The 70502-nt window shown below is 41.3% G+C and overlaps 3 protein-coding genes across 15 annotated transcripts in view; 1 reads left to right on the plus strand and 2 right to left on the minus strand.

The window, feature by feature from the left end:
* The first annotated feature begins 7532 nt into the window (after window positions 1-7532).
* Window positions 7533-52823, plus strand: LOC126648576 (rap1 GTPase-activating protein 1-like). Of its 13 annotated transcripts, none has more exons than XM_050331754.1 (24): window positions 7533-7601; window positions 14679-14775; window positions 15246-15281; window positions 20589-20636; window positions 22062-22100; window positions 22214-22405; window positions 28280-28383; window positions 29835-29913; window positions 30197-30250; window positions 30341-30424; window positions 31124-31224; window positions 31850-31979; window positions 32234-32389; window positions 34598-34669; window positions 34859-34945; window positions 35650-35784; window positions 37085-37231; window positions 38451-38554; window positions 40811-40927; window positions 45792-45918; window positions 46007-46109; window positions 49775-49860; window positions 50017-50088; window positions 52094-52823. In XM_050331754.1, the coding sequence occupies exons 3-23, from the start codon at window positions 15264-15266 to the stop codon at window positions 50038-50040; spliced, it is 2007 nt and encodes a 668-aa protein (XP_050187711.1). In that variant the 5' UTR covers window positions 7533-7601; window positions 14679-14775; window positions 15246-15263; the 3' UTR covers window positions 50041-50088; window positions 52094-52823. The 13 variants fall into 13 exon arrangements, with proteins under 13 accessions (XP_050187711.1, XP_050187710.1, XP_050187712.1 ...); XM_050331753.1 differs by lacking the exon at window positions 7533-7601 and adding an exon at window positions 7636-7749; XM_050331748.1 differs by lacking the exon at window positions 7533-7601 and adding an exon at window positions 10749-10895.
* A 124-nt stretch (window positions 52824-52947) lies between these two features.
* On the minus strand, window positions 52948-60630 carry GSTK1 (glutathione S-transferase kappa 1). Its single transcript, XM_050331789.1, has 8 exons — window positions 60486-60630; window positions 59814-59895; window positions 58925-59053; window positions 58435-58535; window positions 57993-58028; window positions 55178-55294; window positions 54575-54668; window positions 52948-53277 (listed from the first exon to the last, which is right to left on the minus strand). The coding sequence occupies exons 1-8, from the start codon at window positions 60549-60551 to the stop codon at window positions 53237-53239; spliced, it is 666 nt and encodes a 221-aa protein (XP_050187746.1). The 5' UTR covers window positions 60552-60630; the 3' UTR covers window positions 52948-53236.
* Window positions 60631-62769: 2139 nt separating this feature from the next.
* Window positions 62770-70502, minus strand: part of LOC126648574 (antigen WC1.1-like) — a 14207-nt gene continuing 6474 nt past the window's right edge. Inside the window, exons 6-15 of the mRNA XM_050331745.1 lie at window positions 70204-70502; window positions 69162-69472; window positions 67620-67934; window positions 66775-66837; window positions 66374-66688; window positions 66149-66184; window positions 65700-65837; window positions 65303-65402; window positions 63474-63661; window positions 62770-63100 (exon numbers count right to left, since the gene is read on the minus strand). The exon at window positions 70204-70502 is cut by the window's right edge and continues 23 nt beyond it. Of these exons, the coding sequence (XP_050187702.1) occupies window positions 63033-63100; window positions 63474-63661; window positions 65303-65402; window positions 65700-65837; window positions 66149-66184; window positions 66374-66688; window positions 66775-66837; window positions 67620-67934; window positions 69162-69472; window positions 70204-70502 (1833 nt within the window). The 3' untranslated portion in view covers window positions 62770-63032. The remainder of the gene's footprint in view (window positions 63101-63473; window positions 63662-65302; window positions 65403-65699; window positions 65838-66148; window positions 66185-66373; window positions 66689-66774; window positions 66838-67619; window positions 67935-69161; window positions 69473-70203) is intronic.

Consider the following 70502-nt stretch of genomic DNA (forward strand, 5'->3'; position numbering starts at 1 on the left):
AAAGGGCCTCCATGACGAGAACTGACTCTTCTGCTTCCTTGGCAATATTTTGTTCACCTTCTATTCTTAAAAGATATTTGCAAAGTAGGGGACAGGGCAGCATGAGGAATGTATGGATGTGAAGTGACTTATACCATTTCTTAGGAGCACTGTAAAGGCCAAACAATGCACTGATCTTATTTATGCAAAATCCCTGACAAGTGTTTGCTTATATTGAGAACTACAACTTTCTGCATCTCTTGCTTCTGCTTGCTGCTTTTCCCTTGCAACCCTACCTTGAAGTGTCCTTCCATGTCAGTCCAGCTATGGTGAACTTTGTTAAGCCTGTCTCAAAATTTTTAAAATTCCAAACCTCAAGTACATGAAACTGGCAACATGAGTATCTACCACATCAACACACTTGATTATGGGGCTGGAGAAGGCAGAAATAAGTTCATTTCCATGCGAGGTATGTATGGCTCATTTAATGTAATAAAAACCAAAATATGACTCATTAAAACATTTCTAGAGATCATTTCAGAGATTATTTTTATGCTCTTACTTTATGTTTTGTGAATTTGCAGGCTGAATATTTTTTCTTACAAGTTGTGTCGAAACTGGTAGGTCAAACAAGCAGTGTAGAATCTGACTGTAAACATGTTTCCAAACAAAACAAAGACAAAATCAAGGCTTCTTATTAATTGTGGCTCTCTAAATGGAGAAGTTTTGGCTAGAAATTGTCATAGTAAGAGGTTTTTGTGGTAGGTCAGTAAGAGACAACTGAAGTGGAACAGATTGAAGAACATCTAGAAAAGGGTGAAAATCAAACCTGATATTCTCCAGATTAACACTGTGGATGAGTCAAGGGGAAAAGAAATCACTGTTTTAGGGTGATAGATAAAATACTGGTATTATAAACAACAAGGCTGTGGTCAGCTGATTCCCCACAGTTGACATGTCTGTGTAATACTCTTCAGGATGAGAGAGTAACTGACTGTTGTTGCTGTTCCTAAAGTCTCTGGTTTAGCTGTTGACCCTTCTGAGTTTTCTGCACAGCATTCACACCAAGCCAGATGGGCTGGTTAGTTATGAAAATAACCAAATGTAAATATTTACTGCTTAACAAATCTAACTAGCCTTATTTTGGTAGAGTCCCACTATTGATTATAGGCCTATATATAAATGATATAACTGATGTAAATATATTTGTGGAATGAAAGGCCTCTATATAGGCCTTTCATTCCACAAATGTATTTACATCAGTTATATCAATATATATATCAATTCTTAATATTCTTTGAGAAGGAAGTAAGCATCTTGTTCTCCTTTCATTACATTTTAGTTTGTGCAGGTCTATTTGGTGTTAGAAGATTGCTGGATTTTCCCTGTTCTCAGTTTTATGTGTCACCAAAGTATTGCTGGCATTCTTTATTTCAGGTCTGCAATTTATAGAAGACCACTTGCTGCCTGAGAATGGCTGAATGCTTTTTATCCCATGCTGTGCTGGTTTTGGCTGGTTTTGGTAGAGTTAATTTTCTCCAAAGTACCTAGTATGAGGCTGTGGGTTGGATTTGTGCTAGAAACAGTGTTGATAATTTAGAGATGGTTTAGTCAATTGCTGAGCCTTGCACAGAGTCAAGGCCTTTTTGGCTTCTCACCCCACACCACCAGCAAGGAGGCTGGGGACGCACAAGGAGCTGGAAGTGGGCGCAGCCTGGATTAGCTAAAACCAGCTGGACAAAGGGAATATTCCACACCATTTGGTGTCACGGTTAGTATAGAAAGCTGGGGGAAGAAGGAGGAAGGGAGGGACATTCGGCGTGATGGTGTTTGCCTTCCCAAGTAACCATGATGCATGATGGAGCCCTGCTGTTCTAGGAATGGCTGAACACCTGCTTGCCCATGGAAAGTGGTGAATGAATTCCTTGTTTTGCTTTGCTTGCGTATGCAGACTTTTCTTTACCTATTAACTGTCTTTATCTCAAACCATGTGTTTTCTCACTCCTACCCATTTGATTCCCTCCTCCACCCCATTTAAGGGAAGTGAGTGAGCTGATTTCACTGCAATCTACAAGGATTTTTTTTTTAAATTGTAGTAGTTTAGCTCCATGCAGCCTAGGAATTTTACTGGATTCTTACTAACTAAGGTGCTTTATGCAGGCTGATTTTTCAGTGGTGCTTAGTGCTTAGTCCTCTTAGTGCTCTCCAGGCCAGTGAGGTGCTTAACAAACTGGCCACAAAATCATTTTTCCTTAATTTTTTTTCATTTAAGTTTGATGTGGAAACACTATTTTGTGAGAAATGTTGTCTGACAGTACTCCAAAAAGTTTAGGAAGCACTTCTTTGTAATAAGTAAACTTGAATCCATAAATTCTGTTTTTACTACAGGACTGATAAACAGAATATATGTATTTTTTAAATATATGTGTACCTACACTGTACAGCCCACACATGCTATGTAGAACCATATCCTACTCTGATGTGTACCATACAAACATATTAGGACATGGTTTTAGCCATTCACAGAAGCAAAATGTCCCCCACATTCTTCACTGGTAGATTTTCTGGGTATTTAGGGTTAGTGTATGGTTCCTAAGTCATAGACACTTTCTTACTGAATATCATGAAGTGATTCTTTTTAAGTCATTATATAGGCCAAGTATTTGTCAAAGCAAGTACCTACTATTCTTGGCTGTTGTACACATACTACTGGACCCTCCTTATTCTCTATGTGTCCTTTTTGGTTAACAGATAAATGATCCATTATTTTGTCTCCTAATGCTCTGCATAAACCAACCATCTTTACTGCTTTCCACGTGGCCTGTCATTGTGCAATAATTGGTAGGTGCTTTTTGATGAAATACTGTCCTGATTCCAGTAAGTAACAATGTCCTCTTCTTTCCGTGATTGAGAAAGGCATTGTATCACAGGCTTTTCTTTTATTGACAAATAGTAAGAAGGAAAGGGGAAGAAAGGAGAGAGTTCCTGTAACTGAGGCTCTGATCTCTGATTCAGGTAATCTCATATCAAATTCCAGTTGCTACAAACCCTCCAGTAGTGACTTTAAGCAAATCCCTTCACTGCAGGTGTCTCTAAGAACATTTTCTTTTAGAACGGGGACCCTCGCAAGTAGGGCTGAGATTTTTTCCTAAGCTATCATCTCACATCCTCTTTCAATAAAAAAAAAAAAAATACAATAAACGGAAATGTTTCACCGAAGTACACCATTTCATAGTATTTCAGGTGTTGACCAGGTCCAAGAAATCAGCACGACTCCTCTGCCCCCACCCCGCCTGTGTTTATAAGCGAGCCGGGGTTGTAAGCCCTGTCGGGTCTCCCTAACACACCCCGGGTACGGCAGCCTGTTTGTGGGCGCCCCGCTCCGGCTCCCGCTCCGCAGTGGATCGTGCCGTCCACACTAATCAGCACCGGCTCCCACTATTAAAGGGGCCGCCGCATTGTTCTCATGTCCCAGAGGAGGGGGCTGCTGCCAGTGTAGAGGGGCCTGAGTGTCCTGTCGCCGGGGATTCCCGAGCTTGGGTTGGTCTGACAGGGGCCGTTCCCGCCACCCTTTGAGCTGAGGGTTGTTTTAACCCCTTCTCTGCCCTTCACAGTTGCAGAAGATGTTTGTGGGGAATAATCCCAGATGGTTCAGATTATCTGGATAGAGAGGAATTGAGACCAACTTTATCCCTAATTCTGCAAAAGGAATTTACTTGTCTGATTGCCTTTCCATCCAGGCATTTCTCTCTTGTCTTCACCTGCACTGCATCCTGGTCTGACCTCCCTTCCTCCCCATCCTGTGTGTCTTTCTAACAGCAAGCACCATTTTGGAAACTTGTGGGTACACACATAGCAAAAAAACTTTGCCTGTGCTTCCTCTCCTTCTATTTGGATTAGGCAGCTATTATTACCCTTGTTTGAGTACCATTTCATTACTGCAAATTGTTTAAACCCGTTGATCCAACCCAGGCAAGGCCCATATGTTCACCCATGTGCTCTTCAGCCTTTCATCAGTCTAACAACCTCTCTGTCTCTTCTGTCCATCTATCTGTTTTATCATAACCTTGGCAATCCTTTCACTTCTCTGCCTTGATTTCACGTGTAATTCACAGACATGAACTGGCTTTGTATATCCATGCATCACTGCTTTTGAGGGACTGGGCTGAGTGAGGGTGTAAAGAAAGTTTTCCTTTTTTAAAATTATTAGTTAAAGGCAATCATGAAGTTAATTGTGCCATAGAGCCTAGGAACACCTTTCTCTTAGGTGCTTTTATTGTATAGACACTGCACTACTATTTGCTAAATACAGGCTTATTAAAGTGCCTTCCTCTGGTAGAGTTGTCCTCACACCTCATGTGTTCCATCTCCCTGAGTTATCCTCTCACTGAGCACCTGTGATATACTTCAAGGGCAAGACTTGCTGGATGCTACAAAGTCTCTCTGATTTTCCAAATACTTTCACATATGGCAAGAAAATTTTTACCTGCTGAATGATTAGAGCACTTGATTTCTGGGTGGAAACCATTGGTGAAGAAATTCAACTTTATTATGACCTGATACACTGCAGAACTTGAAGCTATTACATATTGTACTGAAATTACGAACTTTGAACTTCTGAACATTTCATGCCATGGATTTTCTAACATGCAGTGAATAAAATCATAGAATAAATTTGTAGGGAAAGGTCTCATTTAGGTCAACTACTGTGCACAAACAGACAACTTCAAATATAGAATAGGTTCCTCAGGGCCTTGTCCATACATCTTCTGAAGATCTCCAAGAATGATATTACTTGGCCTCTCTTGGCACTTTTCAGCATTGAACCACTCTCATAGGAAGAACCAGTTTTTCCTTAGATATAGCTGAAATTGTCCTTGATGCAACCTGAATGTTATCTCTTGTTCTTCTGCTGTGTCCATAGTGAGAACTTCTGTGGAGGAGCTGCTTCCTCTTTTCTGTATGCTCGCCACTCCAGTCATGGCTGAAATTAGCAAGTAATCCCATAATTTCCTTCCAAATGAATTTTTCCTCTTAACAAATATCCAGAGTTATACTGTCAATCTCCCCCAATTCATACAGTAATGACAGTCAAATAAATTAATACTTCTCATATCATTAAGTTCTACTAGCAGGCAGCTTTGCTTAAAGCTTGAAAATAAACTGAGTTGTTATCAAGGGCTCTGCTGAGAGAATGATGATGTGCTTTCATGGGTCAGTTTAAAATTCTGTTGCTTGCAAGAAAAGGAGTCCTGACATATCCCATTTCCATCCCTGACCATTTATTCCACTCCCCTTAATTGCATCAACACTAGCATTCCGGACGTTGCGTGGATCCACTGGCTGAACTGAGTGGGACTATGCCTGTGTCAGTGCGGTATGCAGGCATCTCAAGCTGTTTATACAGCTGTACTGATGGACTTAGAGCTCTATCTCCTTTTGCTGGCCCTGGGTGACAGTGAGGGTCAGTGTCACTGTGCCAGTTTATCCTTATGTGGAACACTGGTAATCATGGGAACCAATATCAGTAACATATTGTGAGATCTTCAAATAAAGGTCTCAAGGAAATGTGAAATGTTAGTACTTATATAGAAACAATATCTTCTAGAATCTTTACAGACATATGTGAAGACCCAGTCAGTTTATAATCTAAGGGTGATTTAAAGACTTGTATAAATGGCAGGATGTTATAATTGCATTGATCAGGTTATATACTAATACAGAACAATACTAATTTCAAATTTTAAGATACCAAAATAGTCACACAATTAGTCCAGTATGAGTCTAATATTCAGAAAAAAATGCATAAATCCATGCTCCTATATCTGTAGGTAGATGCACAGGTATTGTGCTGTTCTAATATTTACAATGCTACTTTTCTTACTTTTGTTGAGTTTTACCATGCTTTGTTCTTAGTCTACTTTTCTGGAAACAAAACACATTTTAGACAATCTATCTGTGTACCATTATCCCTTAGTAACCTTTGGAATAGGTATATCCTACCAAAATTAGGGTATCAAGGTCTCAAAGTTAACTTATTGATTTGGTAATTCCCTTAAAATTATATTCTGATAATTTGATGATTATCTCTTTGATATTTCTTTGATAACTACCTCAAAGAGAATTTTTTTCTGTTAGGTCAGAGAAGAGGTTCCTAACAAACTAATTAAAATGGTCGACTAGGAAAAAAGATTTCCCATAAATGGTCCAAGGGAGGGAAAGGTTGAAAAGTGAATGTCATTGAAGATTCAGTACAAGAGAAGGGTCTTGTAAATGCTCCAGTGGTTCAATCAAAGTTCTTAGACCTGAAACAACTGCACAAACTAAATCCATGGGAAAATTGTTGTTGTTCCATCTATAGTACTTGATGGTTCCCATGCTCAAGTGAAAACAAAAAGGTGCTAACTTTTTCTTTGTTTAAAACAAAGCATTTCAAGCCTGCATAACTGTGGAGAAAAGCTTGACAAAGATTGATCCTTGAAGTTTTGAAAACAAGATAATTAAAACAATCACAGTGCCCTCTTAAAAAGAGTTGCTGGTTTTCTTACTCACAATTGAGGTTGCAATACCAACAATTTCTATTAGGTACTTTATTTTTAATGTAATTTCAGAAAACTCTTTATTACTTCTGGTAAAATTCCTGGAGATTTTTTTTTTTCAAAAGATTGGAAAAGTTAAATAGGGCAGAAAAGCCATGATGACCTTCTGTTTGAGCATCATAATATGTTGGGGGGTTTCTGTGTTGTTGTTTGTTTCTTTTTTTCTGTCTCTGTGGTGCCTCTGCCACATCTGTGGTCATGGGAAGATTTAACAGAAGAAATTACTGTGATGCTTGAGTTGACCTAGTAGGAGGGTCCCCCAGCAGACCGATGGGACCAGTTACTCCAGTGCAAAACAGAGCAGCTAATTTGGCCTGGGAATTGAACCTGATTTTGCTATGAGGCAGATCTAAAGCTCTCACCCAGTTGTAGATAGTAGCCCTCTACAAAGGCAAAATGCTTTAAAAGCCTTGGCCTAAGTCTGCTAGAACTCATTTTGCCTTTGCCTAAGGCTGGTACCACGTAGGAATTCTTTAATAATTTACAAAAATTGTGACTGAACAATCATGCCAACCCACAGGTCAGTCTCATGACTCATGATTACCAAAAGCATTTGCAGAAAGTACCATGTCATCCTGTTACCTCAGATTATCCTCTTTTAGTGCCTTTGCTATGATACTAAATCAGTACTACGTAAGCAGGTTTCAGATTTTTCCAATCCTCTGTTTTCCCTTCCTACTCTGATCTATACTCATGAATCCTGATGACCCAGTTCACTGTCACCAAATAACTGCCGTTATACTTGAGAGGACTAGAAAAATGTGCTTTTCTGTGGCAAAAACCCCCACCCTAATTTTTAAAGGTGATCCCTGCAGGTCTGGGATTAGAAGTGCAGGGAGCAGGATGTTGATGTACAGAGCTGTCTCTGCTCCACCTCTGGAGCTGCCAGTCTGTCCCCTTCTGCTAGGACCAATCTTCCCTGCTTAAGAGCACAGCTGCTCGGCATGCTGACTGCTCAATCGGCAATGATCTCTAGTTTCAAGTATGACAGCACTGACCTGCTCAGTCTCCATTCAGCCGCAGGTGGGGGCAGCGGAAGAGAAAGGGAGGGAGGGAGGGAGAGGGAGGACACTGTAACCTACGTGAATAATTGATAGTGCAAGGAAAGGAGAGCAGCTGGGTTCCCTGTCTCCATCTGCTCACCAGCTGGGGATGAGAGATCCTTGCTCAGGTAGGGGATGAACAGCTTAGCTGCTTTTATTCTTGTCTTGCCTGCAATGCCAATTAAAAATATTTTACATCTAGAAGGAATGGGAGCGAAGATAGTGGGGGAGGGTTGATCCAGATCTTCTCTGTTGCTTGCATGGCGTTGTGTAATGGATGGACTTTGGGGCAGTTTCAGCCTCAGCAGGGAAAGTGTTTGTGTGCTTTTATAAGACATTATGCTATACTGCATTGTGTAGAGAAGCAGTTGGAGAGAGAGAAAGGGAGACTGAAGCTGGAGAGAGCAGATGTCTGTGTAGGAAATGAAACAAACAGAAGGGATGAAGGGGCATGAAAGAGGGTCTGTCCAGACTCAAAGGAATCCCACCTTGATTCTGTCAATCTGGGACATAAAATGATGGGTCCAAGTGCGCAGCGGGAGGTGCTGTCTGTGCACAGCCGGTACTATATATAGAAGCTGTGTGCATAGATCTGTGGAAACAGTTGATGTGAAAACGTGTATGTTTTCTATCTGTGGATGCATCGATGACTTTGTGTAATATTGTAGTAAAACATTAAAAAAATACAGTTTTTACCCTGAAGAGTTTACTCTTGAAGGATATGCTGCTGTGTTTATCTGGTACTGCGCAGCTTCTGTGGAGCTCCTGATGTTCTCACAACGACTCAATTAATAAAATTGCAGGGACTAGTTTCTGTTACAGCTAGTACAGACTTTTCCCATGTGAGCAAGATAAAATGCTAATGCAGTTAAATAAAAAACTTCTAATAATAAAAACTGGAAAAATACATAGCAAAAGGTATAAACACCAATTACTGTAATACATGTATTAACATAGCTACACGGATATCTGAAAAAACAGAAAAGTGTATGCCAGTCCCTAAAACACACAATAACTGTAATATGCATAATGACCTATGCAACTATAGACAAATATATGGATTACAATGTGAGACGGTAAATACATGGAATTAGTCATATCAGAATGCAACTATCAATAGGAGCTGAATCTACTTAGTACAACTCAAGGCTTATATTTAGTGATATTGTTGCATCAGCAGGGTAAATAGTAACAATCATTAGCTTGATTATAAGTTGAGGAATAGGAAGGGGTCCTATGATTTGCTTGCATGCAATTATTGCTAAAGGAGGCTAATTAGAACAGTAATTAAGGTATTTAATAATTGCTTGCTGGTTTGCTTGTGTATCTTGAGGGCTTTGTACACCACTGGAGTTGCACAGAAGGTTAGGTAAAGCTGTGAGGCAGTTAAGTGAAAGCTGAGCCCAGTGTGGCTTTGAATGTGAACAAAGTTGGCTCTTGTCTGTAGTGGCAAGCTGCCAAAGAGCAAGAATGGCAGAAAGACCTGGGCCTCACAGTATACTTTGCTTTCACGATGGCCAGGCTTGCTAGTTCTGCTGATAATGACCCTGAGATGGGGGAGGGCAGTAGTTACTGCTGGCAGCCCTCTCTAGCAGCAAAAAATAATGTCTCTTCCTCCTTCCTAGATGCAGCAGAAATGGCAAGCTTGGCTCTTTGCCTTGTCCCAGTCACATTTCTTCTCAGAGATTCATGTGAATGAGTAAGAACTGCTTGTGCTGCTGTATTCAGTGCTCTGGGTCCATCTGGGAGGCATTTGGGTTGGAGCAAGGACGTAGGTTGTATGAGTTAGCCAATACTCCAGCATCACATCTTCTGGGGAAAAAAAAAAAAGAAATAGACAAGAGGAAATGGAATCACTTGGACTCCATGCAAGTTACTAAAAACAGCAAGTAGTCACTCTCTTTGTCTATTCAAAGTTGTCACCTGCCTTGATTCCTTACTCCTTGTAGTCTCTTTTCTCACCCACCGACCCTTGAAGCCCCCATAATCATTTCTATCCAGATATTTTATGAGTAGAATTTATAGGAAGCATTAGGATGAAAATCCTGCACTCATCCCTAAACCTTTGATGTAACTGCTTGCTCTCTATTTTTCTTTTTACTTCCCCCTCTACCCTCATCTATATCAATTATCTCATATTTCTGTATGATTTCTCTGCATTCTATTTGTACTCTTTCTTTGCATCTTTTCCTTGCTCTCTGGCTCCTCTGCAAATTCTCTCTTATTCTGTGTTTCCCTATGTCCCCTTCATGAGTCAGAACAAAACCAGTGTGAGACTGACACTTGGTGTAAGGTTGTAGCTGCTGCTTTTAAAGGCCTTGATGTAAAGAGGAAACATTACATCATCCTATGAAATGAAATTGAGAATCAAAATTAAAAAAAACTGTCCAGAAGACCTCTGTGTTCTCATTTAAACACAGGTATGTGCATACTCTTGCAATGGAAGGGCATCTTGCCGTGCTCAATTTTTATCAGGAATGACAATCTATTGAGTGAATGCAAACACATGTGGTTAAGGGGTTTGTGATTCCTCACAATTTGAGCTTCATTAGTTTACATGTTAGATTAGTGATCTATTTCATAAGTGGCGTAGAGCCAAATCTCTGTAGTACTTCACATATGCCAAGTATGCCCACTCCAAATGCCATGGGCTAGTGGATTTAGTATCTTCTTACCCTTCCCTTTAAAGGAATGGACATATATATGGAGCCTTGATGCTCACTTTCCCCACTGCATACTGAGAGCTTGGGGAAGTGATCTTGCTTTACAGCAGAGTTGAAAAAGGGACCCTTCTGCTCTCCCTATCTAACGCTGTGCATGTCTTACCATCCCGGACAACCCGAGGAGCAGCATCCCCGGCTCGGCTGTCCCAGCAGCTGCTCCTGCAGTATCCGTGGACTCCCCACAACGGAGGGCTCTAGGGGGAACTCATTTTCCACAGCGGAGGAGGGGCAGGAGTCACCACCCCATCCCCCTTTATCTCATCTTCCTCCATCCCTCCTCCTCGTCCTTCCCTGAGCAGCTGCCCGCCGGGGCCCGGTCCCGGTCGTGGGGGTCCCTTCTCTTCTCTCCGGTGAATCCCGGCCCGGGAGGAGGAGGAGGGGTGGGGGCGGGAGCCGCGGCTCTGCGGAGGGCCGGGAGGGAGCCCGTGCCCTTCTCCATGGCGAGGCCGGGGGACAGCAGGCTCCCGAGGAGGGAAGCCGGGAGCTGACTCAGCGGAGCAGTGCAGCATGTTTTCCCGGGAGCACGGCTTCCCTGCCGGAGCCTGCGGAGGGTAGGTACCGGGACCGGGAGTGGTGCCGGCGGCCGCGGGGCCTGGGGCCTTGCCTTTCCCGGGCAGCCCGGGGACGGGGCAGGGCAGCGGCTGCCGGCGCTTGGGGCGCAGTGCTGGAGCAGCTGGAAGAGCCCTCGCGGGTTGCCTGGAAGGGCGGAGAGCCGAGAAGGGGGAATGCGATGGCTGTGCCCTGGCCCGGCAGGTCCGGGTCTGGCTGTGGGCCCGGCGCTCCCTCCTCCTCCTCGCCTGCCTGCCTGCCTTCCCTCCCTCCCTCCCTCCTTCCCGGCCGGGAACGCAGGCGATGTCAGGCGGCAGCGGGTGCTCCTCTCCCCGGAGGGAAAGAAGGGGCCTCGGTGGGCTCTTCTGCCTCCCTGGGAATGGGGAAGCTCTCCGGTTGGGACTTCTCAGGAGCTGGGAGCGCGAGATCAATTTCCCTATGGAGTTCTCCTTTCTCCTGCCCCGCGGGGCAGTACCTGCCGGGCAGAGAGCTGGCCCTCCCTACCCATCTTCTTTGTGGCTGCACGAAGTCCTGAGCAGAGGGCATGGGCAGCCCACGAGTGGGAACAGTGGCCTCCACGCGAGGGGCACGAACTGGGGGGAATGTGGCTGGAAGCGAGGCTCCTCACTGGAAATCAGGGTCCTACGAGCAGAAAGTTTGTGACCACCTGACAGCAAACCACATCTCATCCGTACTGATTGTTTCCATTTCCTAGTTCTGTCCGGTAATTCCTTGAGTTTTGTGAATCTGCGTGTAAGCAAATTTCAAAGCTGTACAGGTGCTTGAAAGTGGGGCTATCCGTGTCACGTTTTCAAGTGTCTTCACTGAAGACAAACAATCGCTTCACAAACAATCATATTTGGTAGACCAAATGTGTCTCTATAAGGGAGAAACGAGAGAAAGAGCAGAAGCTGTTGCTCATGAGAAGTGGTTGCTCAGAATTTTCCTTATGAGTATTTCAGGCCTGCTTTTGTTTCATATTACCTTCAGTTCTTCTGAATTGCCTACCCCTTCTAGTGAGGGATTTAAAACACATTATTAGTGTCTCACTATCCTATCAGGCTGTGACGCCAGTTATTTTACTGACTGTCATTCCATAGATAGCTGCAAATCATGCTGTAGTGTTTCTCCTACTGGAAGGCTTCCAGATTAGCAGAAGTATTTACAATAGCTATACACCTGCTTCCCTGTGAACTTCCAGGAAAATAGTTACCTGAGGATTTGGGGCACTTGTCTTTTAGAGTGCAGTAAATCCCCTTTACCTCTGGAATACTTATGAAAGGATGTATGAAATTCTGTCAAGTCCAATTTGTATTTTTCTTAGAACAAATATTTGCATTGACTTGGTTCTTGAACTGACTCAGCTAAAGCAGATAGCAATGATTTTGAGAGCTGTATAGAGGGATCCAAGGACTGAAATAACAGAATGCTGAAAGACAGGAATACAGGGCCTGAGCAGAGTTGTGTGTGTGTGGAGATAGTGGCTTAGAGGTCTGCAAAGGTGCTTCCAACACTATTTCAGAATTGACAGTGGGGTCTTTGGCAGTGGATCAGCAGTACTTATGTTTAGTTTGGCTACCCACTTGAAATTAATGCACTGGTTAATGTCATTAGCAAAATCCTAGTTTAGATTTCAGCATTTTCCAGGCCCTTCGCCTCCCCTAGTTGCTGTTTCCTGAAAATAAAGCTTCAGCAACTATACATTTGCACATAAATATTCCACTCCCAGATTACAGAATTGCTTTTCTTTCTCAGAAGGATGATACTCTTCTTTTCTGTGGTCAAAGAGTTTGAAGTTCCAGTTTGAAAAGAAGTATGTTCTCTTTCTTTAATAAAGCTCAGTGCTTTTCATTCCAGAAGTTAAAACTTCACAAGTAGATTTTCAAGCAGTAGTTAAAATGGCTCCACATTTTTGTGATATTTTATAAAAGATATAATGAAATCCAAGTAATCCTCCTGGATTTCTAAAGTCTGTTGGCACATTCCTAAACTAGGATAATTACAGAATTTTTAACATCTCTAAGTGTATGATAAGAGTGGTGATTTTGGTCTCTGCTGGACTCATTTTGACAATAGAACTGTGTTAGGATTCAACAGTAAAGGAGCAGTTGTTGCACAAAATTCTCCAGTCGGTCCAAAGCATAGGGATGAATTTATGGTGAGAAAACAGGGGTAGTACTGGGCAGAGTGATCTCATGTAGGAGCTGCCAGATTTCCATGATGCAGGTGTGTATTTAACTCTTGACTGAATGATTCAGCATTCAACCCAGTGACATGCCAAAGAAAACACTGAAGCATGCAACAAGGCCCCAGGGCATCCAGTTACACAAAAAGTTCAACTATTACATTTCTTTCTGAAAATGAGAATTTATCAAATTAAGCTCTTACCTTTTTAGGGCTCACAGAATTGAAACTTCAGGTTTTTAAAAGAAACAATGAAAATCATTCATGTACTGCCTTGGACATATATTTTGCTCATCCCAAATGTGCTTCAAGTAAATGAATAAGATGATGAATAAAGCATGTATTAGTATAATATTAATATTCATTTAAAATACATTTGCCATCAAGTTATTTCAATATTTATTTGGGGTTGTTAAGACTAACTCCTACATCTTCCCTCCCAGATATTTTATGGCTTTAATCTCTAGATGCATTACACAGATCTCTCTCATCTCCAGTTTTAGGATGTGGGATGGAAGCATTGTGTTACTTTGTGTAGATGAGCCTATATGCAAGTTACGTGATGCCATTGGGCCACTAAAATAAATTGTGAATTGTCAGAGCATGGGTGAGCATTATGATTCTTGGAGCTTGTGATAGAGTAGCTTCATGATTACAGAAATATGTTTTACTTCCAACTGCTGAGCAGTACGATTGACCCAACAGCAGAAAGGAACCATCCAGAGGGATCTGGACAAGTTTGAGAAGTGATCCCATGGGACCCTTGTGAAGTTTAACAAATTCAAGTGCAAGGTGCTGCACCTGGGTCAGGGCAATCTCAGACATGAGTACACAAGAGTAGTATGTATGTCTTTTGAACGACAATGCATTATTTGTGTTGTATTTTATTTTCTCTTCTATGAAATCAAATGAAGTGCTGCTGCTGTTTGTACACACTACTGCTGCAGCAGGGGCCATAGTAATAATATATTTTCCATAGCAGGTGGGTAGGCAAAAGCCCACCTAATCTCCACACTGACTTTACTGCCAGTGGTAACATAGAACCGTGCCTGCATCTCTCCCTACAGGGTGTATCAGTTCTAATCTCACGCCACCTCTGTTATGCTCCTGTCTTGGAAACTAATTCTCAGGCTGTGGTAACTGGGGCTGTCCTTTAGATGTTGATTTTGGTGATATTTCAGAACCTTAATCTCTTTTAATACGGTTCCAAAATCTGAACACAAAGCTCCTTGTGAGACCTTATGATTCTTTAGTCTGCTGCAAATCCATGATGGAAGAGGAACTTGGCAAAGAAAGACCATTCAGCACTTACATGACAGTTGTGAGGAAAATATTGTGTGTGAAGAGAGACAGAGCAGTCAGGGCCAGAAGATTTTTGCTGTTATATCCAGGATGTTTGCAGGCGGTAAGTGGTAAATTATCTCAGGGATTCTCACAGGAAATGACAGCTTCCTCATAGGTAAGAAATGGTCTGGGAAGAGGAATAGTAAGCAGAAGACAAAGGAGACACTGCAGGCAAGCGCTGGCATCTTGAATTCTCTAAGTGTTAAAACTTTTTTTCTGCTTTTTTTTCTTTTTCCTTCTGCCTCTGTCTGTTACAGGAGGTCTGAGGAGGAGGTAGTGCAGTGCTTCAGCAATGTTATAGACACTCCCACTGAAGGCTTTCCATGTGCCCTCACTCCAGCTGTCCCCAACAAGGTAAAAGTCCGTGTTCCTCTGGCTCAGGGTTGGAGTGTGCTTTGAACAAAAGTTATGTGTGCAGAAGGAATGACTAAAATCAAGCTCGTGTGCATGCGTGTCTTACAGCTATAGTAGCCTACTTCTGTGAGAATCCTAAACTTGTTCATTTAATCAGTTCTTATGCCATACTATACCAAGTCAGCATGACCCATTGAAATAGAGAAATTCCTGATACCTGTCTGACCAGGTTTCAGGTCAAGCTTTTGCAACACAAGCTGAAGACAATTTGGCCAGTTGTTCTGTCCATTTTATCAGTTCTAAGGAAGAACAATTCCATCATGTCTTTGGTGAGCAAGTAACATGGAAGAAACTGTTTGCCAGAACATGGAAGAAACTGTTGGCTCCTTCAATATCTGAGAAACAACAGAAGATAATGTTAGCTTCTTCAAATGTTAAATTATTTTCCCCTCTTGTCTTTTCCTTTTCAGACTGTGGACTTGTTTGAGATGATTGAAAAAATGCAGGTAAGGAGAAGTAATTCTGTCAATTTTTGGGATCTCTTGATTTTTTTATAGCCAAACAAATAAGCAGCTGCCATTTGTCCTGTCACTTTAATCCAAATGCCTTCTAATTTGGACTTGCAGAATGTTTAGGTCTTCTGGGCTCAAGCTCCTATGCCTGCTCTTCAATGGGATTTCAAAAGTGGTTTTCTGTGTTTGTCTTACCTAATCAACATGATGGAAGCAGTAGACATAGATTATTCTAATTCTATATGTTCTTTTCAGAAGTGTAATTCTCAGAGAAAATCAAAGTTGCATAAGGTATCTCTGTTATCTTCTCCAGAAAACTCTATTTCTGCTGGGTAACAGGTACTAATGACAGGTGATTAATTGGTTGTTGACCTAACTGCATTTAGCAAGGTCAAACAGTTTAATAAATAACTACGGTAGGCCCTGTCTTTAACTTGTGCAAGATAGAAGAACTCTGCCTTAATTCTTATATGGAAATAGATGCATTTAGTTGCATATATTATGTTATAAAATTAAAATAGGGCATAGTTAGGTTTCTTTCCCTTTTAACTGTATCAAACATAAAGAAATAGTAATATAGTAGTATATGTGTTAAATATATAACAATGAAGTCTTTAAATTTTTCACATTGTCTGTTCTCAGAGCATCCTTGCAAGCTGCCAATATTTTGCCTGAGTGGTGCACCTTCTTTAAAATGCTGTGGTTAATCTTGACCTAACGTAACACACAACATGGCACATAATTCCTGCCTTTTATTATGTGCAGGAATTAAACTTATCAAAACCAGTTAACTTCTCTTCTGGCATTTGGGTGATCAAATTATGAGTATGAGAAAAATGCAAGACTTCAGTGGGACCATAAAGGTGAGGAGGTGAAAGGTAGCAGCAAAATGCTGAATATAGATTATGAGGCTGAGGTACTGTTTGGCAGACCAGAAAGGAGGAGTGAGGGAGGGAGGGGCTGAAGGTATATCTGCTATATATTCATGTTAGACAGACACAGGCCTTGTAACCACTGTACTGACATTCAAACTATGTTTGGAGTCTATTCTCAGTGATTTAGAATAACAAGCTCTGTAAGTGTGCCTGGCTCATTTAACTCTGTGCTGGAAAGTAAGCTTGAACATGCAGTGCTGCTTCAGTTCAAGCTCATGTTAAAAGGTGTGACAGTCCTTTCTAGGCCTTTTGAAATCTGTAGAGAGAAGAGTCGCTAGCAGATGTCCCTTACTGGAAGACTGTTGTTTAAGATTCTCAATGTTTCTCAGCTCCCAGTTTACCATATGAGAAGTCTCTGACTGGATTTGCACCCCTTTAGTTAGATAACATGAACCTAATAAGAATTTCCAACATATGCAGACCGCTTAATTTTGCATCTGTGTTGTTTTCTTAGCTGCCCATTGTTAAGACTGTATAGTAGTTTGTTTTTTTCTAATTTAGCTTGTTTTGTCATCTGACTTACACTAGGAGAATGAATACCTGCTGTGTGAACATGACAGGTTTTTGAAGACGAGAGATGTTTTCCAAAAGAAAAAACTCCCTTGATATTTTAATATTTATTGTGATCTTTCTTTGTATTTTTACTAATTTATTATTTATTCTTTTTTTTGGTTGGTTTTTTTGCTTTCTCTTTCCATTTGATTCTGACAATCTTTTAGATTTGTTGAATCAGTCTTGAAAATGGAATGTGGGATTTTCATTAGCAGTCAAAGTGAGTAAAAAGCAAAGCAGGAGACTTGAACATTTCTCTTTCAGAATAACAACAGCAAAGCTACAGGATAGAATTGATTTTTGAGTATTTTAACAATTGGTTTGGAGACTAATAGCATTACTGACAATTTGCATTGTGTGTGATGAATTAACAGGCAAAGTTGTGCTCTCTTTTTAAAGTGAGACCGAGCCCCAAGATCTGGGAGAGATGTTTGCCTTTTCTTTTCTTTTTCTTTTTTTCCTTTCAATTTTAATTGGACTTGGAAGTAAATGGGCTATTGGCCACTTTGTTCCATGCTTCCATATGTAGTGAAGTTGCAGTAAACGCTTTGCCAAGGACACATGGTACTATATTGTTCCTAGATTGCTTTGCAGTGCAAGTATTTGAAAAACAAGAAAGTTTTACTTCAACCAGTAAACCCAGATTTTTCACATCTTCACATGTTTGCATAACCAATCCCTCTTCACTTAACTGCTTTTGTTTACTACCTCTGTTCTGCATTATTTTTTAGTTTTCACGTATTTTTCAGTCTTATTTTCTCACAGCTACCATCATGTTTTTTCCTTGTATCCCCTTTTGTATCCAAGTTGTCAGTTTTGTACTACTCCCCTCAAGACACCGTTCTTTCCCCATAAAAAATGTGACTGTAGCATTGTTATGCCATGTTGGACCGGACTCTGGATCTGGACAGTTTCTTCTCTGCCATTCATTCTCTCATCTTGCTCAGGCCTGGTGTTTCCCCTGTACAGGACCTTGGGAATATCAGATTCCCAGGCTGATGCTGTCTTCAGTAGGCCACCCAGGGAAACAGTGAGGGAAAGCCTTTCTTTAAAGGCAGTAATGCAAGCCAAACTGGACCAAACCAGAAGGATATCTCAACCATATCTCAGCCAGTGGCTTAGACTGATGTAGTTTATGCCTCTCCCTTTTGAGGAATGACAGTAATCATCAATAAATTGGTCTGCCCGTGCTCTGACACTTCCAATAACTTATGTTGTATATTTCCTGCAGTCCTGGTTACCCCTTAAAATAAAGCTTTGGACTGTACAGCCCATGACACCATTAGATCTTTGCCAGTATTTTAAACTTCACTCTAAAGGAGAGGTTAGTAGATTTAGATCTTTGTCTTCTACTCCCCGACTACCAGGAGCTCCCTTAAGAGTGCAGAGTCATGGAATGTGCTGGTACATTCCTCTGCAGAGGCTCTGATACAACAGCAGCTTTTTTACAGCAGATCAGGAAATTTTCCCTCAGGCCTTGCTGAGATATTGGTCTCCTACCAGGATCTTCTTTGAAACTGGAAAGTTTCTGCAATTATCAGATATGTCAAAAATGTCAAGTAAGGGGAGACAAATATTAGAAAATTGCAGTTTCCCAATCTCCATTTCCATGTGCGGAAAGCCCATGGTGCACAGGAAGTTTGTCCCAGTACTTTCCAGAGTTAGTTGCAGAAGGCTGTGGCTACTTTCTACCTACATATGGCCTGGTAGTTTGTTGTTCATTTTGTTTGCTGTGTAGTAATATCACAATTCAAAACAGGTCTTCTGAAGTTTCCCTATGAAAGGTTCCAAGCTGGTATTCGTTTAGAATCCCTGGTTGAAAAGACAAATGAAAAAAAAAAATTTTTTTTGAGGGCAGGTGGGTGGTGATGGTATAACTCTCTCAAAGCTCAGCTTTTGTAGTTTGATCCTGTGTCACCCTGTAGATACTATTCAAAGCTTCTTTCTCATAATACAGTTAAGGAATTCAATTTTGTTTTCTATTTTGTTGTCTGCTGATTGTTCCTTGCATGCTTTACTGTGTTTCTATCTTTAACCAACTAAAATTTGTTGTTACTGCTCCTTTTGTGATTGAACTTGACTTCAAACTTAGGAAGAATGACCTCATGCATCTACTACTAGTTTCCCTTACCCTGGAGTTTAGCCATACTGTTTTACTTTTGGTTTTTCTAAAAGTTTTTTTAAGATGTTAAACATTTGTTGTGAGCTCAAAGTCTGGCTCCTCATCATTTCATTAAGGTTTAGCTTTTTTTATGACTCATTTTTTTATACTTTTAATAACCTTTCTCATTTTTCCAAACCCTCATTTTTATGTGAAATAGATATCTTGGGGGTTGTTTCCTTTTTTTTTTCCTTTGTTGCTCCTGCAAGGAGCACCCTGATTATTAATAATCCTCAATGTAAGGTTGCTGTTTCTTAATGTCACTGTTGTTGCTGTGATAGCAGTTTTTGCACCCTATGCAGCTGGAGCACTGGGCCAAAAGTTTTGCTCTTGAGCCTCCTAAGTTTCCACTGTAGAGCTCTTCTGAGATTTACCTATTTCTACCAGAATCTCATTTAAAAGCTAGTTCCACTGTAGAATACGTGCATAGGCATAGCTGTTATAAATCATCCTGCTTATTTTCAAAACACACTCAAGAGCTGCCTATCCTGTCTGGAATCCCTCATTAGCCACTCCATTAAGCAGTTGCTGATGGTGTATAAAAATGTAGTCTCAGCATCATGTTCTGGTATGAGAGTTACAAGATTTAGGTGGTAGTAGTTGAATACTCATGTATTGTGTGTAAGAGAAAGCTTCAACTTAAATCCTGGTTTTCAGCTTCCTATCTGACAATGCAAATTTTGCCTCTTACTCTTCTGTCTGTGATGCCCACTTGGACTATGACCTGTTGACTGCCCATCTCTTTTTTATTGCTTCTGTACTGAACCTATGCTCTGTGTTGGGGCTATTCTCAATTAAATTTTCCTGTTCTTGTTGCTGCAGAGGTGTGGTGGAAGTGAGCTCCTTTGCCATGGTGAGAAGGCAGAGGATGGAATAACCTTAAAGAAAGAGAATCAAGTCTGGATGCCAGCTCCTGATTCAGGAAGAAACAGGCATCCAGTAGCCTTTTGCCTTGCAATTCCAACCCACCTTATGGTAACGGTGCCTGGAAAAGGAGATTTACATGGTTTCACTATGTGGCTCCTTTTTGCCTTCAAGAGTCTGTTGCACTAGTCAAATGACTGGATGGAGAGCAGCTCTGATTTTCTGCCGAACCTCCAACATAGAGATTTGTTCCCATACGTGGATGGAATCAAGGCACATGAGCTGCTTGATAAGAAAAGGGCTTATCGTTTAATGCTCAAATCAAGTGTTTTTTTGCTTCCCTGAACGTTGCTCTGAGGCTCTCGATGCTTTGCCTGACAGTATCTTCAAGGGACAAGGAAGAGTAGAACAGGAAAGAATTTCTGGAAATACTGTTCTTTTGTGTTCTGTCTTTACCTCTTCCACTTTTTTATATTGCTTGGGATAGGAAATAAAGTAGCTAGAAGAGATTAGGGAATCAAATAAGATAATCAGTTTGAGAGACTCGTTTTGATATCTCTCAGCTTTCTGCTTTTAAGGAGTTGTAAGTTTGGGGGTAGCCTTTCAGTTTTAATGCCAAACTAGGGGACTAGCCAAGTTCTAGCTTTCCTGCTCTTGTTTATTCAAACTTCCAAACTTGCTTAAAATAGAAGATTATGTAGAGAGACAAAATATGCATATTGAGTATATGGAGAAGGACACAGAGGGTAAGTGAAACAGACATGCTAAAATATGACTTTATGTTTCTAGGGGAGTCGTCTGGATGAACAAAGATGTTCCCTTCCAGCTCCTCTCAAGGTCAGACCAAGTCGTTGTTGCCTCTTAAATTGCTGAGAATGGCGGATAATTACTGACCTGGCTTGTAGTGTATTTTCATCTTGGAATGAACAGGGAGTCTACAAACATCCCAAGAACACATATACGCTTGCCTTTTTTATTTTCTTTTTTTTTACTAGTTGCTTCACAAAAGGGTGAAACTATGTAGCTGAAATAGAATTAACACTTCCTTTTTTCTAATTTAATGGTTCTAATAAGTGTTTATTATTATTAGGGAACCCCTGGTGGTCTAGTGGTAAAGGCGCCGCGCTATCACCGCGGAGACCCGGGTTCGATTCCCGGTCAGGGCCACTCCCGGGCAGGTGGGGCTCGTTAGCCCTTAAAGGCAACCCACCTACGTCCTAAGGACCTCACTGCCACTGTCCAAACTCGCTTGGCCCCGGCAGATGAACCTTAGGATTAAAGGGTGGGCTCAGTTCCGCGCACACTGTGTCTCACCTAAAAAATCCAATGCGCAGGCTGGAAGGTGTAAAGACCTTCCCCGGATCTTTGCTTGCGAAGACTGGCCATTATTATTATTGGCAGTCTTAGTTTTGCCAAAGTAATTTCTTAAATTTAGTCAATGTAAGAGTTGTAATAATATCCATGAAACCAGATTGCATTTATTTCAGTAGTCTGCTTGAGGACTCATAGCAATACTTCTAGAAAGCTGTTCAGTTTCGCTCAATATTTGGCCAATAAGAACAGATTCTCATCTTAAAATCCTCAGCTCTTCCTCTCCATTTCTTCAGTCTCAGCTCTGGCTCAGTAACCTTAAAATCAAACTTGACCTTGATTTTAATCTTGGAATAATCTTTAAAAAAAGTCACATAGAGAATTGATACAGCTCAGTTCTGACAGAGATAGTCAGTGGTCTTCGTGGTGATGGAAGGGGCATCCAGCTGGCATAAAGTGGTTCAGATGCTGCTCCTCTTCCCTCAGTCGTGCTTCAGCTCTTGTGGTTGTATACCACATATCTAGCTATGGAGTTGACAAAACCTCAGTCTCACTGTAAATAACAGTACTATTTCTACTATTCCTGCTGTCGTCTCTGTCTGCAGAAGAACAGTAGCTGTCTAACACTGTGTGGAAGGAAAGGAGAGAGGCTGACTCCTCTAACCACATTGAATTTGCCTGTAGTTTCGCTACCTCCACATTTTGCATGCCTATATTCTGTGGTTTCAAGGAGGAAGATGGGTAAAATCTGACTCCCAAATTTATTGTTCTCAAAGTTCTACATTACAATGCTGGGACCTTGGAAATGGAGTCTAACCTTTAATCCTGAAGTGAAACTCTAAAGATGACCTAGGGCAGAACGGAAGCTGAGGGCACAGCTTGCACCATCACAAGAACGTAGCACTTTAAAAGATGTCACATGCTTTTGCTAATGGTCTCTTCTGATTTCAGACGGAAGAGGAGTATATTCCTTACCCCAGCATCCATGAGGTGAGTTAGTACTACTCTCCTCTGTTTTATCTTAGACTTTATTGGTTTTTCAGCTTATTCGCCTTCCAGCTTATTGGCGTGTCAGTTTTGATGCTCTCTGTCCTTCTGAATAGGTATTACAGAAAGGATGGCCATATCCTCTCATTATCTTACCCCAGTTTGGGGGCTACTGGATTGAAGGGACCAGCCACAACCTCTCCAGCTTGAGTCCAACACTTTCTGATGTACCCTTTCCCTGGAGTGGTAAAGTGAAACTGGAAAGTGACCCTACAGCCAAGCTCTACCGCAAACATTTTCTGGGAAAGGTAAGGGTGACCTTCAGAGCCTTCTTTTCAGCCTCAAGACTGAAATGTTTCTCAGGCTTTTTCTGATGGACTTAGAAATGACTGCAGAGCTGCTCCATTTCATTTCCTTATGATGTCTTGAACTAATGTAAATAAGGTCCATACTGTGGTATGGCCTGTAGTGTGTTAAGTTGGTTCTGTCCCCTTGTGAAATGTGGAAATGTGCATCATCCTGTGCATTAATAGGGGAGAAAGATTTGCACAGAAAATTGTTGGTTAAGTTGTAATAGTTGGTTAAGAAGCTATTTTGAGGCTCCTGTACAGATACCAACCTTGGGATGACAAGGGGAAAAAGTGTAATAAAATTGGAAATGGAGATGGTATTATTTTAGAGGGGACTTCACCACTGACAGTACAAGCCTTTCAGTAAAATGGTCTATTTTCTTCCGTGTATGGTTATCGTAGAATGTGTATGATGAAATTGGAATGTGTGTTTTCTAGTTGTTGATTTAAGTGAGTTTGGTGCTAAATGCTCCTTGACTTCAAAAGATCCAATTTGACACATAGAGAAACAGAGCTTGGCCTTATAAAGTGTATGTTTGCTGGCTGGCCATTAAGGTCCATCTGGTTTGGCCTACTTAGTGAGTTGGTTGATTACCAGACTGGATCTAAGGATGATATTAGCCATCAAGAACAAGTGAGAACAACCCATGATCTCTTCTGAGATTCAGTTCATGGTATAAGGAGATAAGAAAGCCTGACAGGTGTGCTCATGCTGCTTATTCAGTGATCTCCCTCAATGACTGCTCAGTAAGTTCAAAAACAGGAATAGGTGGAGTTTTGAGCAGGTCCCCAGCACTAGCTGTGCTTGTTTGACTGATGATGTGTAGTATGCAACACTGAAAACTGATATTAATATAATTTATAAGTAATTAGGAAAAAAAAGCCTTCCTGGAGGCTTACTTTCAAGACTGGCAGATCTGCTGTGCAATCTGTTAATGGGCATTTATCCTGCAACCTTCTGGAAGCTTTCATTATGCCAACTGTAATTATTTTTACATCATGTTAAATTTGGGATTGTGCTTGAAGGCTTCCAGAGACAGATAGCATGAGAGGCAAATAGGGATATTATTTTTTTCAGTGTGATTGTAGAATTCACTGCTGTTCTGATATCACAAAACAGTTGAGGTTGGAAGGGTCCTCTGGAGCTCATCTTGTCCATACTCCTGCTCAAGCAGGGCCGTATCATCATTGTTCCTTCCAAGTGAGATCCAGGATTTTGCATTTGCAAAAATCTTCCAGTGTGAGATCAGACATAGCATTTGCAGAGTGCCCAGCCATCAGTGCCTCAGTACTACAGAAAATCTCTTCTCTCCTATATTATTCCTTTTCTAGTATCCAGCGTTTTATTCTTTGCCTTCCTTGATATGAATGTGTGTCCGTGTTCAAATAAACATGCAAGTTTTTGAGCAAGCTAGTGTCAGAAAAGAACAGGGTGAACACGACTCTTGTCACAGAAAACTCTACCTAATAGAAAACTTTACCTAATGGTTTAAAGGCTTAGGTAAGGGGGGAGCTCAGAGTTTTTTCTCTAGATGAGTATTTCTTCGGTGCAAAGTTTGCAAAACTAGTGATTTTGATTCTGTGTGGATTGGGTCCTTTTCTTGCTCAGAACATGGGAGGGTTATTCCAGCAATGTCAAGAAAGTTCTCTTTCAAGCTTTGAATAATGGCAAACAGTTTTTAGCTGAAGAAGAGTTCAAAAGCATCATGCAGTGGGAGAGGCAGAGCCAAATGGTTTGGGGAGTATCCTTTAAAAAAGGTGGGAAATTAGAGCATTATGTGTGGTATTACAAACTTAATATGCATGTCTGTGTTATGCATGGGTGTGCATATACAGATCACTCAGACAATTCTTTTGACTCTTTTTGCAGAACCTTTTATAGCAGACCCTCTAAAACAACCTTCAGAAAAAGTGGTAGGACACACAAGCCATGGCTCAGTTCCTTTTCTTTGCATGATGCTCTGTATTTTATGTGATGAAAAAAACCTTATGTCTTATACTGTAAAACCTTATGTCTTATACTTTGGGAATAATTCCATGTCTACTTTGTTTTTCAAAGCTACAGTAAAGAGAAGTAGCCTGAAGCCAGGAAGGATTTAATAAAGAGAGACATTGGAACTGCCAGTCAAAGAAACTTAGGGTGCAGTTTCACAAGCACTTGGGGCTGGCATTGCTGATGAGAGACGCTTTCTTGCCATGCATTCATATGTGATCATGTATTTCTTCAGTAGGTTGTCCTTTCTTTGTGCTGGTTAAAGTACTGTTGCTGCAGATGGCAGATGTCCTAATAGCTTTATAACTTCTGAGGCAAACTGTCAGTTAGTCTTTTCCCTTGGACCCATGGAAGATACCTAATTCTTTTCTCAGAGGTCTGTTTGAAATCCAGACCTTCCTTTCAAACTACATTAAATGTTACAGAAACCGCTTCTATGGCTGAACAAATTTTTACCTATCAATAGGTCATCTCAGCTCCAGGGTATCTTGTCACCACTGAGAATCTTCAGTATTAACCATAAAGTCTTTTGATGGTTCATCTCTTAACATCAGGACAGCTAACGATAAATGCTGTTGTCCATTGAAGGACTCTGAGTCTCCCTGTTGTTGCCTATGTGTTTTTACAGAGAAAGAAAATCACAGAGGAAAAAGAAAACCGTAATGAGGAAACGACAGGTTTATAAATACATGTGATTACTCAGGTCTCAGTTTAAAACCCAGGCTTACATTCAGGATCAAACTACACAGCCAGAGTAGCTTTGAAAAAAATTCAGCTATTTTAAGACTTCCACTAATTCTAGTGCCCATTACCCTGTGAAGATTGTAGCTTTTTGTGCAGCTCTGCCCTGTTACGTTGCCTGCAGAGCTGACAGCCCAGTCTCCAAAACAACTGAGATCTCAAAGTGTCAAATCTGCCAGGGTCTGGCTTAGAAGTCTCACTAAAAGACGTCTTGATTTCTGGTCTTCGCAGCTCAGTGTTGCTTTTGGCTGCAGCTAACCTCAGGTTTTGGCTCCTTGTCTTTTGCTCTGCCTTCTAGTCCTGACTTTTGTTGTCATTGTGCCATATTTTTCCTTAACAGCCTGTCTTGGCCATCCACCTTAGCATATGACTTCATTTATGGGTTTTGATTCTAGACTTCAGTTGACCGTTGAACATGCTCTTGTTTTGCTCCTTGAATCTGTCTATTGCTCAGCTACTCTGTCCTTCTGTCCTTGGTCACAGTGACTACCACACCTGATTCTTATTCACATCCCAAAAATCTATTAGTGTCCTGAAAGTCACGATCAGAAGAAATAAACTGTCCTTTGTGGCTTCCTTTGATCTCACCTTTTCTTTCCATGGAGAGGTAAGTTTAGCCACTGTCACTGACTTGTGTGACAAATTTATGGGATTTGAACACTGCAGCTAGAGGCCATATTACTCTGCCTCTTTGCTGCTCTTTATTCACATTTTAACTTTTTCAGACCCTCTCGTTGGATCAGCTGTGAAACCTTTTGTCCATCAGTCAGTAGCAGGGCAGTTCTGGATGTTGGTTTTTTTTCCTGTCTCAGAGAAGAAATGGGGACAATGATATCTTTAATAATTAAAGAAGTTGAATAGCTTCATCTTCACATTGAGGTTCAGAGTGGTGACTGTAGTCTTGCTTATTCCTTTTTTTGTTTCAAAGAGAGAATCGGTTCATGTCTGTTGACTTCAATGGCTGCATCTACTTAGATATCAGAGTATGTCACGAGAAGTATCTTTTATTTCACAGTGAGTCAGAGCTATGACTAATACAAAAAATTGTGTAGACAGCAAAAGGCAGTCTCACCAGTGTATTGAGAGAGGTCTGCAAGCCAGAACAGACTTTCTGTATTTTCTAGACAAAAGGCTGAGGAAAGAACTGACAGACTAGCAACCATTTTGGATCAAATTACTTTTTGCTCCCATTGAGTTCTTACTAATCTATTGTGTCTGGAGTAATCCTTTCACAGAACACATTTCAAATTGTGCAAGCTTTGACTGTGCAACTGAATACAACTTAACTGTCTGACTTTTCTGTTATGCGTGAGGATAATGCTCATATGCTTTTATACAGTGCTTCCTGTGATGCTCCCTCTGAGTCTTGCAATCCTGGTTTCTGACTTCATTCTCCCTGGCTGTCTTCTCAGGTTGACTTTGTCTTTGATTCTTGATGGCTGGTGGTAGAACAGCACATTTGCACGGGAGAAGTGTTTTATCTCTCTCCTCTACTTAATTTGACCATGACAAACACTTTGCAGTTAGGCTGAGAAGATCACTTCTACAAACCAAACAGCATAAAACCACCGGTATACATGAGGACAGAATCTGTACACACTGAAACATGTGCAGAGTACTTTAATTATATCTTTAATTATATCTTTCAATTAAGCTGGTGATGAGTAACACCATCATTAGAAAACACATCGACAAACAAGACAGTAGTTGGTGACTCTTCTCTGTGAAACTGTTGACAAGTGGAATTTGGGAATCAAGCTCCCCCCTGAATTCAGTGTGTATATTTTATGTTCTGGGAGTATCTGACTTCTCAGTAAGTATGACTTTCTTCTGATTTTCATGGTCCCAAGGCATAAGGAGGCACTGATAATCCTGCCTGCTATAGGGTAGCTGAGATGATAATGGTTTTGTGAGTCTTTGTTTTGTTTTATTTATTATTACTTTGCTTTGCTGAGGAGCCTGACCTCAACTTTCATCGTTGCTAGCTCAGAAGTACCATACCAATCTCACTGTACTCCTCTGGGTTGGAGGCTAAATACTGAAACGTACTACTGCCACTTTCAACAGAAGTTCTCATTATCAGCAAAAGATTAGGATATTAATCTAATCCAAAGAGAACCAAATCCCCTACATGATGTTTTCATTGGTCTCTCTGTGCTTATACCTAAAATTCATTCAGTTTGGACTGTTTACTGAAAGCATAAACTCAGTCTCAGTGCTTTGGTCAGAGTTTATGTAGCAGCCAGCTCTGGATACTGTCTGTAAAGAGGTTTTCCACTAGGACAATGGGAGTGATCCAAGCATTTCTGCATTTCTGTGTAGTATTTTCATTGTGCTAGAGGTTTCCATTCCCATCCTGTGTCAAAAGGCTTTAACCTTTTGAGATTAGAGGTTATATATCAGTATGTATTGATATACATAGGCCATTGGAATATGGCTATACAGCCAGGAGAAACGTTTGGCCACAGCCACTTACGTATAGAGACTGTAGAAATGTTTGCAGTATGGTTCATGGTTTGACTGAATGACTCTGTTCTAGGCACATTCTGCTAAAGCTCAAGCAGTGTAAGTGGCACTGCTGAGAACAGTCTTCATCTGCAATGTGGTTACTTACTGACTGTATCCTTCCTGAGATGTGAGCACTCTTGGAGGTCAACCATTTGGCATAATGATCCTTACTTTTTGTATAGAAAATGCCCACAACCACATCCCGTTGAATGTGCTGAGGACCACTGCTTAGTCATGAAGAGTCTGAATGAATACAGGGAAAGTCCACAAAAGATACAATTTTGTTTGCAAGAAACTCGATTTCTTCAAAATGTGTTGCTGAATGTTCTAATCCTATTCCTTCTCAGGAGTCCTTCTGATGTTGGACAGGTGAGGAGAAAATGAATTGATAGTGGATGCACTTTGACTGATATGTTCATGCATTGATGATCAAGTGGACTGGAAGACAGCATATGCATGTCTTCAAGCATGCTATTGCTAGTTAAATTAAAAATCAGCTAATCTTGAGTGACAGGTTGTATGCAAAAAAATCTGGTAAATTCCTCTGGGAAGCGTGTTGGGAATAATGCATTTTGGCTTTGTGTTTGCAGGAGCACCAGAACTTTTACTCCAGTGATATGTCCTTGGGCTACCTAGTACTTTCTGTGAAGTATGAACAGGTCGAGAAACAGGAAAATCTACGCCTGCTGCTGAGGTAACAGTACCTGTTGCTGAAGCATATGTCACTGTGCTATGTCTGTCATCTTACCTTGAGCTTCCTATGTGTGAATGTGGGTCTTAATTTCATGTCTTTCTTCTGGAGAGGACTGCAAAGAAACCTTTGAACCTTTTTTTTGCTTGCCTTCCCCTCTGAGTTGCTCTCAGCAGTCTCCTTCAGGAAGCTGAAGTGGTGCTTGCAAGTGCATCTTTATAGTACCTGGGTGAAATATACCTGTTTTTCCCTCAAATAGAAATTTTTTCGGTTTTTTTTTTTACTTAGAGACCATGTGAGTTCTCTCTAGGAGAATATAGATTTCTTAATGAAGGACAGCCTAGCCCAGGCTTTGTCCTTGAGACAAAGGCTCTCTGGAAGGTGAGCTTAAACATACCCTAGGTTCCCAGGGCAGCCTATGAAGTGCCATAACCTTTAGGGCTTCCACAGAGACACATTGCCCAGAGAGAGTTGCTGAATGAACTAGAGGAAGAACAGAGATGGACCTTGCATAGGTGAGAGGCAACACTTCAGAAAAACTTTTCACTACACTATGGGCTGGGTGAATTTCCAGTAGGCAACATGCTACTGGAACTACCAGTTCTGGTACAGTTGCTGCTGACAAGGATTCATCCAGGACTGAGGGAAAATACTGGTTGCATAGGAGTCAGCTACAAGAGAATCATTGGTGGGTTTCCTTCACTATGTGCAGATAATGCTTCAGTGCCAGCAATAACCTTGGAATAGAGAGAGCCTATTTATGAACTGTGCCTGAGAATGTTTGTCTGAGCCCCAAGCCCTTCCCTGTAAGAGACCAGGGAAGAACAAAAGGGCAGTAATTCTTTATGATATGCAGTACCTTTTGGTCAATAGCTTGTTTATAATGGTTTGAAGAGGATTCTGACAGCCCAATATTTCTTCTTCCTTAGAAAGATATCTCCCCTTAAATATACAAATAGAGAAGAAGGAAACTTTTCTCTATCAGCTTTCTGGAACAATGCTACACCAGTTTCTACCTCCTTTACTTTGCTTAGATCTGCTTTCCTAGGCTGTCTATAACAGACCTTTTACAGTCTTTCAAGCCCTCATTGAATGATCTTAGGAATCCCTTATTTTTTTTTCTTGAATTGTATTTCAACATTTAGATTTCTGTGAAAGAAAATTGAGGGGCAAGAGAAAAGCAAAATATTTCTTTAAACAAGAAAAGAATGCAAAGGGGCAAGAGAATAAACATTCCTGTTTTGTCTTCCTCTGCTCCCCACAACAAGTGATGAGCAATAAGAAGTGAAAGTACCTTGTTTTTCTAGTGACTTTAGCATCAGGGTTAAAATTAACCCTTTGGAATTTACTGCTTTAAGGTTACTCTGAAGAAATGGATACTCTTAAGAAAGAACCAGTGTTTCTTGTGTTTCCCTTCAGCTGTGTCTCTAATGCCTCTTTTTGTTTTGTGTCAGGACTCGTACTGGCACCAAACATGACCTAATCCCCATTTCCTGTCTGAATGAGTTCCCCAATGCTGTCCAGATGGCAAAGGTGAGATTCATGCTTGCCTGTTTAAGGCCTCATTCTTCAAGTTATTTTCACCTCTGTCCTCCCATTTCCCTCTTTTTCCACTATTTCCCAGTAGAACTGTCATATAGTTCCCTCCCACCCTTCCATTTAGCTTCTCTTTTTTCTCTTCTAATTTTAGCTCAGATTTTTTGCCTGAAGGGGCTCCTGTCAAATAATGGTAAACAGTGCCTGCACTCTCATGCCTGTAGCAAGCTAGGGCAAATGATAATCATGCTTTTGTTTCCCTCTCTTTCTCACTCAACAGCTACTGTGTGAGGATGTGAATGTTGAACGCTTCTTTCCTGTCCTCTATCCCAAGGTACAGTGTTCTGATATATCTGTATGTCACTTTTCCATCAAGATCTGGCTAATGACATCCAGCTGATAATTTCTGTTTTCATTACCTCAGGCTTCGCAGCTTATTGTTGCATTTGATGAACATGTCATAAGCAATAACTTCAAGTTTGGAGTCATCTACCAGAAACCTGGACAGGTAAGCTCTGTCAGATCCCACTATTTGTGAGACAAAATGCAAAGAGTCAGTTCTCTTAGCTTAAATGTAATAAGAAGGTCTATGCTGTCCAGAGGCAGTGGTGCAGAGGCAGCAGTGTTTGTGCAGTGCCATGGTTCCCTTGGCATGCCTCTTCCACCCCCAGTGTCCATGGCAGCTTTGTATATCTCTGAACCCTAACCCTAATGACAACTTGGGTTTGAAGCAGAAGTCCCCAGCTCCATGGGTGGCCCAGATGAAAGTTGTGGAGCCAGTGATGTTGTTCTAGTGCTGTGCTTACCTAGTCATGCCTACCGCCAACTGTCCCTGGAGCTGTAGGCTTTATGGATCCCTGAACCCTAACCCTAAAGGCAGCTTAGGGATGAGGCAAAACTCCCCAGCACCCTGAAGTGGCCCAGATGAGAAAGGTGTGGAGGGAGCATATTGTTGTAATGCCATGCTTCCCTTGGCATGCTTCTTCTACTCCCAGTGTCCATGGAGGTGCAGGCTTTGTGGATCTCTGAACCCTAAGTCTAACCATAATGGCAGCTTGAGGCTGAGGCAGAAATCCCCAGCACCATGGTAGGCCCAGATCAGAAATGTATTTAAGCAGAAATGTTTGCTGGTTGAGTTGTGCATAGAAATTACCGCTTGTTCTTTGTGCTGCTTGTGCTTCTTACTACTTCTACTTTCCTTCTGTAGACAACTGAAGAAGAAGTCTTCAGTAACACAGTAGAGAGTCAGGGTTTCCTGGAGTTCCTGGATTTCCTTGGTGACAAGATTCAGCTACAGGATTTCCGTGGGTGCGTACCCAGTACAGCTGGCAAGTCAGATTGAGTTAGGGAATACTGTGTGTTCACAGGCTGCAACTCTGTTAGAGCCCTGCTTTCAGAAAAGTGCTCTGTCCTCTGAATCCCAGTGCGGGTGAAGAAGCCCAGGATGCTTTTGTCGGCCATCGTGTCTGGAAACTAGTTGGAGCTTAGGTCTCTGTTGGTATTTTCCTGGTATCTCAATCTGACCCACAGTATCAGCAAAGAATAATTTTATTTAATAAGTGCAAATACAAGTTTGTTTCACAATGGTATGGGACAGTATTGTTTTAGTCTCTTTCTGTGAGGCAGCCCATCCCTTCTGTGGTTCTGAAATATGGAGTGTGTTTCTCAGAGGAATACCAAAGAAAGTAGCATCTTTGAGGATCCTTAGTTTAGAGTCATAGCTTTTAGCAAGCTGGTATGTTCACCAGCAGAAACGTTTTGTGCAGCTTCAGTCAGAGGATTGTCTTGGGGAAGATTTAGTGCCTCACTATCACTGATTTCCTAAAAATTACCTTTGGTAATACTGATGTACTACTGTTACTGATACTGTTGTTCTTCTTTCTCCTTTCTCATCTCTACTGCCTGACCTATGGCGTGGTATGGATTTGCTCAGGTTCCGGGGAGGCTTGGATGTTACCAGAGGTCAAACAGGCACTGAGTCAGTCTATACAAATTTCCGGGGGAAGGAGATCATGTTTCATGTATCTACAAAGCTGCCCTTCACAGAGGGAGATTCCCAGCAGGTATCAGAAGGAGGATTCCAACAGTGTGGCTAAGAGAGGAGGGCTGTTCAAAGAAGGACTGCATAGAGGGGAGAATGACTATTCTGTCATGTATTATGTTGGGGATCATGGCTGGAGTAATGGTAAAAGTAGTGGTGAGGGGTTTGGTTGAACAGATGGGTTTGAGATGCTTGGCAAACTGATGTTTGAGGCCCTGTTGAACTGTTCTGCTCTTTGTCACCTGCCTTCTCTCTTTATTATATTTTCCTCTCCAGCTTCAGCGGAAGCGTCACATTGGGAATGACATTGTAGCCATCATCTTCCAGGATGAAAGCACACCTTTTGTCCCTGATATGATTGCTTCTAATTTCCTACATGCTTATGTGGTAGTTCAGCTCACTCATAGCACCACTGGGGACACTCTCTACAAGGTAACCAGAATCAATAGATTCACCTCTACTGATTTTGATCCTTGAAGTGGAAACCTTAGGCTTCTTAGGGAGAGGTACAGATTCAGTCAGCTGTCATCCTCATTTCTTAAGTATCTGCACGTAAAATAGAGTGTAGTTGTATGTTTTTCAAAGTAGCTGATGAATTTCTGAAGCTTAAAGCTTGGGAATAGAAGTGGGAAGAATTCAGATAAAAGAATTCTGTTTACATCAAGAAACGTGAGGCACAATTGATCCCACTTTGGGGGTTGTCTTGCTTACATGATATAAGTCAGGTAAAATTCATGTTTGCATTTCTTCTGCTGCACCACACAGTACTTAGAGCTTGCACTGCCTGAGACTGCAGGTCAGATACAGCTGGTTGGCCTAATCTATGGAATCTCAACCAGCTACAGCTGCTTTTGGGGATCCCAGAACTGATGCCCGTCTGGTAGGGAACAGCTACCTGTTAGGGCTCTCCAGTTGAAAGAAGTCCTGCTAGAGCTCATGTTCCATATCTGCAGCCTTTGGACACAGCTCTTTCTCCCTCTCTGACATGACTCTGTATGGATGTCTATATAGCTTTATGTTCAACTTTCAGTCATACTTAAAGAGCAGAAAATATAAAAAACCTTATATTTGTGATGGATTTTCCATGTGCTATGTCTTGTATTATGTAGGGATTTTGATATAGTGATGATGAGTCCTTATGCCTTGGAGGTCTACAGGAACACTGAGAATATCAAAATTGGGACAGGATCTCCATCTGCTCTTCCACCAAGGAGGGTGTTGGTGGTGGAGCAACCATCTTCCGTTGTTCTCTATGCTTTGGGCAGCCATTTTGTAGCGACAAATGAAAGCCTCGTGCTGATCAGGGGCATGGGATTCCACTTCTCTTGCTCTCTGTATAGTAGGGCACAAAAGTTCACTGGATTTTTTCATGACAAGCTTGGGAAGCTTGCTGTTTGTCTTGTCCCTTCCTGCTGTTGTTTTCATCTTTGCCTGTCTGCAGTACCATTTTTCTGTTAGTGTAATAGGGCTGCTTCATTTCATGAAGAAGAAATAGTCCCAGTCAGCACCTTAGAGCCAGTGCAGAGTTTTCTGTAAAGGCATTTCCAAAGTGGTTTTAGCTTATGTTGCCTTGAGAGCATTGTAGTACAGAAGGACTGCAGTTTGGAAGATTTCTTTCCTATCCCTTGTTCCACTTACATAAGCTTTAGTGCCTACTGTTAAATTGGAATATTAATGGCATTTATTTCACAGAATCAATTTTTGCAATAGAAAATGAAAAATGCAAAGTAGGATTTTAAGTGGTAGATATCTATTAGGAGGAAGATGAAGGCTTTGTAATTAGGGGAGCTGGCCTGCAGTGTATGAAATCTGAATTAAATCAAGGGCTCATTTTCTTCTTCCTTTCAGTAAACTCACACCTCTCATTGGCTCTGTGACATTTATTTGTTGTTATTTTGAGGCAGTTGCAGTTGTTATGACATTGTTCCCTCGTAAATGGAATAGCAAATAATGGTATTATTCCATCTCAAATATGACAAAAAAACCCCTCTGAAATACTGTGAAGTGCTGTATGTATCTGGTAAGATAGCTGCATGTAATTATGGGTAAGTGCTGTTAGGATACAAGTGACAATGTAAAAGCTGGCCTTCATTACAGTTACTTTTCTTGACATTAGTATGTCAGGTGGGAGCATGTTAAAAATAAAACAAACAAAACTCATGCATTTCCTTATCTTTTACTGGGAAAATGATTTTGCATGCTTATCCCCTATGACTCAGAGAGGCAATGGCACTAAATGCTCCCCTCAGTGTGCAGTGTATCTCTACCACAGATAGGTCAGTACAACCACATTGACCAAAGTTCTTCTAGTGAAGGTAAATCTTGCAGCCTGAACAGAAGCTTTTGTTTTGGTAAATATGCTGGTTATACTGGTTATTATTAAAAATATTTTTTTAAAAAGCAGTCGTTTCAATCTTTTGTTGCTCTTGCTGTGTGCACATCCAGCTGCATTTCTGGGAGATAAATCAGCACATCCATCCACTGAGTTCAGAAACAGAGGGATGCACAGGCTGCTATATTAGATCTCTTTTGGGTATGTAAATTATTCAGAAGGGATCAGGTCTATCATAGTAGTTTGAAAGCTTTGATAGTTTCACTTGTGTTACAACACTTATTTTTTTCTCCCTTATATTATTTCAGGTTTCAGTCACGGCCCGAGATGATGTCCCCTTCTTTGGACCCCCTCTGCCAAATCCAGCCATATTTAAGAAGGTTTGTTTCTCTGTTCCAGTGTTAGATAGCAGGAGGATGTGGTACACACACTTGTGTTGTGAGTCAGTATTGTCGGTCTGGCTAGATGACTTTGGAGGTTCAAAGAGTAATAAGCAGAGCTTTTATCATGTGATATTTTTATTACTGTTTTCATCTCCAGTTTAGTCTAGTCTTCATCTTATCTTGTAGAGTGCAGAGTTCCGTGAATTCCTTCTGGTCAAGCTCATCAACGCTGAGTACAGCTGCTATCGAGCTGAGAAATTTGCTAAATTAGAGGTGGGTCTATTATCTGCTTGCTTCCATTAAAAATTATAATTGTATGTAGTTATAAAGGCACTATTGTCAGATTGAGAAAATACATTAACATTTTTAACTTCCGATTTTGTGTTGCTTAAGAAAGGAAGATGAAATGTGATTAACACTCAGCTCTGGGATGCTTCCTTCATATTTCATAGTAGGCGTGATAGAATATGAACAGGTGCATTCTAATGTAAAGATCTAATCCTCAAGTAAGAATGGGAATGTGACACATACGTTTGCTGGAGGAAATTCTGTATTAGCTGAAACTCAGTATTATGCTACAGGATGCATACTGATATCACTGATTTTTGGTTCAAGGTACCAAAATTCTGTTCCAGACTCTGCTGTTTGCCCAATCTAGAAAAAACATGCCTGTGTTTCATCAGCTGTAAAAAAACTGTCCTTTATGACTTGCTTTATAAACAGCTTAAAAGGGCTGGGTCTTACTGCAATAATAGCTGTGTAGTAAAACTGTAAACTGTAACTATGCAGTTAAAACACTTCATACTGTTTAAAGTAAGTTTCATGGAGTTTTGTTGTTCTTGTTGTTGCTGTTTTGGGGATTTTTTGTTTTGTTGGTTGTTGTTTTTTTTTTTAAGAAGGATGTGAGACATTGGAAAAACAGGAAAAAATTCCTCCACTCCCATTAAAAGATGTTCTCATTCCTAATGTTGATGCAGGAAAGAACACGGAGTGCCCTCTTGGAGAGCCTTTTTGAGGAGCTGCAGCTTCGCAGCCGCAGTATGATGGGATTACCCACAGGGGAGGATGACAAGATAGAGAATGGCAGTGGGGGCTTCCTGGAAAATTTCAAGGTGAGCCTTCCTACAGAGCTATAGTGTGGTGCAGAATTCCATACTGGCCCGTAGAAGTCAAACTCTTTATGCTTCATGCTGGTGTCTAGTGTCAGATGGGGTTTTATTCTGTGACTTGCCAAAAAAAGGAATTAGTGTTTGCAAGTGGAATTGTAATAACTAGTAGCAAAGGGCTTTTGGTTCCTACAGCAGATCTCCTCCAATTTCATTTTCATTATAATTGGAAGAATTGCAAGAGCCACTGCAAGAAAATTTCTAACCTGTTTCTGAGTGTACTGTCTAGAAAAACTGTGATGCTTTACTTAATCTCTAAAAGCCAGAGTTATTTTACCTTTGTTCAGTGTAAATGGCATGGTTTTGTTTTGGTTTGGCTTTTCAATAAGTCAGGATCAGGTGACAGATCAAGATGATATGAGAAAGCAAAGTTTTTGTATGAATGGGCAAACTGAGTTTTGAACTAAGGTTATATAGAGAGAATCTGATACCATTTTTGTCTGGAAAGAAGTGTTAGGAATAGCATTTCTTCAGATGACCTCCACCTGCTTTGTGTGGTAGGCTGGTTACAGTTACTAAGGGCTTTGAAATGAATCCGTTCACAAACAGGTTCTTTAGCTATGTGCATATCTTTGGTCAGATCTGCTATGCTTTGGTGAGGTGCATTTTTACATACAATCAGTCTACCCTGCCTTTGCCACTAACCATGAATTTCATATCCATCCATGTCTTACTCTAGTTATCCTAAAATGTCCTTTTTCTGACTTCTAGCAGATATTGTGGTTTGCATGTCATGTATACAGGTGACCTTTGTAATGGGAAAGGCTGAGTATACTCAGAAAATGGCTTTTTCAAATGCTGCAGATTTTGGCATGTGTGCTTTCCCCTTGAAACCAGCACTCAAGTTTGTACAAGACTGAACCTTACAGTCTTGAACAGGAGTGGGATTTTGTGTTTTTTAGCCTGTACTGGATAGGACTGCTCCAGTTGATGCTGTCTTATCCAGTATGCTGGGATACTGGTAGGGAATCTCATATTATTGCAATAGGACAAGGAATGAAAGTAGAAGAATATACTTGAGGAAGAGTTCTTCCCTGGCTCTTCTCAGAACTCCGTGCATCGTCTAGGACTAAAAATGAACAGTATCTAAGATGCGGCCTTCTAGGAATTAGGGTCTGTGTGGTTCTGGTGTTGGTCTGTCACAACTTTCCACTCAATCTGTGATGCTTCTCATACTACCCTACCGTGTGCATGTCTATATGTGTATATCTGTGTTTGTCTGTTTCCCTGCCTCCCTCCTGTTCAGCGGGTGATCAGAGGCCGCAGCCAGAGCCTGGATACCATGGGGATATCCATGAGAAAGCAGCAGCCAGCCACCCTGCCCAGCCGCCCAGCTACAGCTGGCCTTGCCCTCAGCCAGAGTGTCGCCGAGGGCCCTAAGGCCATTGCTGCGGTAAGGTATTCGGGTGGGCTGTAAGAAGGAAACCCGGCATACCTTTGTAACCACCCATACATTTTATTTCTCTTTCCCCATTAGTTTGTCTTCTTGTCCCGCTGTGAATCTTTTTGTTGTATCATCCCATTTCACAAGTGGTGAAAGCATGTGTTGCAGTCTGTTTTGTCTGTGCCTATCCTTTAGCCTCAGTTCACGTGTAAACTAGAGCTGAGATTGATGCAGACTGGGAGAAGAAAGTCAAATGTGGTTCTACTTTTGACATCTATCTCTGCTATCCTGGATTAGCTTTACATTGCCATATGGTAAAGAATGCATGCACTGTGGTTTGACCAGAATGGTACTGTATTGTCATATGGCAAGAGCTGAGAACATAAGGACACTAGAACTGTGTCACTTTTTTCAATTTAACCAATCAGATTATTTTCTGTAATATAAACAGGTGCACAATACATATTCAAGGTGCTGTTTGGCTGTAAGTAGAATTTGCACGTTGGGAAGAAACAGCAGAATTAATAAAGTTTGGGGTGAGAAAAAGAATGAATATTTCTAGTCACTATCAAAGCCTTTCTTGTTTGATAGGGATACTAAACATACATGATCAGTGTGAGTATAATAAATCTATGGCAAATCTTTCCAGAAAAGGATGTTTCCGATATTGAAAATATGGTTACCTTGACAGAAGTGCATCTGGCCAGTTGTGGTCTCTGCATTAGTGGTGTCCATACAGGCAAACTACAACAAAGGCATCTCCGAGTAAGCCAAGAAGGTGCCCTTGAGTGGGAAGAATTCTTGGTGACAGTTTACTCGGTTTTATGTATTCTCTACACAATGAAGTCACAGCCTACTAATGACTTGGGTTTGCTGCCTCCTCCACACCTTTAACTTCTTGATTTCTTTACCTTTCTGATTCTGCCTCTCCTCTCATCATAAGGGGATACCTCCCTTCCAGAGCTCCTTTGTCTGTGTACTGGCTGTGTTCTGCCTCTGTTTCTGTATCTCTCTGTCCCTTTCTCACACCACCTTTGTAAGCCCTGGCTGCTCTTTCTGAGAGAAAGTACTCCTTCTTGCAGAAGTGGAGCTGGGCCATGCTATTGTATTGCGGAGTAAAGGAGAGGATCTGGATCCATCCCACAAACTCTTCTCCTGTGCTTCCAGTTCACAGTTTTTCCTGTCTTGTTCCCTTCCTTCCGTTCTGTCACGCTTTCCTTTTTTCTAGTCTTTTGCCTTGCCTGGTAGGAGCCCATCACGCACTCGAGCCAGCCGCTTCCATGGGCGACGGAGTAGTGCCATTGGCATTGAGAACATACAGGAGGAAAAGAGGTATGAGCTGTGGGAAGATGAGACAAAGAGGGTACAGAAACAGGAGGAGATAGGAAAAGGAACGTGAAAAGGCACATAATAAAGACAGAAGGGGAATTGACAGGAATGAGAACTGAAATGGAAATGGTTGGAAGAAAAACCTAATTGTCAGCTAATGGAGAAATGAACAAATGACAGAAACAGACAAAATTAAAAAAGGACATTTGGAAGTGGGGAGAATCAATATTTGAGGAGGAATGGAGGAAATGGGTGGAGGAATATTGAAAGATCACTCCTAAATATTGTAGAGTATGATCCAGGACTCTTGAGTCTCCTCTATTCACCACTTTTAGATAAGAGTCAGATGACAGGCTAGTACTTGGGAGAGGGATGCTTGATTGATTGATTGCTTCCATTTTAAAATGTTCAAATAGGCAAAACTTCTTGTATCTTAAAGATTGTTTTTGTTTTTAAGCCTTAAGTCAAAAAGACTAGTGTTTTAAGTTAGATCATCTGAGAAATAATTATAACTAATGGATAAAATACAGGTTCGAGGAGTGATTTAGCACATTTGACAGAATTATAACCTTTCAAAAGTTGTCTACTGGTCACCAGAGATTATTTAGATAAATCATAAACTTCTCTCAGCTCTAGCTGAGACACCTTTTTAAGATTATACAGTCTCAAAAGTCACATGAGTGCTCTGCATGTAATATGCAATTTTCCCAGTTGCAAGAATTCCAGAAGCAGGTTAAAGTCTCGGTGTAGAAGGGAAAAAGTCATCTTTAACGTGGAGAACAGTGATTTTATGACAGGAGGAAATCACTACATTTTCCTTCCTTTCTTAATGAAGTACATATGACCTAATCTGAATAAAAATAATACAGAACCTACTTGGAGAATAAATCTTCTGAGACAACGGCCCTGTTGCCCAGTCTAAGCTAACGCAGTTAGCCACAGCTTCTCACTATTATAATTACTTTTGTACCTTAGGCAGCCGTATCCCTCAATCCATTACTTTGTGTACAGCAAGCTTTTCTATCCCCTTGAAGAATCTGTAAAACTTTTCTATGATAAAGAAAACTCCTGATTTTATTTTCTTCATTATTTTCCCCCTGCTCTTTGCTAGGAGGAATTGGTAAGCTGTTTGGCTTATTTAGCTTTCTTTTTTGCAAACTTGTTTGCAAACTTAGATATGAGGAATAGGGAGCCTTAGCTTGTATTTTGTGAAAGACTTTTTGGGTCATTCTCGAAGGTGCAGTTTCACTAGCAGCTGTTCTGTTGTAACAGTTCACTGTTATTGAAAAGCAGATGTGATACCTCCCCTCTCCCAGTGTCTCTTTCAACTACCCAATTCTGACTGTTCCTTGTGATGTTTCAGATGCTCAGTGAATCTTTCATGGAACTGTTTCAGGCCACTAATCTTAGCGAAAAAGTATCACTTGCTTTCCTTGATAATTGTCTGCCATGAACTGGCTCGTGGAGAAGTTTAATGGGTATCAGGACTGATGGGAAGTGCACTCACAAAGGGTGAAGGAGAGTGGAGCATGCTCTCTCTCTGGCAACAGTTAGCTCAGTGTGTAACTTCACCTGAAGCTGTAATTTGATGATACGCAGGCTTTGATGACAGAGCTGACCCAGTCCATCCCACTTGTTGATGCATCACAGAAATTTCAGGGTTGTTTTAATTTTAGAATTTTTGTCAGGGTAATTTCCAGTCTCACAAACAATTGTATTAGCACAAGTGCGGGCATGAGGAGCTGTGATTTGAAGGGTACAGGTAGGATCAACTGACCAGGAGAGCAAGCTCTGTGAACTCCCATCACTGAAGCCCCCCAGCTCCACCCCACCCCCCCAAAAAAAACACCCTTAGTTTTCATTTACTTAATTAAACATACTTCTCAGTTACTCACACAGCTTTCTTCAGAAGGATCTTGACAAGTACTAGCTGGTAGCAGTAATACTATAGTAACCTTCATATTTACGCTCTATTAAATCCTAAAGAAAGGGGGAGAATAGAAGAAAAAGTTAAAGAATTTAAGGTGAATACTGAAATTAATTTAAGCTTTTAAATCAATTCAAAAGGAGCTTAAAGTTGGCCATTTCAGATATGTCAGATGTGACATCTAAGGAATTTGCCCTTTTCAATATAACTGTTTGCTTCCATTTCACATGTATATGAGAGATCCAACTTTGTATTGTGGCTTATAAAGGACTGTTAGAATAGATAGCAGTTAACTCTGGCTCTGGATATAGCTTGTTTCTCTTTTCTCCAAGCAGAGACACTGCAGAGAGGATACAGAGGGTGCTGGACAGTCCAGGAACTTTCTTTGACCTGAAGTCTGATGGATCATCCAGTCCCAGCTCCCCAGAGTTCCCCAGCAGGAAGAGCAAGTGAGTTGAAAATCATTTCAGTATTTGAAAGATGCTCACTGTCTCTGCTATTGGCTTAAGTGTGGTGCATGTCTTGTTCTGTTGGAGGCTTTGCTTAGATTGTCCCCATCAGGCATTGTAGCATCTTAAAAGTTAGATGTCTGGCTGTGGTACAGTATTTCAGAGCCTGTCACAGATTCAGCTTTCTGAAGCAGCCAGTGAAGAAAGATTGGACTACTTAAAGGTGATTTTTGCTATGTCTTTACTAATGTTAGCTTGCATCCAACAGGATACACAGTCTTAGCTGTCCAGTTATCCATGTTTACTCATGTATATGTTTCTTCTGTAGTTTGCTCTGGAGTGATTTTGGAGCTTCATGGAGAAGCTTGGACAAGGGTATGTTGGGTTGTCCTCGAGTTCTGCCTCTTTAAGCAGGATCCATGCCGCTGCTCCCAACCAGCGTGAACTAACCTGTCTTCAGGCCTCCCAAAGTGTTACAGGAGGTGTTACAGCACGGTCCCATGTGTTGCACCTATGTTTCATTGCTAAAGCACGCCATACCACACCCAGAGTTCTCCTGCAAAACACTTCATGCAGTAGTCTGCAAAATAGTTTTTTCCAGTTTCTTGTTGCCAAAAACTGGAAAAATGCGATTTCCTTGTAGTGGAGCTTTGCTGCTGCTAAGCTGTTTTATATTGGGGTGTGATCCTATCTAGAATACGTCAGGCAAACCACCCATTTACATTTCCAGGACTCCAGAGCAGCCTGTCTCTAAATCTAAGGCTGCAGCTGACTTTCTGGAACACGCTTTCTTGCCACACCTAATTTTTTTCATGAGAACTTGGATGAGACCTGTGGCAAAAAGGGACAGCGTGTTTTGTGTTAGGGCATGTCACTTTCTCAGGACTGTATGTACTCTTAAGAAAATTTCAGGAGGTGCCCTAGAACCAGGGCTCTGCGGTTGTAGTTGCTCCAGGTGCCAGATTTGACAAGGAAGAACCTTCCTTCCAACTAGACCCAATGCTCTCTTAAGAATTACAGGCTGCTGACTATCTGCAGTAGTTCAGCTACCCAATTGTATGCTGTAGTACTGCCCAGAATTTTGTCACAGCCAAGGTGCAGAGTTATGGTAAGTATGTTTTTGTGTATGTGCTAGTTTTGTTTTTGGGTTGGATGAATGTCCAGAATTTTGATGTGGAGGAGGATGTGAGCACATCTAGGAGATACAGACCATTTAAGATGCTAGCTCTGGCAGCCAAGGACAAGAGAGAATGCAGGACATGGAACTGCTGATTGGTCAGCAACAACCATCTTCCAGCATTACCACATCATTCCACCTCCCCTTCCTGATCCTGCCTGGGACCTTGTTAGTGAACTAGAAGTTCCTGGCTAGGCATGTGTGAGGGAGTCTTGCTTTGATTAGATAGCTGATTACATTGCATAATAAGCAAGACTTCTATTTAGAAAAGATCTAACTAGCTTGGCTAGTCCTGGTTACCTGACTGTAGAATGTGTGCATGTCCCGGAAAAAAAAGTATGAAGCTTTCTTTCCTGACTTCTGCATATGTCTGTGGGCTTCCCCCACTTCCCAACCCCCATTCTCCATCAGATGAGGAGGTGAGCCAGCTGCAATGGCTGTTTCAAGTTGGTATCCACATGCTTTTGGAGAGCAAACATAGCATGGGATTTCACTAACAGTACTTGCATGAATATTGTTTATGCACATGAGGCATGACATGTATGATTTGGCAGTCTGTCTAGTTCTGTCCCCAGGATTCTCTCTATGCATTTTTTTCCAGTCATGGACTCAAACCCACTTAGATCATAATTGTGGTGATTTAGCCCATTCCTGGAGAGTTTGTTTAAGAGGTGGGATGTAGCATGGAGTTTTGCACAATTAGCCAGAGTTAGAGTTGTGATCTCAGAGTTATGGACTAGCCCATGTACAGTGATACTTTCTGCATGATATCTGGGACAGGGGATTAAGAACATGTTATTCCACCATGTAAAGCACACCATTTTCAGCAAGACAGTATTAGCACAGTATTGCAGGAAAAGGCTGGGAGTGTAAATTCTAACAGTGTGTCTTGGAGGCCATTTACTGATGTTCTGATGAAATAGCCTATCTGTTTTTAATTAATTGTGGAACCACAAATCAGGATTCATGATACAGGCATACCTCTAATGCAAAAAGAGTTCTGAATGGTTCCAGAATAATTTATCTAGTCCCTATTAGATAACATACCATAAATGGGTTATCCCTGGTAGTATGTCGTCAGTCCTCTCCAGGTTCTCTCCATAGAGCCACAGGAAATTTCCCTTATTGCAGAAATGTCCAGCATGTTGCTGCTGGTCTTAAGTAATCATTTCAGATTCAAGACTTGAATGATCAACCTCTTTATCTGTGTTCTACTATAACCAGCCTGGAAATAAATGCCAATGGAATGCATAAATTATAAATTAATTAATTTACAGAAGAGACAAAGCAGCACTTACTTTCTGTCCTTGCATGTTGTTTTCAACGCATCCTTCTGCAGTGATCAGCCTGCAATCCATGAAACTGCATTGTTCACTTGAGCTAATGGTGTCTTCTCTCTCACGTGCAGGGACAAGTGTCCTTAGTTTTTCTGCTCTTCTGTCCAGGTAGCCTTCCAAATAATCCTTCTTCCCAAGGGACAGACTCAAAAAATTAACCCAGCCTATGTAACCAAGTAGCAGAACTCCTCAGGAACAGACAACTTTCTGGGTTGCATCTGAAAAATCAAGCACTGTACTGTATATGTCCATATCCTAGGAAAAGTACATGGGTTTTTTGTATGTGTGTTTTCCCTCCTCAGACACATCTGAGTGGGGACATCAAGCCAATCAGGAGTGGACCGGATGCTACTCAGTCATTGGTTACCTCACTGAAGATACTGGCAAGACTTTTGGGGTGAAATGAGAGTCCTGGCTAAGAGGAGCATGAACGTACTTAGAGGACCTCAAGGACTGTGGAGAGACCAAGTGGCACCAAGTAACGCTCCACTGGCAGTTCCTGGAGCAGGAATTCTGGGAGAGAGAGATGGACAGATAGCTCCTGTAGGAGCATTTTGGCTTTATGCTCTTCCCATTGCCCAATCAGCAGCCACTGAACCAGCCTCTGCTAATGATGGGGAACGGAGGCCACCTTGAGTGCGACCCCTTTTCTTCCCCTCCCCTCCCTTCAGATGAGTAAGAATAGCTTGGCCTGCAGAAGGCAAGAGCAGAGGAACATGTTTCCACCTCTGCCTCTAGTGCCTTTGAATTACATAAGTCAGGAAATGCAGTGCAGAGAACAGAACGAGGATGGAGAAACCTGCTGAGGAAAGATGCTGAGAAGCAGATACTTTGTGGAAATCTAGATCCCAGTTCACTTAAATTCATGTTATTGTTTGCTCTGCTGAGGGAGAAGCATGTTGGCCTTCATTTCCTCCAAAATATGTTTCCTAAATTAGAGGAAATATTTTTGGCCTATATTGGCCTTATCTTTACTGTTCTCCCTGTTGCATGCTGGCATGGAATATGCCTGGGACTTTAGGTTTCATTACTGCTTGTAGGTCAAGATTGGCCACATTTTGCAGTGTTTCTGAAGGAATAAATATATTTAGTATGTTAAAAGTGTCTTATCTTTCTTGCCTCTCTTAGCTTTTTTTTATATTTCTTAACATTTTTAAGCACTCATCGCTCCCTTACTGGCTAGCCTTATGCAAACAGTGATATTTCCCCATAAATTTTATGCTTACATGCACAGTGCACCTTCTACCATGTAAGCGTGTCAACCTCATGGACTGCTATATCTCCTAGATGACTGTAAGCAGTGGATCATAAATTCTGAGCTGGGAAGAGCTGACCTTAAGGGTCTATCTTGATAGATACGAAACATGCACTGGGCTACCTCAGTGTCTGTGTCATTTGAGAAAGTAGTGGTATAGTGATCCAATACAGTTTGGTTTGAATGTCCCTGATGAATGACCCTGTGAGAGCTAAAAGTTTAGTGGGATGGACCTAAAGGAGCCGATCTACAGGCAACTTGGCACATGGAAAATCACCAGGATGGGAATCTGACCTAGGTGTGTTCCTGTTTGTAAGCAGGAGGAAGGTTCTGACATGTCCGTGCAAGAGCTTGGCACTTGATCCTAAATAGTTTGATGCTGAGACAGCCTGCAATAACACAGATCTCAGTTGTTTCTTTCTACCTCCTCATTGCTGTGTTAAACTTTCTTAGTTAACTGTTCTATAATACTGATTAATGTCTGTATGCTTTCCTGCCTCCTTGTGTTACACCTGTCCAGAAAACTAGTGGTAACAATTTATAAGCTCTATGGCATGAAAAGTGGGCTTTTTATAGTCCCTTTGTTCTGTCTGGAATTTCACATAAGACTCAACGTGATAGCCTGATAGTGGCTGTGGGAATGGGCAGCCTAGACTGGGTCTTGCCTGCCCTTTATACTCATTTTAAGATCTCTTCATATTATATTTAGGCTTCTAAGTCTCTGATCTCCAAAATAAGGCATCTGTTGATTTTAATGAATGTCTAGATGTATTTGGTACTTAAATGCAGGTGGTTTGGCTCACTCCACTTAACTACACTGAAGTCTGTGACTTAAAAGTTCAGTTAGATTTGTCCTTTCATACAGTTATCCAGCATGGAGAGAAAGAAGTGGTGTTTCTACTAAATGGTGTAGCAACTAGAAATTAGGGTATGCAAGCCAGTTCACCTGTGTTCTGTTCCTAGGTGGAAGAACTAGCTGTGGATGAATCATTTCTTCTTACTGTTTCTGATTGCTGTATAATAAAGTTATGCCACAAAAAATTAAGCCTATGTGTAACAATAAGCATGATGATATTGAATGCTTGCATTTCACAGAATGCTCAGGAGTCAGACTTCAGGATACTGTGTGATGCAGCCACTCTCACGTTCTTCATCCAGTGTAAGCAGTTGTTGTAGTGGATTAAGGGAAAATGGAGCATCTGAGGAAGAGGAGAATGACAGGGTGGGTGTATGATCTCTAACAAACAGAGGCTACCCTGCCTGATTTTACCAAGTGCATTATTAAAACACGTCTTCTTTGCCCTCTCCAGGAGCTGACGTGCTCTCTTGAGGGCCCTCCAAAACAGGATTCAATGGTTCAGAATATGTGGCTGGATGACAGTGACTGCACACCCAGTACTTCTAGCTCACCAGGTAAAAAAAGAAAGAATAAAAAGAAAAAATCCTCTACTTACGCTTCTAGAAGTGTATGGGAGGTTGAGCTACCTCCTTTGTATGCTGTACTTAAGATCTGAGAAGCATAGGTAGGTGATAGAGAAATGGGGAGAGACACTGGCGTGGAAACTGTAATGGGGAGAGAATGTTTCAGTAGCATGAATAAATAGTGCTGTACATATTGCAGAAAGAGTTACTGTAGACTGCAAAGAATGAATGTGTTTCTGTGGAGAGCTATGGTTGCTTTTCTGAATCAGTGCCAATACCTCTTAATAAACTAGACAGTTTGGATATGGGAATTATAGAAACAGTGTTTCCTGAACAAAGCAGTATGCTTCTCAGAACGGGGGTAATTGGGTAGCTAACCTGCACTGAGCTTTTTTTGGCTGGGCTCTTTATTCAGTCTTACTTGATTAAAACTGAAGTAGTTGATTAAAGTCAGCTTGGACCCATTCACAGTGCAGAGAGATGATTATAGTCTTCTTTTCAGTCCCATAGTAGGGAGAACTATTGCATTACCTGCTGCTGAGGTTGTATCACCTGCACTGATCTCAGACCCTGTTTGCAGTTGTTTCACTTTGTTAAAATCAACAGGTTTGGAATAAAGCATTTCATGTTGAGAATCAGCCTAAAGTTAAACTTAGGGAAAATTTAAATTAGTTTCAGCCTGTTTCTGAGGAAGAGGCTGGGAGGACTGTGTAAGATTTTGGGAAAGTATGATTGAGAAGACTAAGCTTTTGAGTTTGGGAAGTCATTAGAAACTGTGAAAGGCAAAACCTAACAATTGTTGCCAAAAGGCTGGAATAGGAACATGTTGAGATGGTAAGATATACTAGGGATTATGTGTATGGCAAGTGAGAGAGTTGGTTGGAAGGGACAGTGAAATCTTTATAGGGATTGTGTGAAAAGGGATCATTGATAAAGATAAGCGTCAGAAAGTGGAGCCAATTTACTTTGAAGATAGAGTTAGGTCTCAGTCTCCGCAGCCGCCCTATATGAGATATCAATAGTGGCCATCAGATCCCTGCCTAAAATAGTCTGTATCTTAGCAACAGCATTGAGGATGTGATGCTGTCAGATGTTCTGCAGAGACCTCAGTTCTATGAGATGTTTGTAAGATTTCTCCCCTTTGCAGAACAACTCACAGCATGAGTGCTTGTATACTTAGAGACACAAAAGAATCCAAGGCACTGGTGTTGAAACACTGGGAGAACAGGAAAAACAAGTGGAATTATTGATCATGCAGAGGAAGAGGAGAGCCATGCCATATGCCACAATTAGGAATTGGGGTGCCATATACAAATATTGCTTGTTCTGAAGGAAAGACATAAAGGTGTTAAATGTGGTAATACAAAAAAGCAGCATGTCGGGGACCTTCACAAGAGAAGACAACTAATGAGCTGCTGCTACGAAGCAGAAGGGAGGAATGAGCTTCAATAGGTCCTTCTTTTGAAAGCTTGGAAGAAGGAGTTCAGTGTCATCAGCTCAGAGCAAGAGTGATAAAAAAATACTGTAAGGCCAGGAGGCCCAACACCATGAAATTGTCTCTTTTGGAAGGGATCTGGAAATGACACCATAAAGGCAGTAGTTGCTTTGTGCCTCACAGAGGGTTTTCAGTTGTATCACCATGACATTGTCCAGGTTACCATTTCCACGTATTTCTGGGATTATCCTGAGTGGGCCACAGCTCCGCTCACAAATTCACTCCTATTGCCTTTGTGGCACAACACACCTGAGAACAGGCAGGTGTGAGAAAGATGGATGCTTCCAGTGGCCTCTGCTGCTCTTCCCAAGATAGTTTCCCTATCTGCTGACTCCTTATTGTCCCACAACTATGTAAGTCATGCATCACCAAGAATAATCATTGCAGAGAATGCAATATAAAGTTCAACATAATTTTTAGGTTTTACAGACTGCATTGTCAGTGGCAATGATCTGATACTCGTACTGCAAAACTTCACTGTGGTTTCTCGGTACCTTGGCATGGTCAGACAGCTGCACCCTGCAGGAGTGGTGATTTTTTGCTGCACGGTATCTTTTCTTATATCTTCAGTGCATATGTATAAAAAACCCAAACCTATATACAGGTACACCAACAAACCTGCAAGTTTGTATGTGGGCTTCTGATTTATGCTAAGGGAGCCATAGTTAAAAGGGATAAAACATTATGGATACTTTTCTGATCAGTTGAAATCAACTCATCTAATCAGGAGACTGCAGAGATGTAGTTACATGAATGTGTGAGGTACATGAGGTAGCAGAGTCAAGCCTGCATTCTCTAAGCACAAGGCGAAATCCTGCCCTTAGGAATTTGAAAATTTATTTCCAGGAATTCTGACAGTTCTTGAGCTAGAAAAAGATAGGATTAAGACCAATTTGTTGTGCTAAAAAAAATGAAGGAAAATCATAGGGATGATACATTTCTTTTGATTTTTGCTAATACTAAAAATTTTCTATTTATTTACTACATTCAGTCCCGACAGAAGACTAATTACCACACGATCAGGTGTGGCAATACATGTTAATATCCTAGACAATATGACATTTAAATGAATATTGGTAATTTGGGTTAATCTATGCAAAAGGAAGAACTGTAATTATCCATAACTGAACATAATAAACTGAAGAAATGCCAGCATTAAACTAAACTGAAAGCAAAGAAAGCCCCTTGGGACACAGAGAGGCATCCTGGTGTTTTAGTTTTGCCCTTTACTGAGCTGTACAGTAACTATTCACCCACAGTTAATGCACTGTGTAAAATCAGACTGAATTGATTACGTTTTTTACAGAGAAACATAAGACATGCCCACTGTAAATCTAGGTCTTACACTGAACGATTCCAGAATTCCTAACCCATGTACACATTCTTGGGTTCTCCAAATTGCCTTTCAGATTAAGAGGAAAATGTTACAGAAAAGGAAAAAGAGGTGTCAGCAGTCTGTAGTCATGCTCCCAGATAAAGATGTAGAGAGCTGCTGTTGCCAAAATATTTTCTGATTTGGCTTTAAAGTACCAACATGTCTCATATGCCAGTGCATATCACATGAGGCAGAGGTGACTTTCCTCCTAGCCTCAAGGGCAGGACATAAATTCAGCTATAACTCTCTGTAACACTTCTAGTGTTATATTTTTAGAGACAAGGCATTCAGGTTGCACAGATGTATTCAGTAATGGCATTTCTTAGCTTGACTGCATGAATTGGCACTTACTGGAACCTGCTGTATTTAAAACTGTTAGACTGGTACAGAAATTAAAAACTGATGAAAACCTTTGTGAAGGTTGGAGAATGCCTTTATTACTCATTAGATAGCTATAGGTGTAGCTTCTTTAGGCAAGAAGCCAAAGAGCTGTGGTATTGAAACAGTCTGGAACCAGTGGCCAATGGTTTTTTTGAATGAATGAATGAATGAATGAATGAATGAATGAATTAAATGAAAATAGTAATTTCCCTCATGTTTCAAGCTAGAACGAGAAATAGATCAAGGTAACATTAGTCAAGTTGGGCATAGGTACATTCCTTTCACTCTTACCTGTGGATGAGTCACAGATCTGTGAAAAGATGGGGGTAAAACCAGCTGTATGTGCAGCTCCTGGGATACCCTCTTGATTATTGCTTTATTGTTCTGTGCTTGGTTCCCTTCTAGGAAGCAGGTTGCTTCCTTCCAGCAGCGTTGCTGGCTCCACTGGAAAAGGAAAAGGCAGCAAAGCAGATGCTCAGCACCATAATCCAGTAAGTGCTTTAATAAAATATTTCCTTCTCACTTGCACAGAGATAAAGATGGGAGAAAAGAGAGAAATTTATTTAGGAGGTTTTGCTTGCTGAGGGTTGAAAGGGAAATGAGAAGGTGCTTGCAGAGGGAGGTTAAAGAACTGCCTTGTTCTGCAGGCCTCCATTTTGTGCTGTGTGTGATGTCACCGCTGGAGGACTGTCTCGGTGCACACTGGGTGAGGAGCACAGGTAATGGACGTGGAGGAGCACTGTAGCCCTTGGCTCAGGATGGAGGCAGGCCCTGGGCCCTCCCTGGCCTCACTTAAACAGTATAGCAATTATTATGCAGCTCCACAGTAAACAGAGTTAATCCTATACCTTCTTCCCCAAACCATGTTCCACGGCCTGCCTAATGTACCTAGCTCTCCCTTTCTTGGTTGCCTCCTCCCTCTCGGGGAACATAATTTCCCATGGAGACACTGCTCTCTGCTCTAATCTAGGCACTGTCTTTTTCTCTTCTGTTTCTTTGATTGTTCAGTTTCCTTTGCTCAGATGCAATCTTGCTTTCTCTGTGTCTATCCACTGCTACTTATAGTTTCATTACTCTACAGAACCCCTTCCTTTTGCTTATTTTGTGATGTTGTGCCTACCTATTCACTTGCTTGTTTGCTTTTAGCCTAGCATGGCTGGGACCTACTTGTCCACGCCACTTTCACAGCTTTTCCAGACGTGGGAAGTGGGACCTGATCTCCTTGAGAGATCTATAATATAGCAAAGCGGGGGAACACACCTTCAGGTTTGTTCCTACAATTCATAGTTCAGTTTTGCTTGTGTTGCCAAGTGTCTCTTTTCACTCGATATTCTTTTCCTTGCTCAGTATCTTCTCTGGCCTGACAGCTAAACAACATGCTGCCTTGAAAGTGGTGTGGATGTGAGGCTCTCAGGAACCAGTTTGGTATATAGCGAAGTAAAAGGGGTATCATCTTTATAGAAGAAAATTCTTCCAGCTATTCCTAAATGTTCCTAAACAGCTGGTAGTTCTTATTACTGATGTTTAGATCCTCAGTGTTTTTTCAATGCTCAGCTTTTAGCTACCCTGCCACCTTGTGGCATTCAGAGCACTCAGATAAGCAGTCACCATTCAGTCACCAACACTCCCTGTGGTGGTGGCCACTGGTGCCACAAGAGAGCAGAAAGGGAAGCCAGGTAAAGAAGCTGTTACTCATCACTGAGACTACTGTAATGCATGCTCCAACAAAGATAAGTACTGAGCATGACAGAGTAGCTGCCAGCTGGTGTTTACTGAAGTACTCACCAGAGTGTTTACCCTGCTTGTGCTCTGTAACCCTGGAGCAAGGTTGTCTGAACAAGAGGCAGAACTCCATCAGAGTTCTGCTCCCAAACAGGCAAATTTTGCTCAAAGTATGTAAACAGTCAGAATTGCAACAATTTGCAAACTCACTGATATAAATGCAAAGGCTGTGGTTTTGCATTTACTGGTGGTTATTACAGGCACTAAGCAATGGAAGGAAAATCCTGAGTTTGTATTTTCCTTATCTCAGTAGTGTTTTAAGTATTATTTTAGTACCTAAGGTGCTAAAAGCATTTAGTTTCCACTGAATTGAAGTAGGTCTAAGGGCCTTTAAGATAGTTTTGTGAAATATATCGCAGTCTGTAAGATCATCTCTTTTGGTACATCTGCTAAATCAACAACATTCTGCCACAAAGGCTGGTTATTTTTCAATCAGTCTGGTTCAAATGATTAAGTTTCATGAGACCCTGGCTTTTAGCTTGAGATTATCTCCGGATGTTCCTTGACTTCTCACCAGTTTCTCATCAGAGTTCATTACTTCCACAAAAGGGCATTTTACCCACTTTGAGACAGCACTACTGGCTTAAAGTGATGTTTTAGTCATTCCATTTTATCAGTTTGATAGCACAGGTTGGAGACAAGCAAATTTCAGGAGAGAAGTGGTACAAAATTTCTGTAACATGGCTTCGGGGACTCAAAGAAGCCTATGGTACCCACATACATGTCATTCTAACTCCTCTTGTATCTCAAAGATTTCCTTAAGTTCCAGGTTGGATCTGCCCAAAGACTAATGGGTGCACTAGTAGAAAGGAGGAAGGAGTTCTTAAATTATAGGAGGTGTAAGAAGGCAAAATTGTGGATGGGGGAACATGATGCTCCCACAACACTTACAGCTGTAAGAACATGAAAGATACAGTCTTTTTTCCTGATGCTTTGTTCCAGGATTTGCTGTTCAAGTGAACAAGTGTGAACATGCTTTACCTTAAAGTTCAGAAAAAGACAAAAACCAAAATTCCAGCTGCTGCTAGTTCTTCTGCTTCATACAGTGATGCATCAGAGACAGCCTGGGATCATTGAGAAATCAAGCTTCAGACAAATCAAATTAGTTTCAATGTGTTATTCCAATTCAGCCAATACAGGGCAGGATCAAACTGTTTCCATGGGAAATTTCTTAATTTTATTGTTTGCACACCTTTTCCTCTGCAGACTACGTGATGGGAAGTCCCTCATAGCCGTACCCAAATCACCTTTGGATAGGCAGTAATTAGGGTGTCCTTGAGGAAGTAAAATACAGTCTGGTTCAGTTACCAGCTAAACTTACATGGTGATCAACACTGTCCTGCGAAGACATTATTGTAAAACTTATATTAACTAAAAACCCCCTGCACGGTCTGGGATTGGTGCCCAAGAATGCATGTGTATGGTGGTTTCCTCAAATGTCAGTCACTGCAGAGCAAGGTGTACAAAATATTGTTTGGGATGGGGACAGTTCCTTTTGAAATACATGATTGGTTCCCTAGACTTTTCTTTGGGCTTGAATTGTGTTCCCTCCAGTTGCCACGCTGCAAAGTAAAAAGGAAGCATGAATACCTTATTCTTCTTCTAATGCTTCTAATGCCTATGTAGTATACTGGATTTAAAAATAAAAGAAGAATATGGCCAGCTTCTCTTAGGTTTTGTGTGTGTGTATGTGTGTGTGTGTTTACAAAGGACAAGCAGGAAGACATAAGAACTCCAGAGATCACAGTCCCATTACAATTTAACCTTCATGTTTTTAGGGTAAACGAAAAGAGGACTAACCAGAAAAGAAAAATGTTTGACCTGAAAGAAGTTAAATATTTAATCTTTCATGTTAGTCTGTGATCTGTTGAAAAAAAGCACATTTATATTAGTAAAGACCTCACCAAACTGTAACATTGACAAACATTAAAATTATTCCTAATTAGAGATGAGATCAAGCTGTAAAATTAACTGTTATGGCTCAGAAAGCCATCTCTCCATAAGATTGGATACATTCAGATAATCACTGAAGACTGACTGTGTGTATATATGTATTTTCCTTCTTGTATACGTTCCCGGGACTTTTCACAGCTTGGCGCTTGGAGCTGGTCCCAACCATTTTTCACCTGCAAGACAAACCAGCACAAAGAGACAGTTAGAATTTAATACACGGGAGTAATTGGGCAGTCATATTTCTGCAGCAGGATGATTGTTCCTACTCTTTTGAAGGGTAACTACGGAGATGGAATGCAGATTTATATGTGGGTTGGAAGGCTTCAGACAACTGCATAAATTCTTCACTGTCTAGGAACAGCTGAAGCTGTACAGAAGAATTTTTCCTCTGTTAGACATGAGAGATCCGGTGGGTCTGGGGTATTGCACATGAGGGTCAAACCAATTCTTTTTAGGACTCCTTTGGGGGGAAGCTGGGGACTAAGAAAGCAAAAGAGGCTGGAAGGCTGTGGAGTCAGAGAAACAAAAAGAAAATGTGAGTAAGTCCTTGGAGTTGAGACTAGAAACCAGGCCACAACATTCTGATCAGGACTAGTGACTACTGTAGTGGGTGTTGGGTACTCATCTTCCTCACCCTCATTTTATTTAATCAGAAACCCTTCAAGAAGACAAAAAAAAAATTTTCTTCTCTTTAAGCCTATGACTAATATTCATTTACATTAATATTGTCTGCTGAATTTTTTCAGCAAATGTGTGAGAGCTGGTTATGTGCATAACTCTTTCCAGTGACATACCCTCTCAAGTGCCAAATCTTGAGATGAACAGTCAAATGCTCTCTAACCCATTAAACCCGTGACTTGAGTTTTTTTATCACAGCCTATTTCAATCTCTTCAAAAATTTAAAGAGTGCATTCTGTTGTAGAAAAATGTAAAAAAATGTAGAAAAGAAGAATGTTCAATATATGAATATCTGTTACAAATTTGTGTAGGTAGGCACTTACAAGTTACGCAAGGTATGGATTGGGGAGCTGTAATAATGTGCTTTTTATTAAGAAGATAGAAAATGAACACGTTACAAAAAAAAAAAGGCAGCATCAGCCACAGTCTTAATTAGTCTTAATCTTAGCCAAGACCTAATGTCCAGTACCAAAAGGTTAAATATGAATACTTTGAAAACTAAAGAGTTTCAGTTGTAATTTGAGACTGGCATGTGGAGCAAAAAGTTTTGAAACATACTGAGAGAGGATGGAGAACTCAAGTTACTTCTTGTCTGGAAAAGGACTATATGTTTGGTCACTCTGTAACTGTACTGAGATAGATTTCAGTCAAGAGTTTCATTCCAAGAGAAGGATACCCAACATTAGTTAATATTTGAAAGACCTTAAGAGCGTTTTATTCAGCTGCATTCAGTATTTCATTAAAAGAGGGTGAAAGCATGAAACCAGAAGTGATGTTACTAGGTAGACTCACCTATAAAGTTGCCTAACAGCTCTAAACGATCAGAGCCAAAAAAGAGATGAGGTTCCCCATTATGATGTGCCACAACAGCAGGCATCCCAAATGCCTATTAACACCATGGAGATGAAACAGAGAATGTTATAATGAGAGAATTTTTTGCAGATACATCATCAGTATTCAGAAATAAACCCCAATAACTCTGACTTTTTTTTCCTCCCCTTCTTTTCACCTTCTTCATTCATAAAGTCTAATGAAGCCATCAGAAAATAGGTGACTCTCCAGAGCTTGTGTGCCCCTTTTGAAGGAACAAAAAAAGCAGCCTGATAAATCCACAGTTCTATTTCAAGTAGTGATAAGTGGTATCTCATAGTACTAGTCTCCTCCTTGCTGTCCAGCTGGACTGAACTAAATGGGTCAACCTGGTTGTCCCATATGACAGTGAGATAAACCACCAACAACAGTGAGTTAGCTTTCACACATTCAAAAAGAGCACCCAACAGAGATGGTCTGTATAGTGCTTTCTAATCATCACCTTCATTGTTCCTTGCTTACCCATATTCATAATAGGGAAGGAATGCATAGCTGTGAAGCCCAATGGTATAGGAAGCATCTCACCCCATATTTCAATGCTTCATCTGTTGTCTCTTTCAGTCGGTCCTTCACTGTAGGGGATGAAATCATTTCAAGTGCCTTCTGGGAGAGCTCGGATGATAGCCCAGCCTGTCGGGCAACCTGAGAAAAGATGATATAATTAGGAGTACCCTATTAGTAAATACTCTAATTCCTACTATGGTCTAATTAATTTAATCCCCAGTATTATCACCCAAGGTCTATTGCAAAAAAAATTTCAAAATACTCTTGAAGCACTTCTTGCACAACTATTTTTGGCATTTAACAATTCTCAGATACAAAGTAAAAGAGACATTTTAAACTTCCAAAATCTGCACATTTTTTTCAGGAGTTCCTAAACATAAAAGGGAAAAAAACCCCCTAAGCTGAGACTGTAATACAATAACTCATAAATAAATTACAAAATAAATTACAATAAATTACAAAACCTCCAAATTGGTTTTATGAAAAATATAATCTTACTGTTCAAGCCTATCAAGACAGAAACAGTTTGTATGGCAAATGTGGCCACATGGGATCTGTAAGTGACTTCATGAAAGACACTGTAACTCACAGAGGTTAAACAGTTGCTGGTGTTTTTGCTTGTTAAACAGTTCTGGTGTATCTTTTTCACCTCCTCTGTGCCTCTGCCACACAGGAAGGAGATAAAGTAGCCAAAGTTAAAGGTCTGATGTTTATCTGGTAACACTGATAATACAATCACTTTTAATAAAGTATTTCACTAAACAAAAAACTTAACTTGCCTGCCATCTACCTGAATGGCATGCCTTTTTGTTTTAGTAGAACCAAACAAACAAACATCCCTCCAAAAACAATATTGCAAAGGACCAGTAATCCTGCACATGCAGGTGTTACTGATCCTTTCTTTCAATCACTTCCTTTTGTTTAGCATCCACGTTTTCTTGTACCTTCTCCTACTTACACATCAGGGAGATTAGGAGCTCTTTTTGACTGTGCTTGAACATGAGATTAAACAAATGTAGTACTGGTTTAGAACAAAATGCTGTGTATGCTTGATAGCCAGAGTGTTCAGATTGCAGTATTTACACTGCAAGTATTAGGTTGTAGTGATGCAGTATCTGGTCCTCACCATTTTAGGGCAGAAAGAGTACTTAAATAGACTGAGACAGCATTCAGACTATACATTGCTGCTATAGCAATTTATGTGAAGTTATTGCTAACAAAAATAAAGAAGTAAAAAAATACTAGGAACTGTTATCAAGTAAAAAACATTCTATTTTTCTAATTGATGTGTAAAATAAATTCACCTATAATGATTCAGATGAAAGGGTTGGGACCCCTTACCAACCTCTGGATGGCAAATTTCCAGAAGAGAGGAAAGTCTAGTACTTGCTGCAGGGGTGAATGAAGACAGTCACAAGCAAACAAGAGGACATCCACTCGTCTGCCTCAATAAACATAGGGGGATACTTACTGACTGCCAAACAGTGACTAAATTAAAGATCTTTCTGAGTGTGAAGTCTGTGACTCTGAAGTTCTGCATGTCCTTGCTTTATTTAAGTAATGATGTATTAAGAGACTATGTGGGAATGTTCTGTATATATTTATGTACTGGGTCTGGTTGGGATGGAGCTACATTTCTTCACAGCAGCTCCTATGGTTTTGCTTCAGATTTGTGACCAAAACAATGCTGATAACATACTGATTGGTTTAGCTGTTGATGAACGGTGCTTGCACAGTGTCAAGGCATTCTCTGTTTCTCACTCTGCCCCCACAGTGAATAAATTGGGGGTTCACAACATGTTGGAAGATGACACAAGGCAGATGGCCTGAACTAACCAAAGAGATATACCATGCCATACAACAGGCTCAGCAATAATTAGTGAGGAGGGAGTTTAAGGAGGTTAACCTCCTTTCGCTTGGGAACTGGCTGGGCATCAGTCTACCTGCAGGAGGTGGTGAGTGAGGGCCTTTGCTTTGTTTTCTTTCACTCTTCTTTGACTTCTCTTTTGCTGATTTTATCTCAACCTACAAGTTTTCTTGCTTTTATTCTTTTTTACCAATTCCCCTGTCCTTCTGGGCAGCGGGAAGAAAGAAGTGAGTGTCTGTGTGGTGCTTTGCTGCCTACCAGGGTTAGCACACCACAGTTTAATTATATTCTTTAAATCTTGCCTCTTGAAAAGGGAAAATGCAAACCTTTGCTGTAATTCTGGTAAAAAAGGCACACTAGGAGGAAACTGAAGTGCAAGGACGAGACTTGGGGAAAAGCAAGACTGCAGGTTTCAAATTTCAGTTAGGGACGTTGGAGAGACTAGTCGTGGACAATTCCTCTCATTTCTTCATATTCCAAGAATTTATAAAATAATGTAGAAAGGAGAGCCCATGAAGAGGATAACATCCTCTGAGCTTAACATCCTGGCTCCATCACTCCATGGAACGTCAGCTTCCCAAAAGTGTTGCATTTTACCTGAATATTTCATATAGCAGCAATACCTCAAAGCATTCTGGAGAAATGGTTCGTACTTTCAAGACTGTTAATAAAGCAGTATTAATAGATAACTAATTACCCATCCTGGGTATCTTGCCACGTGAATTAACAAAAAAAATGGGACTCTGGTTCTGAATGTGATACGAGCATGACAACAACAACAACAACAACAAAAACCCAACACATTCCAAACAGAGCTGCTAGGCAAATAAAATCCATTTTTTTCTACCTGAAATTTTTCAAAACTCCAAGTGTCCATTTGATTAAGCTGTCTTCATGTTTATTACTGATCCAAGTCACCAATAAGAATCTATCAGAAATGCAGAAGCATCAAAAAAAAAAGACACTTACAGTAAGTATATTCTCTGGCTGACTGATATCTTCATGCTGGTAAAAGAATAAAATAAGTAAATCAGTACTTAAGAACAAAAGCTCAGCTTTGGACTTGAAAGCAAGTTTTCTAAGAAAATAGAAATAAAACCAATATACTAGTTACTGCAGAAATTTCCTTAAGAAAGGTATTAAGTCACCTAATCTAGGAAGTTTTTTCTGATAGGAACCACTGATCCACGCAGCCTGTAGGACTCACCATATGTACCTAAAAGAAGTAAATTAAACTGACCATAAACTAGTTCTTTTCACAGTGGCTCCTGAACTACTATGACCTTAAGTTCCTCCTATGACTCTTCATTAAAAGACATTTCCTTTCTCTTGCTCGAATTCCGCATCTGAATGATGTGGGACAGGAAGGGTAACAGAAAGGACCAAAAAGTTGGCTTCATAAAATACTGACCTGTGACCAGAAACGTATCCAGAACTCCCTAGATAAGGGTTCCATGTATTCTGATTTTGTCATATCGATGGCTGTGATAAAGCGCATGGCCGCAAGACTGCCTGGGATTAGCGGGGAGACAGAGAAACATACTGAAACAAGGCACAGGTTCAGGAACAGAGGTAGTCTGAACGAGTGCTACCTAAGAACAATATGATCTCTGTAACAGGCCTGATAAATCCACAGTCTGTAATAGTAAAGCTTATGTTGATTTATAGTAGCTTATGGTGATTCACAGTTATCTCCAATGATATTATGTGAATAATGTCATTCACAGCCATACTTCTCCAGAAATTTCTTTTATGGTTAAAAATGCACAGGCTTCATATTGCTCATAGATACAGAAAAAGGCTGCAGACAGGGAATTAATTTTCACCTTTACTGTTAGGCAGAACTCAAACCAGAAGTGTTAGAGATGAGAAATACCAGCTAAGCTAAGTCTCTTTCTTACTTGTACGAAAGATACGTTGGAAGTCATCTCCGGAAATTTTTATAGGTACTTGGTAGTATTTTGCCATCCTTTTCATATCCTTCAGCAGGTATTCGGCACGCTTTGGAAGCATTGCTGGTGGCTTGTTACCTTTAAGGGAAAAGTCCTGTTGAGATTTCCAACTGTATTATAATACTGGACAAACCAACACTGGATAAATTAGACCTCATGTGTATATGTGCCTAAGGAAGAGTATAATTTCATATTGGCTTACTGAAACATACTCAGCTTTTCCAAAGATAATGCTAGGATTTAAACATGATTTATTTTGGTTTTGCACAGACCAACCCTTTAAGATAGCAGAATCAGCTTTAAACCAAGGTACAAGTGTCCTAGCAGGGATTTATGTTGTTTCAGACAGATGATTTTAAGACAGACAACTCCTAATGCATGGGTAAACCAATGTAGAGACTTACTAATTTCATGCTTTGTAAGTCTCAGTGATCAATTTGTTCTAATAAGGCCATGAGTACTGTTTTAGGACATACTTTGATCCTTCCTGCATATTACAGAGTACAAGAGTTCCACAAATTAATTCTGGTTTCAACTCAACAGAAAACTTTAAGGAAAACACTCCATATCAAATTATTATGGTATTTTAGAACTGATGAACTTTGGCACAGACTGCCAAAGTCTATGTGGGTGTGTAGTTACAACAGTATGAAATTCTTTGTGAGTGATTTCTCAATCACTACCGACCTCCACAATCCTATGGTTAATTTGTTACTGGTGCCAAAAATTAGTTTAAAGCTGGCTCTGTGGGCTCTACACTCACCAAGAACTTGCCCACTAGTGCCCTACAAGTGAAGAAGGTGCTTCCCTACAGAACTAATCTCTTCATGTTGCCTACCAGTTTGTTGCATTATGCCACCAAGGAACGCTGGACGAAAACGCAGGTCAATATTCCAGATGTGCTGGTACCGGCAGAGAACCTACAACATAAGAGAGTAGTGATGGATTAACAGTCAGAGGTGCCTATAGAGCTTTGTGCAGGTAAACAGGCAGTAAACAGACACTGCAGATAAATCCTTTTCTGTTGTATCAGTGATAGCCCTAAAGCCTTTTCTGGATGCTGCCAGAGAGTACTGATCTCAGAAAAACTGAGAGGACCACATTTGTATCATGACTGTAAAAGTCTAAGCAGGAATAAAAAAGGGAACGATCAAGCTCATGAGTGGACGCTCGCACCTGTTAAACATCAAAACTATCTCTGAAGCAAAATGTTCAGCAGTAACTCCCGCACAGGCACAGGCCATGCTGCTGTTTGGATGGGACACCCTCCTTGGCGTCTCTGGATTTCAACACGGGAGGAAGAAACCCAGACAACCCTCACAGGTGCAAGAAAAACTAACTGGGAGAAGGGAAGGGCACTGCCTGCAGCCGGTCGGACGAGGTGACCTTGAGCGGCCCTTCGGAAAGGGAGGCGGCGACGGGAGCGACCTCCTGGACCGGCCGGGCACCAGCGGCCGCAGAGACCCGAGGCTCCCCGGGCAGGGCCTCCCTCCTTCTGGCGCCCCCTCACCTCAAACCCCAGCCAGGAGTAAGGGGAGATCACATCGTAAAACAGCTCCACGACCGTCCGGCCCATCCTGGCCCCGTCCCGTCCCGCCACTCCCGAAAGCGCTCCCGCAGCAGCAGCAGCAGCACCGCCCCCGGCAGGGAGAGGGGCGGCCCTTCCGCAGTCCCTGCCCGCCCACCTCTCACGCTCCTCCCTGTCCTTCCGTGAGCTATTGCCTTCTCTGGTCACTTCGCTGTGCCTGCTGTGAATGCCGGCCCGGGAGGAGGAGGAGGGGTGGGGGCGGGAGCCGCGGCTCTGCGGAGGGCCGGGAGGGAGCCCGTGCCCTTCTCCATGGCGAGGCCGGGGGACAGCAGGCTCCCGAGGAGGGAAGCCGGGAGCTGACTCAGCGGAGCAGTGCAGCATGTTTTCCCGGGAGCACGGCTTCCCTGCCGGATCAGCAAGCGATTTACGTGCTACTGGCCCTTTTGTCCCCCCACCCTCGATTTTCCCATACTTGTTCCTCCTCCATTCACCTAAACCCTTCCCTTTTCCCATCTCTGGTCCCTCCCCTAGCCATCCCACAAGAAGTTCTGTGCAGTGCCAAAACGCTTCCCTCTGCATCCTGTCACGTGCCACAGTCCCCTCCCATGAGCAGGAGCTCTTCCTAGTCCTAAGACGTGGTCCTAATGATTCATCTGGCTGTAATCTTAATTTTCAACAAAGCAGCTTTCTGAACTAAGACTAACTTTAACTCAAGGATGAAAAATGTGAACTACCGGTAGTAGTTCGTGACCTGTCCCTGAAATCTTTTCCTAACATGCGATTTCAGGGCAGTGAAATAAATCGTTAAGAAAAGATTTGGGAGAGAGCTGGGAAACACCAGTGTGAAGTCTTTACCAGACATATTGGTAGACACAGTGTGAAAAAGGAATTCATGAACGACTGAATTAAACAAAAAAATAATCTAATGGGAAGAATTAGTAGGGCCTTTCCAAAGGAAAATACTGCCTTGCATCTTTCTCAAGGGGTCAAAAACACTGCAGTGTGAATTTAACAGATGCTATAAAGTCACTGCCTTAGACATCCTCTGAGGTCTGGGGTTTTCTTTTTCCGGACCACTGGAGCCTATGGATGTGACTGCTGCTTTCCCATGTGCCAGTTCAGCCAGTAGAGAGCCCGAGAGATTCATAGGTACATACACATAGGACACTAACACAGCCAGCTACACAGACTGCAGTAAGCACTGCTACCTGTAACTCACAACACAATTTCCTTTTGTACCTGATTTTTTAAAAAACTTTAAAGATGGATTTGTAATGAGCTTAGTGTCAGCCTGATTCTCTTGGTTTTCATCCTTCTCTTTAGCCTCAATGAATGATTGTTTCTGATTTAATAACTTGAAGTGATCTGTTACTTATATATAATCCTGTGTGGATCTGTTTTCATCCCCCAAAATAAGAATTTTGCCTGATAGATCTCACAATTAAGCCACTTTACATCTTTCATTAATCTTGTGTTCTATTAATATACTTTCAATACAGTTACTCCAATTATCCTAAAAATGGCCTTGTGTGGGTCCCATTGAGGTGCAGCCATAATGCTCTAAGAGTTTGGCTACAGATTTTAACACTGTGAGCACATTCCCAATATCAATCCACTCATCCCAGTGAGGATTATATACCCCAGTCACTTGGGGAATACTCAGCTTAAATGGATCATGTCAATGACATCAGGTGTTGCCATCTCTGAGGCTCCAGGGATTCCTTCTTCCTGGTCACTGCCTGGTGCCACCAGAGAGAAGTTCTGTCCTGCGTAGAGAGTTTTGACAGCGATAAAATGTCTGCTACACCTTTTTCTGGCGTAGAATTGGCTGCCCCTGTCAGTTGCTGCTGCCTTTTCCTGTTCCTTGCAAACATCTCCATTTCTACTTTCCCAGTTTTTCTGTTAGTGAGTCAGGAAAAGTAGATAGCGTGATGCTGTTAAATCACAGGGATGTACGTGTTTCTCTCCTTCCATGTCTCACAGCATGCCTGTCAGGCCTTGTTGATGCTGTTGCACAAGCAATCCACAAGCATACCTTTTTCAAAGACTTGGATGAAACAGAATTTTGATTATTTTCTTGCAGTTCATTCTCCATTCATAATAATCCCCAGAAAGATGTCCCATGTGTCTTGGAGGAAAAGCACAAATTTGAGAAAAGATCTTTGAACAGTTTCTAATAAGAAAATACCATAATTTAACAGATTAACTGAGTAAAACAAAATAATTGCAACTACAATATTTAGAAATAAAAGCAGAAAGTGTCCAGGCAGTCTTGGCAACAAGAAATTATAAGGGAAATTTGAAAGATTTTCTTAAAAGTCATGTTTGTTTATCTTGTAAGTATGTAATCACTTCTCTACAAATAACCCAAACTTATGTAAACTAATCCTAAATGTAGGTTGTTCTGGTTCTGCTAGTAGTAGTGGGATTAGCATTTTATGAACAAAGGTATGTTTCCAAAAGTGGTCAGTCCAGCTCAGCAGTCTCTATCAGCATCCCAGCTCTTCAACGTCATCATAGCCTGTATCTTCAAAAGCCAGGCGGTGAAGGTCTCTCAGCCTCAGGGGTCCTGTTTCGGGACATACTAGGACTCCAGTCTGAAAACATAAAGGGAAGAACACTGAGATAGATAAATGCACACTCTGCATCACCTTTATAGGTTGTGCAGGTGTCATTTGTCTCCTCTAGAAATCAGAACCTTAGATATGAGTGACTGTAAAAGACCTGAGAAATGCTTATGTCATTCTGACTTCTGATGATATGCATACATATCCAAAGATAAAGCTTGCTGTTTCCAGAAAACAGGTTACTGTTCTGACTTTAAACACTTTTAATAAAAGCAATTCTTTCTTATAGTGGTTAGATAAAACCTAGCTAATCCCTTGAGGTACCTTCCACCTTGATTATCACTGAGTTTATTACAGTAATTATAGACTGTGAAAACTGAGAGCATTGCTCTTCTAGCCTCACCTGTCTGTGAATCCTTGTTTCTGTCACTTTCTCCAGGCCCAATGATTTCCTGTTCATTCTGCCCATAAAGAGAAGCATCTTTAGGTCCAGGAGCTTCTGTTGCGTCATCATAACCATTTTCCAGGGCATTTTCAGGCAGTGGAGAGATCTCTGGAACAGTACAGGCATTAGTTATAACAGGGAGAGGTCTTCCACTAGAGAAAGCAGTAGCTGATGATCCAGCAATACAGGGCTTTAATACTGACATGTCTGTACTTAACTGGAATCCATCCCTCAGAGAATGTTAGTTTTCACAGTGTTATGGTATATACATATCCTTAATATGTGTATAAACACAAAAATAAATCAAGGCACTCCTATTTTACTTTTTATGGAGCAATCAATACTCAATCTGAATAAGAAAAAGATACCTTATTTGGAATAATTATCTTCTTTATAAGCATTTCAAAACAAGGAAAGGCTTTTAGTTTATTTTTAACTAAAAAAAATATATTAAAATAGCAATAGGAAATAAAATTAAGGACATGGTGCAGCAGAGTCTGATATATAGGCAACTGAGGTCCAGAACTGCTTGTGACTTTTGCAGTTGATCTCTTGGAGACCAGGCAGCAGCTAAAGGATCAGTTTTAGGAAATTTCAGTTCTTCTTGAAACACTTGCTCTCCTTCAGCTAATTCAAATTTAAGAAAACAAACCAAATCAAAACCATCCCCCACCACCCAACTGAGAATCTGCATTTTCTTCAGATCTCTTGGATTAAAATTTCCTAATAAACTCAAATTGTATGCCAGTGTTCTTATCTGGAGCATGTCTTTCCTCTGTCTTAATTCTCCCCATTTTTCTCAGAAATGAAGCAATAGTTTACAATCTGTTACAGTTGAAATTTCTGGGAGAAGCAGTTGTCAAATTGTTGGATTCATGTGACTGGATACTGTGGAGTGTGTAATACTACCAGCAAACATTTATTTCGAACTTCTCATACAGAAGAGAAAACTAGCACTTGTATATGAGGTTGTATGACGTTCTTCCACCATGAGAGTTGAAAAGAAAATTTTGGTTCACATCAAAACACCACTAGCACATGAAGTGCAGCAATGAAAAGGTTTTAATCATTAATAATGCTTTCGATAATAAAAGCTACCATGATCTGGGATCTCTTTCTTTGTACATTCCTCATCTTTCATTACCTTGAGTTGCTCCAGGACCATTTTCTTCATCATTGTCCCCTCTATAAAACTGTACCTTTGTTTTTGAACTCTCTGAATAAGAATCTAGGCAAATGAGAAAGAATGTGGTATCAGATTAAACTCTCCTTAACTGCTAAGACTGCATCATGAGAAAAAGAGCAGGCTAGAGGAATACCATCCAAAGATTCTTTGGCAGTCAGCATTACTCCTGCAAGGCTTACAGTGGAATAACCAAAAATCCCTCAGGGGCTCCATAACATCTCTCATGGCTCATGGGGGAGACAAGCCACAGAGGGAGAAAAGCAATCCAGAGGAGGAAGCCTACAGGGGTACAGTTGCTGGCAGAGAGATGCAAATAATTCCTTTATTTGTACCTGCTTTAAATAATTGCAGCAAGAGGCTTTTATTTGTTTGTTTATTTGTTTGTTTGTTTGTTTTGTTTGACCTATACTGATCTATGGTCTATGGCTGCACAAAACAAGTTGTCCTTAGGAGAGGAATTGGCAGAGTCCACTGGGCAGGAAACTCCTCTCCTCAAATCTAGGAAAATTTTTAGTTTTCCAGTAGATTTGGGAGCTACAAAGTATCAGACTGGGATCAGGGCCACCAGAAAGTGCTTTCTCTTGAGAAGAGCAAGATGTACAAACCTGAGAGGTAAGTCACGACCTGCTTTTCCCTCATCAGGTTATAATCAATCTCTTCATAGACAGCCTCAGAGAAGGGGTCATAGGATAGTCTGGAGTCTGAAAGTAAAAGGTAATGATCACTCACAGTCTCTGCTCATACTCAAGTTGGATTCCTGAAAAGGACAAGTGCCCTAAAGGGGCTACATGGCCAAGCAGGTACCTAGAAAGTCACCAAGATGTGCTGACTGAGAATAAGCACTGCCTGGCTATTTCACTGCCAGAAAGTGAGTGAAAATCTTGGTGTGGCAACAGATGCAGCTCATCACAGTCACCCACCCCCTCAGCCTCCCCAGCCAACTAAACACTAGCCAACCATGTCAAGGAGGCATTTCATACCAGTCCTGAGGGACCCACCTCTCTGCTGTGCCCTGGCACGTTGGATCTGTCTAGCAAGAATGGCAAGGACCAGGCAAAGAAGGGTCCCCAGGATAATGCAGAAGATGACAGGCATTGAAAGTCTCGTGTTGTCTGTTGCAGGACGGCGGGGGGGATCTGAATGGAAATGAAAAAGAAACAGGAAGGGAATCAGATGTCCCAGAGAGCTGTTCCTCTCTATAGCTCCTGCTGTGCCCACGCTAGCAGGGTAAGGCAGGTCACCTGCTGCCCAGTCATGGGTCCTGCTCAAGCAGATAAAATTCGGCAGCTGGGGATAGTGCCACACAGTTTTCCTTTACAAAAGGCTGAAGGAGATGCTTTCTGGTGAGCTGAAATGAACTGCTGATTTATCTGCTAGGTAATATCAGGGACAATAAATTGTCATTTGATGCGAAAAAGAAAGGGGAAAGAAGGAAGAAGGAATTTACCTGCTCTAGTGGGTGGTGCTGTTGTTTCTGTCATACCTGCAAAAGGAAAGTGAGTCCACATTAAGGAAGAGGCAAGTGTGAAAAATAGGGAGAACATCTTCATATCATTTGTGAGTTCCTGCAGTCAAAATTATGAAAGGGCTAGTCACTGGGAAGTACATCTGATGTAATGCTCCTCTATCTGCCTTCTTCCAAGATCTGTGTAATAAAGGACCAGTCACTAACCAGAGCAATTCACAGCAGCATCTTCCTTATGATCACAGTTTTTGTCAAACAAAGACTTAGCAGGACAGTCCCAGAGAGACAGCTCTGTTCCTTTACAGTGCACCTTCTCCAGCCAGATGGGGCCAGTCCCTTCCCCAAAGGCAGCTTCACTCAGAGCAGAGACAGCAGATCCACAGCCCAGCTGCCTGCATACAACATTAGCATCTGCCATGTCCCAGGTGTCATCACAGATTGTTCCCCAGGAACCTTGGTGCCAAATCTCCACTCTGCCTGAACATTCATCTTCTCCTCCTATGACTCGTAACTTCTCCCTGTCTGCAAAACACAGAAACCTTCTGTTTTACTGAAAGAGCAGGAAGGTTCAGAGAGACCAATAAGGAAAAACAAAGAGGTCAAGGTACCTGAACAACTTGTAGAGTTTGGACACTTAGCAAATGTGGCTGGAGATGTTGCCTCTTTTCGTCCTGCAGAATTTAAATAGTGAAGTAAATAATTTTATTATTTTTGGAAAAAAAGTAAGGGAGTGTAAATTGCCTGAAAATTAACCATCAAGTTAATTTTTTCCTGATATATATGTGGGGCCTGCTTAGTTCTTAACGGATTGCTGTTTGGCTATTGCTATAAGTAAAATAATCTTCCTGCTGGTTATGCTTTCTTCTCACATGGGGCAGCTACAATCCCTTTCAGGATATCCAAATGTCACCTAGAGTTCATTTATATTATAGTGAATATATATGAATATAGATATTCATACCCAGGGGTATGAAATACTGTCACAAGAGTAGGCATTAGAAGTGTATCTTTAGAGCCAAACTGATTTTTACACTTGTCCATGGCTATGAGCATGTACATGTGTGCATGTACGTACATATGCACTGATATGCCTCCATACATGTAGAAACACATATCTGCCTCTGGACATCTTGAGAAGTCTGATCTGAACTCAGATCTTGCAGACTGATTGTATATCATAGATTTTTGCTTTAAAAATATGCAATGGCACTGTCCTATTAGGGAATTCCTTAGGATTTCCACTGGGTAACTGCACTCTGTACAGTCATGTAATTTTAATTTGCTCATTTACGTCAAGGATGTAGGCAAAAATGTTTCTACCATTTGTGTGAAACTAGAAATAATGTATATTATTTACCATATAACAAGCAAACATAAGGTAGTTACTGCAATGTCCTGATATGTGTGCATAGGTTAATGTCTCGGCAATCCTATACAATGCATTTCTGGTTACCAGTGCAAGAAATGTGGGTCTCTTCTGCTCGGTTATCACATGACTGAGGATCCCAGGGGTCTGACTGACATTGCCAGAGAGAACTATGTTGCTCAGTACACTCGATGTGGTCCAGCCATGTGGGCCCAGAACCTCTGCCGTATTCGAAATCTTCTGCAATTTCCCCTCCATCTCCACAGTTCAGGTGTTTGCATACAGTTACTGCAGTGAGTTGAGTCATACGATTGGAACAAATGCTCCCCCATGTCCCATTGTAGAAAACTTCTAGACGCCCAGCACAGTCATTGCCATTCACCAGCCTCAGAGCCAAGAAATCTGGAAGTGAAGACATAAAAGTGGAATTAGGGAGCCTGATTCTGCTAGGAACTTGGCTGTGATGAGTGAAATCCAGACATGTATTACTATATGCTAGGGCTTTGATAGTAAAAGACATTTGGTCTTCCTCATACTAGTGATTGCTGGCCACTGACTTAGTAAATTCAGCTAATCCTGACTTAGTAAATTCAGCTAATCCTGATCCAGGATCAATATGTGCTGATTGGCAAAGGGCCAGTAGGCATTTTTGCCATGTAGTTGTGGTTGCTCTTCCCTAAGTGGTAGTGAATCCTTTAACCTAAAATTCAGAACAACTAGTCTAGGGCATAACTTAAATGATCTGTCTGCACTCACTTCAGTGGCACTCAGCTGCATATGCAACTAGGACTTCTTGCTTTAGAGGGTAGTAGTTATTTTCTGTTCCTTTGTGGCTCTGATTGAGAGTGCCAACAGTGTCTCTCATCTCTTGAGATGCTCAGTGCCACAAGTTTCTTATGACATGGGGATTTTTTCCTGTCTGTGTATTTAACCATTTTTTTTACAGTGTTAACTACCTGTATTGGTTCTACCTTATTGTGGAGCATGGATGCTCCACAGGCTCCAGTCCCTTCAGAGTTCGTACCAGCTCCATCAGGGGCCCTGACAGGCTGCACTCCCTTCAGGAGCTGCACCTGGACCTGTGTGGGTCCTCCACAGTCTGCAGTCCTTTCAGGATTGTACCTGTTCCAGTGTGACTTATCCACAGGCCACAGCCCTCTCAGAGACATACCTCCTCTGGTATGGAAACCATGTCTCCAGCTGTGTCCCCATCAGTGTCTTTTTCCATTTCTCTTTCATTTCTCCTCTCTCTTGCAACTGCCACTCTGTCTTAATTATGCATGAGCAGAGCCACCATAATCTACTTCAATTTTCTGATGCTTTGGTGCACAGCGGGTTGTTTTCATTGGTTTCAGAGCCAGCTGCAACTGACTGTAATGGACACACAGCCCCTTGCTGTAGAAATCTTTACAAACACCACACACATCTTGTGTCTGTGTCTGTGTGTGTGTCTGTGTGTTAATGCAACATTTTGCATCTTGGTGGGACCAAGAGGATATACTGACCAACTAGGCTTGTAATCAGGACAGCAAGAGGTTGTCCAAGCAAGTCTCCACTATTCACTGCTTCCCTTTCATGTAACCCTCCTGTTTGAACCCACAAGCTCAGAAAAACGTTTTCCAAACACACCTGAGCACAGGACTCCAGCATCCTCTTTGTGTTGGCAATTGTGCTGGCCCCATGCCCTAGAGGGACATGCCCAGAGATCAGATTCAGCCCCAGTGCAATTCACATCATCCAGCCAGATCTGTCCTGAACCTTTGCCATAATGAGCAGAGACAAATGCCTCAATGGCATGTCCACATCCAAGCTGTTTGCAAACAACATTAGCATCTGATAGATCCCAGTTATCATCACAGATGGTGCCCCAGATGCCATCATGATAAACCTCTACTCTCCCAGCGCAGCGCTTTGTCCCGTTCACCAGCCTGATCTGTTTGCTACCTGTAGGAGGAAAAGCCAGCTGTCAAGTTGCAACACAACCAAGATGCAGAGGTCAGCAGAGTGGCTGTACTTTGAAAACATTTTTAAGACATCATCATGTTTTCGTTATATTACAATTCTTCTGCTGTGGTTGCTTAGGCCAAACTTGTTTGAGGCTAGGTAGTTTGAGACTTGTTTGAGGCTAGGTAGTTTGAGGGAAAGGTCTACTCCTCCCTCTTGTAAATGTTTGAATAATTCCTGTGAGATGTTGCAAACAAGGATCATACTGAGTATATCCAGAGGTCACCTTATCTTATAAAGCCAGAGAAGATATTCTTTATCTATACTCATTTAGTTAGATAGAGACAGTTCCTGTTACAGATGGGTTACAAAACCAGAGAAGAGTAGAAACAGTTGTAATATTCTTTAGAAAGGCTGCAGGTATCTATAAATATAGAAATGTCACAAAATAAAAGCTATATAATTCTTCAAATATCAGTCAGAATATGTGGCAATCATGGCCAAATTAGTGTTCTTATGGCTTCTGATACTTCTATTCTAATACTTCTTTTTGATTCTGGAAGATAAATTCTTTAAGAAATTCAAATGAACAAAGCATGATGTAAATTACACATGCTGCCTTAACTATCAAGCTCAGACTCGTGCCTATTTAAGATCTGCTGAGACCACAGCAGAGGGTGGCCTGGAGCCAACCCTAGGAAACATTCTGTACCTTTCACACAGTAACTCGCCTGAACAAATCACACCAACGTCTTCAGAAACTCCCATTGGCACTGTCTGATACTGGTAGGTCTTGCAGAGCATCAGCTGAGTTTCATTTCCAGTACACTGGACACTCCTTAAGCCAACAAGACCCATACCTCGCTCAGACTTTGGAAGGTAATAGGCTTTCTCGGCAGTTCCACACTGAAGCTGTCTGCATACCACCTGAGCATCCCTAATGTTCCAGTCGTCATCCAGGACTCTGCTCCACACACCATGGAGTGCCATCTCAACTCGCCCATCACAGCGGCTCTCACCACCTGA

This window comes from Myiozetetes cayanensis, unplaced genomic scaffold, assembly GCF_022539395.1.
Source record: "Myiozetetes cayanensis isolate MyiCay16 unplaced genomic scaffold, myiCay2020 scf5-8, whole genome shotgun sequence".
In the NCBI taxonomy this organism is placed as follows: Eukaryota; Metazoa; Chordata; class Aves; order Passeriformes; family Tyrannidae; genus Myiozetetes; species Myiozetetes cayanensis.

Coding starts and splice junctions, on each gene's coding strand:
- LOC126648576 (XM_050331748.1), top strand. CDS start 10,852: ATGTTTTCCCGGGAGCACGGCTTCCCTGCCGGAGCCTGCGGAGG. Junction 31,980..32,233: donor CAGAGGGAGATTCCCAGCAG/GTATCAGAAGGA, acceptor TTTCCTCTCCAG/CTTCAGCGGAAGCGTCACAT. Junction 37,232..38,450: donor GCCCTAAGGCCATTGCTGCG/GTAAGGTATTCG, acceptor CCTTTTTTCTAG/TCTTTTGCCTTGCCTGGTAG.
- GSTK1 (XM_050331789.1), bottom strand. CDS start 60,551: ATGGGCCGGACGGTCGTGGAGCTGTTTTACGATGTGATCTCCCCTTAC. Junction 59,896..60,485: donor ACTCCTGGCTGGGGTTTGAG/GTGAGGGGGCGC, acceptor CTTATGTTGTAG/GTTCTCTGCCGGTACCAGCA. Junction 54,669..55,177: donor ATGAAGCATTGAAATATGGG/GTGAGATGCTTC, acceptor TGGTGTTAATAG/GCATTTGGGATGCCTGCTGT.